This window comes from Neltuma alba, unplaced genomic scaffold (assembly GCF_004799145.2).
Source record: "Neltuma alba isolate B1F8T4 unplaced genomic scaffold, ASM479914v2 tig00006347_pilon, whole genome shotgun sequence".
Lineage (NCBI taxonomy): Eukaryota > Viridiplantae > Streptophyta > Magnoliopsida > Fabales > Fabaceae > Neltuma > Neltuma alba.
In genome coordinates this window covers 1-62,892 of record NW_021634438.1, presented here as the reverse complement: position 1 = coordinate 62,892, position 62,892 = coordinate 1, and the positions used below count along the sequence as shown (strand labels likewise).

The 62,892-nt window shown below is 33.7% G+C and overlaps 2 protein-coding genes across 2 annotated transcripts; both read left to right on the top strand.

Moving 5' to 3' along the window:
* Nucleotides 1-16,902: 16,902 nt before the first annotated feature.
* On the top strand, nt 16,903-32,980 carry LOC114750194 (methionine--tRNA ligase, chloroplastic/mitochondrial-like). The gene is given in 14 exon segments (XM_028938742.1): nt 16,903-16,949; nt 17,589-17,864; nt 17,866-17,961; nt 18,932-19,075; nt 19,194-19,343; nt 19,598-19,765; nt 21,659-21,783; nt 22,068-22,161; nt 30,371-30,469; nt 30,782-30,962; nt 31,051-31,166; nt 32,121-32,276; nt 32,450-32,578; nt 32,658-32,980. Coding segments are annotated over 13 exon segments (1,824 nt in total). The 5' UTR covers nt 16,903-16,949; nt 17,589-17,672; the 3' UTR covers nt 32,832-32,980.
* A 26,563-nt stretch (nt 32,981-59,543) lies between these two features.
* On the top strand, nt 59,544-62,445 carry LOC114750193 (cell number regulator 13; the record flags this gene model as incomplete). The annotated part of the gene is made up of 6 exons (XM_028938741.1): nt 59,544-59,777; nt 60,103-60,265; nt 60,383-60,846; nt 61,335-61,750; nt 61,940-62,016; nt 62,374-62,445. Coding segments are annotated over exons 3-6 (976 nt in total), but the record flags the coding sequence as incomplete, so codon positions are not given.
* Nucleotides 62,446-62,892: the final 447 nt, after the last annotated feature.

The window sequence follows — 62,892 nt, the reverse complement described above, 5'->3', positions numbered from 1 at the left end:
CCCCAATTTGCTATAGCCTATCAATCCAAATCACTCAAAAAAAATTAATTACGTAAACCCCCAAAAAAATTTTCTTAGAGAAGTGTCTAAACCCAAAGGCTTTGATCTCATGTCTAAAATAAATTAGAACCCAACTAAATTGTGAGTTAAATCACCCAAAAAAAAAGAAGGGGAAATTACACAAGGTCCCATAGAAGAGATTTTATTTATCTAAGGGTTTCACGAAATGTCCAAATTACTGACAGGTCCCAAGGGGACCTTAGAGTAATATATTCTATTTGTAAAATGACCTTACTGCCCCTCATATTCCAATTTTACATTTGTTCTGTCATTACGATTTATACCTCAGAAGCGATATTAACAACCCAATGAGAAGGTATTAACAACTTAAGCAGTATTTGTTAACAACTTACTTTATAAGATCACATAACCTCCCATAAGAGTAAATTATAACCAAATAGTATAATATAACAATTTTAACACTAAAATGGGAATAATGATCCCATTAGCAATGCTCAGCTACTCTCATTCCCCAATGAATGATGTACCTCCATGCGTGTGAATGAAAATGGCTGTCAAATCAATGTACTCCACGATTATGGTCCTCTTTTTTGCTATTTTGTTGACAACGTTTAATTCCACATGAAGAAAGGTTCTGATATAATTAAACTTAAATTTGAGAGGGTAAAACAACAAAACAACACTCAATACCATAAATAATGTAGATCCCTGACCAACGAGCTCATTTTCAGATCCGCATTGGCTCCTCACCCAAAATACTGTTCTATGAACATTATTTTATGAGTGGTAGTTATGGACAATGATGAATGAAATGAAAAATTTGCAACAACTAATGCAAAAATAATTGCTTGTCATTCCAATTTATTTACTTTACACTTTTCAAACTTCCTTCACACAATATGTGGCATCGCACAAAGCATTTTTAAAGAATCATTTAAGTATGTGCTTTTTTCTTTTCCTTCCTTAAAATTTTTTGTTAAAATCAACGGCTTGAGGGTTCCAAAAATCATACACGATGAGAATCATGAAGCATAAATAGATAAAATGGTGGGAAATATAGGATTGAAGAAGAATGAAGTAGAATAAGCACGAAAGAAATGGGAGGGAAAGAAATGCTCGTGATAAGAAAAGACCATAGAGAAAATCGCACCTTTAAGCCAAAGTAGTGAAGTTGTAGTTAGAGAAATCAATCAGCCAAAATGGAGATGAAGTTGAAGGCACCTCTAGTTGATCTCTTGGCCAACGAAGAAGAAGCCTGGAAGAAGAAGAAGAAATGAAAAAGAAAGAGAAAAATAGATGAGACAAGGAGAGATTACAAATACAAAGGGTGAGAGCAGAGCATCATATATGGAAAAAAAAATTCTCCCTTCGCAAGAGGAGCAACAACTTGAGCAAAGGAGGAATTGAAAGAAGCTTCCGGAAGATTTTCTCCCCCCGTCCCTGACCGGCATTGGTGAAGAGAAGATAGAAACGAGGGGAAAAGGAAACAATTAATAGAGCTTCAATTTTGAATTTGAACGGGGAGTAGGTGTAGCAGGTGAAAAATATGACAGGTGAGAATAACCTCTTAAGAAAAAAAATAATGACGGAGCCATATGCGAGCCAGCACTATTCATAAGCTGTTACTATTCACAGAACAGTATTTTGAGTGAGGAGCCGATATGGATCTAAAAATGAGCTGGCTCATCATTGATTTTGATTTATTATTATAGGTTGATATAGATTATATCCAAATATAATATAATCCGTATCAAAATTAAATATTAAATATATACAGAAATTAGGCAAGAAATTGCAAAACTTTCCAAAAATCAATCTTTCTAAAAATATGAGATTTGTTCCCAAAGAAATAGGAAAAAATTAATTCCAAGTCAAAAATAGAAAATCACAAAATATTTATATTTTCAATCCAAAATCTCAATTTTTATGAAAAATCCAAAAATCAACCAATTAATCCAATAATGCATAAAAATCTATTTAAGCTCAAAATTATTATTTAAATCTCAAATTAATGTGGGATAAAATGTATAAAAATTGGGTTTTATCAAAAACTCCTTCAGTTCTAAATATAAGACCCATTTTGTAATGTAAATTTATGACCCATTTTGAAGTGTAATTTACACTACAAAATGGGTCTTATATTTAGGACCAGAGCTATACAAATTTTGGTTTCTCAAGTTTATTTTTATTTTAGTTTTGATCCCTCAAATTTCAAACTATAGATTTTGGATTCTTAATTTTCTTTCCATTTATAACATTGGTTTCTGTAATCTAATAAAAATTTAAAACATTTTGCCTTTTTAGGATCAAAATGTATGGTTTAAAATTTAAAAAACTAAAATCAAAATGAGGACACACTCAAAAAACTAAAAATTATATTACCCTTAGAGACTGTTTAAACCATTCGGTAGCTCAACCAGTAGTTGGACAATATCGGCTTGAAGGAGATACCACTTTGCAGGCCAATCTGCCATAGAAAGCGAGTATGTTGCTTTGTTCAACATTATGACATTCCCACCCCTCGCTTTTAGCAAATCATCGAGTCTGCTAACCACAGATTTTGAGTCAGACTCAGGGGTGACTCGGGTGTTTGGGCACCATAAAAAATGCTTCTCAGAAGCGTTTTTTCTCAAATCGAGATAAACTCTTCTACATATTTACTTCGTATACTATAAAAACACTTTTAAAATCATAGATTTGATTCCATCAAAACATCCTCTCTATAACCACCCAAGTCCCCTGAATATTCTGCAAAAGCATAATCCCAGTCAACAAGCCCTATTCCTCAGCCTCTCCTGCACAAGTTCTTCCCACCCTTCTTGAAAAACCCTCCAACCATCGGCCCTCATGGTTTTGGAATACCCCATCACAACCCGCAATCATTGTTCTCTTTTCGACAGCCTCATCGACGCTCAATTCGATACATCCTTCTTTCGGTATTTCCCAGCTAGTATTAATTTTGATATCGGGGAAAAAAAAATTAGTTTGCGATATCATTGAAGTAAAACATCAAGAACTCATGTTCTCTATTGAAGGAATATATCAAGAAAATCTACTTTACAAGGAAAAACGAATTTACAACCTTTATTATTATTATTATTATTATTATTATTATTATTATTATTATTATTATTAGACCTCTCTTACATTTTGACTTAATTACATGAATCTTCCCTCTATTTTGAAAATATGTAGTAAGTCCAAAATATTAACTTGTCATAAGTATTCCGACAACATGCTTTTTTAATTAAAAAATCATATTAAAATTTTCTTTTACTAATTTATCTTTCATCATACTAAATTCTTAATTCTGACTAAAGTTTTTGGAAGAATATTTCAATTTTTTTTTGTTTCCTTAATTTTATTTTTCAAATATTTATTTGTTTAATTTTTTTGGGACAAAATTTAAATAACTTAATAAATTTAGACCTTACAAATTTAATTAATTCTTTAAATAAATTATAATTAAGTATTTAAATTATTTATATAACCTCTCAAATTTACATCATTTATATTATATAATGAAAAAAGTGCATTTGAAACATTTTTTAGCCCTCTAATAGAAGTCTAAATAAATGTAATGAAACATGAAAATTATACAATTTTATAATATAATTAAAATTAATAAATTTTACAACATATTAGAAGTTTTGAAAATATATGTATTAATTTAATTTTTTTGTTGTATCAAAAAATAGTTTTTTAACAAATATAAATGTTTGCCATAAAAATAAAAATAAATGTTTAAATAATTCTTATGTGAAACAAGGGTATTTTGCTCAAAATAACAACTCATGAGTCAAGCTTACCTGCTAACTTGGCTGTAAACAGAATCCCAAATATAAAGAGGCTTATATAACATATATTTTAATTTCAATGAAGGTCAGTTTTTAAAATAGAGATGAGGTTTTTGTAATTTAAGTAAAACAGAAAGGTGATTATTGTGTTTTTCTATTATTATTATTATTATTTCTTTGTTAATAAAAAAGAATACTGTTCCTTTCTTCCTTATTTTATTAGCATTTTGCTCTTGTGTACTATTACACAATTCTTCTTAAACAATTACAACTGCATGAAATAAATAAGGGAAAATTTCACTGTAGGACCGCAGAAGACAATTAATATCAAAGAGCCCCCAAAACTTTCTGAAACCTCACTGCAGGACCAAGGGACCAATCTGATATTAATTTTTAGAGTGAGATTACAATAATACTCCTCCCTTTTTATTTTATTAAAAAATAAATATTTACCGGAGTTACTGTTCCGGCCACCGGAGGTTGAAAGTCCGGTGGCTGGCACACCAAAAGACTTGTAACCACCAAGCCAAGCAACCCATTCAATCATAAAATGCAAATAAAACTATATATAACAAAATAAACGCAACAGTCCAAATGTAAGTGAACAAGTGAAATTAGACGGTTTACAAGTGGAATTCAGAAATTTGCAACAAAAATTAGGCAATTTACAAATAACATAATAGAAGTCATAACCCAAAATGCAAGTATTTAAGTGCAAATGAGCAAGTAAAATTTGAAGATTTACAATAAAAGTTTATGGATTTACAACCCAAATTTGGGAAACACAAGAGAATTCACAACCCAAAATGTAAGTGTTTGAGTGTAAGTGAACAAGTGAAATTAGACGATTTACAAGTGTAATTCAGCAATTTACAACAAAAATTAGACAATTTACAAATAACATAATAGAAGTCATAACCCCAAATGCAAGTGTTTAAGTGCAAATGAGCAAGTGAAATTTGAAGATTTACAATAAAATTTTATGGATTTACAACCCAAATTTGGGAAATACAAGAGAATTCACAACCCAAAATGTAAGTGTTTGAGTGTAAGTGAACAAGTGAAATTAGACGATTTACAAGTGTAATTCAGCAATTTACAACAAAAATTAGACAATTTACAAATGACATAATAGAAGTCATAACCTCAAATGCAAGTGTTTAAGTGCAAATGAGCAAGTGAAATTTGAAGATTTACAATAAAATTTTATGGATTTACAACCCAAATTTGGTAAACACAAGAGAATTCACAACCCAAAATGTAAGTGTTTGAGTGTAAATGAATAAGTGAAATTAGACGATTTACAAGTGGAATTCAGCAATTTACAACAAAAATTAGGCAATTTACAAATAACATAATAGAAGTCATAACCCCAAATGCAAGTGTTTAAGTGCAAATGAGCAAGTGAAATTGTCAAATTTCACTTGCAAATCTATAAACTTTTGTTGTAAATCTTCAAATTTTATTTGCTCATTTACACTTAAACACTTGTATTTGGGATTGTGAGTTCCATTATGTTATTTGTAAATTGCCTAATTTTTGTTATAAATTGCTGAATTCCACTTGTAAATCGTCTAATTTCACTTGTTCACTTACACTCAAACACTTACATTTTGGGTTGTGAATTCTCTTGTGTTTCCTAAATTTAGGTTGTAAATCCATAAACTTTTATTGTAAATCTTCAAATTTTACTTGCTCATTTGCACTTAAATACTTGCATTTTGGGTTATGACTTCTATTATGTTATTTGTAAATTGCCTAATTTTTGTTGCAAATTTCTGAATTCCACTTGTAAACCGTCTAATTTCACTTGTTCACTTACATTTGGACTGCTTGTGTTTATTTTGTTATATATAATTTTATTTGCATTTTATGATTGAATGAGTTGCTTGGCTTGGTGGTTACAAGTCTTTGGTGTGCCAAGGGGTCTTGGGTTCAAACCCTCCCTTGGCCACTTTGTTTTAAACAAAAAAACTCCGGCCACCGGAGGTCCCGCTGGAGTTACTGTTCCGGCCACCGGTAACCGGACCCCGACGGCGGCCACCTTGAGCGCCGGTGGCCGGACCTCCGACCTCCGGTGGCCGGAACAGTAACTCTGGTAAATATTTATTTTTAATAAAATAAAAAGGGAGGGGTATTATTGTAATCTCACTCTAAAAATTAATATCAGATTGGTCCCTTGGTCCTGCAGTGAGGTTTCAGAAAGTTTTGGGGGCTCTTTGATATTAATTGTCTTCTGCGGTCCTACAGTAAAATTTTCCCAATAAATAACGTCTGGACACTAGAATGAATATTTATTACTCGTTCGATCCTTAATATAAGATTTATTTAACTAATTTGATTAGATTAAGGAAGTTGGGTAAGTTAGTTAATTATAAGAAATATGACATGTTTTTCCTAAAATAATATAATCATCTTCCTTAATATTCTCTTTTTCTTTTACTTGATTATGGTTGAAAGAGTATATCATAGAGATAATTTAGGAAAAATTAATAAATATGAGAAATAAGTTTTATATTTAAAACCAAAATTAATTCAATAATTAGGTCATATATTAAAGACCAGAGAAATACCAACTATAAATTTGTTCAAGGTAAATATAAGTTAAGTCACTTTTGTGTGTGTGTGTGTTTTTAAAGGTCTAACCTAAACAAGCCATGCCCAACCTATTTAACCAAACTGGTTTAGGGTCTCGCTTATTTATAAATACACCAAACCCAGTAGTTTGATTGTAGGTTTACAAGGTGCCTAATTTATTTCCACTTGCACAATTGGGGGGGGGGGGGAAGACTATTCCCACAGAAGATTGAATATACTCTCTTTCTTTTGTTTGGGTTGATAAAATTTTTAGGAAGAGGAGAAAAATTTTCTGAAAATTTCTCTTCCCTCCTCTCCATAATTGAATTGAGGGGATTTGAATAGAATGGGCAATACTTAACATTTAACATATGTATTAGCTAAAATTACTATTTGATCAAACATTTAACATGTGTAATGACTACAAATACTATTTTGAAAAAAATGGATAAATATAAAAGATAAAATGGATTGGGTCTTATATTTAAGACCATAATAAAAATCAAACTTACTTTTATATTAAGGACCTGATGTGGTATTGATTTACTATTAATCCTACTATTTATAGACCTAATGAACCAAATTACCCTACCCTAATTTCCATGTATCAGTATACTCTCTCAGACCTTCTTTTTTTTTTTTTTGCTACGCATAAGTATTTTTTTCATTGGAAACAATTATATTCGAAGCACTATTAAGTACTAAATAAGGGCACATCTCCAAGCGAGAATTTAAACCTTGGTTTATCATGTTATTAGAGATTAGTCTTTTCTACTAGACCCAATCCTTATTGGTTAGTTCCTCCAACCTTTGTCTTCAAAGGTTAGTGTACAAGTAGAAAGTAAGACGTATATGTAGGTAAGATCTTTTCTCTCTATTTTCATTTTTCCCTTCGGACCATAAGTTGCAATTTTTTTTTTTAGTAAAACAAAGTCCATTTTATTAATATTTCAGAAAAAGCTTACACTCATTAATATCCTTGTAAAGAAACAAAAGGAAAATGCATAAAAGACCTATAGTACAACTTATAAAAATAAAACATCAGACAATAAAACCTAGATTAAAACCTAAAGAAAAGGCAAAGAAAAGCTCTTAACCTATACCTTCTCTAGTAGCCACAGAAGCACCATCACTTTCCAGGCCATGCAATAAAATGCTCCTCAAAGAAGGTGGTGGAACTTCAATGCATCCTTGCGAAACCACACCTCTCATTGCCCAAGCTGCAGTTTTATTAGCAGCATTATTGCCTTTGTGAGAAACCAAGGACATATCACAGTTGTAATCAACGCTTCCCAGCTCCAAGCACTTCAGCCACATCCTTACATCTCCAATCATAACCTACCATATCCTTATCCTTTATGCATCTATACAAATCTAGACAATCTATCTTCAAAATCACTTTTCCATCTCCAAATAAATCTTTGATATTAAAGGCCTCCAATAAAGCCAAGCAGTCTGACATAAAAGCAGACTGAGCTTCTACTTTTAGCTCCACTCCCCTTAGAAACCTCCCATCCTTATCTGTACCAATGATTCCAATCCCAGCCAAACCATCTTTTGCATTAAAGGCACCATCGACATTAATCTTCATAGTGCCTTGTAAAGGTTTCTACCAAGCCAACTCTTTCATAACTCTGTGAGGCTGACAACTTTCCACACTTCTTATTTGAGCTACCTAAAACTCATTGGTCAACCTAATTGCCACTTCAAGACAGCTTACAACTTAAACTTCTCTTCCTTCAAAAACAAACCACATCTTCGCTTCCAAATTTGCCAACAAATACAAGCAAAGAGGGAAAGATTATGATCATTAGTCATAGATTTATTGGCAATACAACCCTCAAACTAGTGGTCAAACCTCACCATATTACTTTCATCAAACATCAAATTTAGAGGAGAGCCAAACTAGCAGAGTTTTGGCCAAGGACGAAAGAAAAGAACATGCTTAATCAACTCCTCTTGAGAATGACAAATACCATAAACAGTAGCAGGAGCACATCTTCTCCTGTATAGTGCAGATTTAGTGGCCAAAGCACCATAAGTAACTCATAAAAAATGTTAGTTATCTGGAGTAGCTCCAGAGTTAAGGCTATAAATTTTGTGAAGAATAAGATGGGACTAAAGGTGTAAGGATAGAAGTAGGGACTTTTGACCTTTGCTAGAAGAGAGATTATGGCTAAGGCAGCTGCAAATGCAATTCTTATCTTTCTTATGTCTTGCTTTAAATTTCCTAAGAATGTTTGTATGGAATTAGATAGTTTGGTAACTGGGTTTTGGTGGGGTCAGAAGGAGGATGAAGGTAGAATACATTGGAAGTCTTGGAAATATATGTGCAAGGATAAAGGGGTAGTGGAATTGGATTTCGTGACTTTATGAAATTTAGTGATGCTTTGTTAGCTAAAACAACATAGAGGCTGTGTTAGAATCAAGATGATTTATGGTGTAAGATTCTGAAGGGTCTCTATTTCCATGATAGAAAATTTATGTAGGCTGACAAAGGAAGTAAGGCGTCTTGGTGTTGGTCAAGTGTTTTGGATGGAAGAGAATTCTTGAAGAGGGATCTAGTGTGGAGGGTGAGTAAAGGGGATTGAGTGAAATTTTTTGAAGATAGCTAGTTATCTGATGCCAAGGGCCATAAGTTGAGGCAGAGGATCCTCGCTGATGACATGAAGGCTATGAGGGTTGCTGATATTATTGTTGAGAGACAGTGGTGTTTTGATAAGGTGGAGCATTGGCTTTCGGATGAAGATAAAGAATTGATAAGTAGAGTTTAAATTCCTTTTATTGAGGAGGAAGACAAGTATGTATGGCTGGGCAACAAAGATGGTACTTATTTTGTGAAGAGGAGATATAAGATAGCTAGAGATCTAGGGCTGGCTATTGATAAAGATGTTCCAAGCTGCTCTTACACAGTAGGTGATGGTTTATGGAAGACTTTATGGAAGATTAAGGCTCCACCTTGCTAAAATGGACATCAAAAGCGCAGTTTGCTGTAGCATTCCTTCAATCTAGTGGCCAATTATCGCACTTCACGTAAGCCCAAGTGAGACTAATGCTAAAACTTTAGAAACAATAATGCAATATGCCCCACATGAATGCAAATGCTTTTGGGCCCATATATACTTGACTTGAGGAGCCCAAATCTTGTCTTAAATAACATGTTCAAAACTACACCAATGTTAAACCCATTTCTAGTGGACTTACAATTGCTGCCACATGGGATGATCCTGGAGAACTCATATGAAGGTATTAAAAAACCTTACCATTCGATTGTGGAGTTGTAGATGCATGTAGTTGAGTGCCGACTATAATTCCTTAAGCATCTAGGGATTTGATGATCATATACAAGGAGAGAGTTTTATAGCCAGTATTAAAACTCTTTCTAAAAGCTTACAATGTGAGGCTATTATTAGCGGTACATACTCTGAGCTCAACAGAAAAAATTATAACTATATTTTATTAAAGGGTTAATACAAATTTTAGTCCCTCAAATTTGGATCCATTTTGGTATTGGTTCCTGAAATTTCAAACGTGTGGTATTGGTCCTTCAAATTATTTCCGTTTGAGACCGTTGGTCCCTAGGTTATTGACACCATTAAAATTGTCTGATGTGACATTAACACTGTTAATTGCTGAGGTGGACACATTACTTAGCTTATATGTGGCATATGACCTGAACATAAAAAAAAAAAAAACTAGATGCAAGCAAAATCAAAACTCACGCATCGTTGGACACTCACTAAACACGCACGCACGGACACACACCACAAAAGCAAATTACGCAGAGGAACACTGGAAGGAAAAAGAAGGGGAAAGGGGTTTAGACGAAATCTCCACAAGAGAAAGAAAAGGGGATCGGGGGGACTCAGGGGTTCAAATGAAATCTTCGTCAGTGAAGGCAACAAAGATTTGATGTGCAAGTATTGGTTTATTGAGGACAAAGATATGGTGAAGGCAACGTAGATCTCATGCAGGTGACGAAGATTCGGCAGAGGTGAGGAAGGGTAAGTTGTTGGTATAAGTTTTCAATTTTTGCATTATCTCTCCATCTCGTCTTCTACCCATCTTCAACATCTGATTCAACTTAGGTTGTGGTGAGACCGAATGGCTTCTAGTAGGAATTCTTCGGTGTCGACTGTGGGTAGAAAGATGGGAAAAAGAGGATGTGAAAAATGTAGATGTGGGGATGATATTGTAGTCTTCACTTCATGGACTGAACAAAATTATGGTAGAAGATTTCTTAAGTGTCCAAATTACAAGGTTAGTTGGTGAAAAAAATGTTCTGTCGTATTTGATTGAGTTCTTAAATATGTGAATTTTTATATTTGTTTGAGTTCCTGGATGTGTGAATTTCTGTATTTCAGGGGCAATGGTCATGCAATTATTTTGATTAGATTGACGCACCAGTTGAGAATCCAATGTTGGAGGAGTTAAAGAAGATGAAGAAAAATAGCGATGATATGAAAAGAAAGATGAAGAAATTAGAACGTGTTATATTTGTAGTTGTTATGGTGAATGTAGTGCTGTTCTATAAATTGTTGATGTAGTAGAAATTCAGTAGGATGCTTCTGTAATTGTGGCTGGAACTAACCTATAATTGTGGCTGATGTAGTCGAAATTGAGAATGTTGACCCTTCCATGCTTGTCACAACACTTTTATAAGCAAGCTTTTCTATCGAAAGATAAAGAGAAGAGTTCTGTCTTGTTGTTACATGTGCTTGAACATTTTATCATCTTTTGTTTCTAGATAGTGTTGACAACTTAGAAGGAAAAAAGTTTCGAAGACGATCCATAATGTCTCTGTTTTGTTTACTGATTTACCTTTGTGGCGTTAGATGATGTAACCAAATGTGGTAGGGACCGAATGTACTTGAAGAGTTCTGTCTAGATAATCCAAAATGATGTAATCAAATGTGGTGGGGACCGAATCTCACTGAAATAATAAAAGGCAAAGTAACAGCAAAGAATTCGAATAGAACACGAGCACTCCATAATCTTCAATTAATTGTTTTAGATCACGAGCACTCCATAGTTCAAGAAAGGATTTGGGTTGGTGCTCGTCTTCATGAGGCCAGAGAATCCAAGACGCAATGCATAAGTCAATTGCATCTTTAACATGGATAGGGCGCAATAATACGTATTATAAAGAAACCTGTTAATATATTATAAAGAAATTCAACAAAGGATGGCAACTGAAAATAAACCAATAGAATGTTATCCTATCACAATTACTCATATTTATTTCAAAGCTACAAAATAAAATATGTATAGAAAGTACCTTTTCACAAGACTACAATAACGCGAGATGAAAAAAGTCAAAAACTTAACACCAAGTATCATCATGGTCTAATCTTTCCATCTATTTGCATGTAATAATTATGTCACAAAATACATAGGATTGTTTCCTTTTGATAGGAAGACACCTTCATCCATAATTTTGAAGGTCACAAAAATAAACCAAAATATGCTGCTCAAGTGATAAAATACATAATTAAACAAGTGACATATAATCCCAGAATATACATCAAAATGTGATTTTTACTGAATGCACAATACTTGCTACATATGCTATATATGCTTCCCATTGCAATTACTATCAAGGTTGACTGTTGTCTGAAGGAGTTGCAACAATTGACTCTTGAGTAGAAGATGATTGCTTTCTCTTGATTGGAAGCTTGTTAGGTCTTGTGGGTTGCCTGCAAGTCTGCCGATTGTGTCCTTGTTTCCCACAATTGGAACATAAAAAAGTACGATACCGTCGCTTCTCATGTTCTGCCTCAATTGGTTGTTGTTCATCGAGTCCTTTCTTTCGCTTCTTTGTTAGCCTCCCAGGACGCTTGTGATACACCGGAGGCTCAATGGGCTCACCATCCGTTCTCTCCCATAATGCTTCACCATTGATTGGCTCAATGACAGGTGAGTAACACGCAACAAATGATTGCAGTGTTAAATACTTATCCACATAATCATGCGGATCCTCCCTCCTAGCATATATACAAGCAACTGCATGTCTGCAACATAATTATTGCTCAGAATTCAAAGAATTCAAGAAGAAAACCAACTTTAATATTATATATAGACAGTAGGCATATATAATTTTACCTGCACGGGATTTCATTTAGTTGCCACCAAAAACAACTGCACGTTTTGGCAGTGAGATCAACCTTGAACTTATGAGTATTGAATGACACCTCATACCAGTTGTTCCCTGCATATTTGGCCTCCCGTTTTCAACACTCTTCAACTTCCTTATCCAATCGCTTTCGAGGTCACGGACAAATAGTACCCTTGTCACGGTACTTATCGGCTTTAACTCGATTTTCTGCAAGCCGAGTCATGAGGTATGTCTGGATCCAATCAAGCAAGCTAACAATGGGAAGTTCTTAGGCCTCCAACAATCTTCCATTGAAAGATTCCATGATGTTGTTTGTGATCATATCGCATTTACTGTATGCATCAAAATGCGACCTAGTCCAACAACTAGGAGGGATTGCCATTAGATGATCATGAGCCCCACTACAAATAGCCTTCAACTCATTCATACGGTCTCTCCATTCAGATTGCATAGTTGCCTTTGCAGCACGAAGAACTAAGTCACGAATGAGAGTACCTCCTCCATATTTAACTTTGATATTAGAATGCAAATGTCGCACACAGAATCTATGCTCTGCACCTTCTAATAATTCTTCAAATGTTGGCATAAGACCCTGCACAAGACAGAAGGCAAGTCTGAATTTGGACATTTTCATAATAAGTACAAACATAAAATATTCAGCAAGAAAAGGGAAACCACGCGTTGTTTTTAGCATTAAAAAAAAGCCCGTTAAACTTATAAAAGAATATTTAACTCCCAACTATGGTTTAAAGAAAAAAGAGACTGACAAACCATTGTCAACAAGAAATGATCTATTAAAAGATGTTTTTGTATGGCTAGGTTTATCCATTAGCAGCACGACTACCACAAACTCAACATTCTTTCATAATTTCATCTTGGATCAACTAGCTAATCTTCAAAACTCTAATATCCACAAGTATGACTCAAAAGGCCCTATAGTAGCAATATGGGTCATTAAATCAAACATATGAAAGTAAAAATGAAACTATACAAAGGTTACTATAGCCTCAAGCTTTTAGCAATATACATCGGTGTCATTTTTAGCATCAACCCCACATCCCCTACTGAAGCCGTGGTCCTTCACCGCATCCAAATAAGCAGGAATCTGTATATATAATTTTCATCACGTGTTGGCAATTATAGAAATCATCAAAATCAGGAACTTTATTTAGAAATCTAAATTTACTGTTGATTTACAAATCACAATCGAAGTTTTATATGAACAACAAAGAAACTATATGATATGTTTAACAAATGAATAATCAAAGAAAAAAAATTATTTGCTGCAAATACCATTTTCAATAATTAATGTTAATGACTTACTTTTTGTTGGTCTAATATAAACACCCATCTCCTCTCTTGCATACTCCCAATGTTATCAAATAGATTGTTCAAAAACCATGTCCATGAGTCTATGCTCTCTGACTCTACCACAACCCATGCTAATGGAAAGTACTAGTCATTAGCATCACATCCCATGACCACAAGTAATATCCCTCCATATGGACCCTTGAAGAAACACCCATATAATCCAATGATGGGTCTACAACCCGCTACGAAACCCCGCTTCACAGCACCTATGCACTCATATAATCTCTTGAACACAGGAGGACGATTTACGGAGAGTTGATCAGTAACTAATGCAAATGTTGTTCCGTCATTACATTTCCTCACTCCATTACAATAATCTCTTAATTTATGATACTGCTCCTTGTAATCACCAGCAATCAATGCCTTGGCCTTTTTTCTAGCCATGTACGCCTTCCACACTGAAACATCAACCATGTAATGTTCTCTTACTGATGCAATTATATCTGCCAACTTAATGTTTTTGTTTTTCTTCATTATGTGAACTATCTTCTCTGCAATCCACTTGTAGCTAGCATTCTTCCTTTTTATGGATACCTCACATGTATGTTTAGAGCGTAGTGTCTTCAATCGATATGTTAACTCACCTCTCACTTGGCTCACAAACATTAACCACTTGATTCGACATGTGCACATTTGACCCTACACCTCACCTTATCATTCTTTACAAATTTGATTTCATATCCATGGAGTAAGGCATACTCTCTAACCGCATCTTTAAACTGACCAATAGAACTAAACTTCACACCTAACATGAATTTAAATTCTTTGCACATCTCTACGGGATTATATTTTACTCTGTTCACTTTGCCTTCTCCTTCATCTTCTTCTTCACTTGACCTTTCACTTTCATCAATGTCCTCTGACTCATGATCAGATAAGAGGCCCAATATATCTTCCTCCCTAGCCTCAACAACATTACTTTGTCCTCTATCATGAGGCTCTGCTCTCATAAATTGTGAACTCCCTACAACTTCTTCTAAGACATCATTTACTCCCACATCTACATACTCTAAAAAATAATCATCATTAATTTGCTCCTTTTCACTATTCTCAAAGTCTGTGAACACAGACCTTGAGTTTGTTTCACTCCCTTCCTCCCGACTACTATCACTTCTACCACTTCTCCCTTCCTCCCTATCCATATTTAACCTGTGAACACAAAATATTAAACTAAACTAGAACAAAATGGAACTCAATGAATGTTACATAAGAGCAGTCAAGACGATACCAAAATTAATGTAAACATAAACAGAGCATAATGTCAACAAAGCAAGAACCATACAGACCAAAATAGAAAAACTAACAGCAACACATTATACCTACGGACCAAATCATTTAAACTAACAACAACACATTATACCTATGGATCAAATTATATACATGATTTCTTCAACCTCAAATGAATGGGTTTAAGACAGACAAATCAAAATAGAGCACCCACAGACATTGACCATAGAAGAATCTAAACCAAAACATTTAGTCGGTTAAACTCAAATGCACAATATAACTACAATGTGAAGACTATTTCGAAAAGATTGCTACATAAAGAGGACGGGACTTTCAAGCAATGCATTTAAAGGTTGATCTTTGCATGACATTACGGCACTTACCTTTCAACCAGAAAGCTATGAACACAATGGTTATCTACGGTTTCTTCCTCACCTTTCAATGGATAGAAGCAAGTGAAAATAGCTTATACAACTTCTTCCCACGACGATCGCCTGGTGAACCTGCTTTTCCAGCGATGGCCACGTCAGTAATTGCCAGCATAAGTGGGTCCTCTTGACCTAGCCCTTTCCCCCCGTTTTTTTCCTTCCAGTGGCGCACATTTTGGTTTTGCAGTGTGTGTCCGTGCGTGTGTGTTTAGTGAGTGTCCGACGGTGTGTGCGTATTGATTTTGCTTGCATCTAGTTTATTTATTTATTTATTTTTAATGTCTAGGTCATATGGCACATATAAGCCAAGTAATGTGTCCACCTCAGCAATTAACGGTGTTAATGCCACATCAGACGATTTTAACGGTGTCAGTAACCCAGGGACCAATGGTCTCAAATGGAAATAATTTGAGGGACCAATACCACACGTTTGAAATTTCAGGGACCAATACTAAAATGGGCCCAAATTTGAGGGACTAAAATTTGTATTAACCTTTTTATTAAATATTTTACAAAGTTAAAAATCAACATAAATAAATAAGGATAAATAGATTTTTTGGGGACCTTTTCACTCTTTTCTCTCTTCTATTATATTTATTTATGTTTGCATATAACTGTTATTAAATAAAATTTTATTTATCTTTTTAATTAATACATTTTATCTTTTTATCAAAAAAATATGTCTAAAGAAAATACTACCTCTGGTCCTTAATATAAGAGCTAGTTGACTAATTTGAATAGATTAAGAAAATCAATTATGTTAGTTATTTGTAATAAATAAATATTATTTTTTCTATAATATTCTTAGTGATTAAGGAGGATAATCTTAAAAAAAAAGAATAAATATAAAAGATAAAGTGAATTGGAATTTTATATTTAGAATTAAAATAAAAATAAAATGAGTTTTTATACCTCCGATCCTTAATATAAGATCTTATTTGACTTTTATTTTGATCCTAAATATAATATCCCAATCCATTTTGTCTCTCATATTTATACATTTTTTTTCAAGGTAGTCTTTCTAACAATAATAATTCTAACCAACACACTTAATTAGCAAGAATATTTCAAGAAAAACAACACCTATTTATTATAAATAACTAACTTAACTTTTTTTTATTTTTTTTAAATTATTTAACTAACTCTTATAATTAGATCGGAGGTAGTATAATATTGCAATGTTAAAATTCCGTCCTAGAATAACAGGAAAAATTGCTGGTGAAAAAAAGGGGAAAAAATTGCTCCCTCGCGAGCCAAATGTTCCCTATCTTTTTCTCGTTATGAAATGTATCGCTTGGTGCCGCTATCTTCCTCACTTGAAGGTTCTCTCCGCCAAAGTGCAAGTCACCAAAACTTGAGTTCAGTGCTTCATAGTCATTTGAAGCGCGTAAATAATCGGCTTCTGAAAACAAGGTACATGACTTCGAGTTTTTTGTGAATCACTAGGGGTATGAGTCATCAGAAACAATTCATAGAGAGGGCTGGAGTTTTTCGTTGCATCTTGGGTGGCTGTTCTTCGATTTTTTATTGCTTCACTCGAGTTCATTGCTTCTGTTCTTCGGTTCCCCCCCCCCCCCCGGGGGGATTTTCAGCGGTTTTTTTTTCCCTGTTGCTTCGCTCTACAAGTTTTTGGGCAAGGGCCTGTGAAAGTTTCTAAGCTAATTAACATGAAGGGAGGTATCAAGTATAAGTGGTGTGTTGGTGGAACTGGAGGGAGGTTCAGTGAAAAAAGGGAATGACAGAGGTGGACATGCCAATAAGGTTGGTAGTAAGGAAAAGAAGCCACCCGACCTAAGTTTAACCCGCAAGCTGCGACGTATGATGAGTTTTAAGGGATTAAGAATTTTTCTAAACATTAGTGATGAATCTTGATGATAGAAAGAATTATAGGAAGTAAACTGTACCGAATTAAAATATAAGGATTAAATTGTACAAGTTGTGCAACTGTATGGAGTAAATTGTTAAATTTCCCTTCTTTCTTCTTTCCCTGCTTTTTTGTTTGGGCAAACTAATAATCATGTATTTTTTTGGTTGTATGGGTATATTAATTAGGCCATTAAGGGTTGATATCTAAAGCAATTGGCAAAGGATGCTGGACTGTCACCATTTCCTGAAGTAGCTGATATCTCACCAGAAATGGCTGTAGGAACTACTCACTTCAATAACGTATTATGCATCCTAAAGCCTTCATTTCTTTCCTGTAGTTCCAGAGCATCTGCTACTCACTTCAATGCTCGCTTCCGTCTTCGTCAGAACTTGACTCTCAGAGCATTGTTTTGCACTTGCACGGCCAAAAACAATGCCCTCCCAAAAGATGAGTCTCCAACCATTTGTCATTACAACCCCTCTTTACTATGTCAATGCGCCTCCCCACATGGGTAGTGCTTACACTACCATTGCTGCTGATGCTATTGCTCGGTTTCAGGTAGATTCTATTACCATCACCACTGCAAGTTGGTTTACTTTCTTGTTCATTTACCCTTCAACAATAATTCTGTAGGAATCCTGCTGAGGAAGATTTAGACTGTACTTCGCTTCTATTTCTAGATTTCAATGCAGCTTTGTAGGGTAGAAGTTATGTTCCTTTTACGGCTCTTAACCTAAAAGTTAGCTCTACTCATTTTGTAATGGAAAGACTGATCTTTAAGTTTTTGTTTATACTGTATTGTTTATTTGGATGAATAAAAATTCTTTTGTAGGGTCTTTGTTTTTTTCGGTTGTGCTATCCATATAAAGTGACATCCCTTGACCTTTGTATTGTATTCTGGAGTTTGAGGTGGTAAGCTTTCCTTACCTTGACGGAGTAGTGGATTTGCTGGGATACATTTTAATATTCTCCTTGTATTCATTATCAAGATTTTGGGTAGGGTAATGAGTGTGAAATTTTAAGCAAATGGTATATGTTTTGCAGCATTTGTTAATTGGTTTATGTGGTAATAAACTTCCGCTAATGCTTTTTAACTTCAGAGCTTATGTTTAATAATTTTTCATTTGTCTATTTTTCCATGGTTTCTTGAGGGAGAATTTATTTATTTATTTATTTTTTACTAGTTGAGGAAAAAGGACTGGGAAAAAAGATTGAGGTATTATCTGATATCAATTCATTTATACAGTTGTATATTAGAGTTCATATGCCCTGAACTCTTTTCAGAACCTGCATATTATACAATGAGTTTTAGTTTAAGTATAAAGCTTAAAATTTGATTGGCTCTGCTAACTCTGGATTTTAAGTGTCTTCCCGCAGTTTTCTGGCTATTAGGAATCTAGCTTCTCTGCAAAATCCATATACGTCTGGCTATCTGCAGTGTCTCTGCAATTTGTGGTTTCTTTGAACAAAATAGTAGATTCAATATTAGAGTGTGATGTTTATCCCTTTTGAATCCATCTTGTTGCAGCGACTATTAGGTAAGAAAGTTATATTCATCACCGGCACAGATGAACATGGGGAAAAAATTGCTGCTGCTGCCATGGCCCAGGGTTCCTCCCCTCGTGAGCATTGCGATATCATATCAGAGTCTTACAGAAGACTATGGAAAGATGTAATTTAACATTTTGATAGTTTAGCCATGGTTTATTCTATTTATATTCATAAACGGCTGTTTCCAGACATATGTTAGTTTTTATTGATATTTTCCTGTTGTTACATGCTTATTGCAGTTAGATGTTGCTTATGACAAATTTATAAGAACAACTGATAACAAACATGAAGAAGTGGTGAGGGAATTTTACTCAAGGGTGCTTGCCAATGGCGACATTTACCAAGCTGACTATGAGGGACTTTATTGTGTCAACTGTGAGGAATATAAGGTCATAATTCAAATGTTAAGTTACAACATTAGGAGTTGAAAGCATTATTGTAATAGCTATGTGATTTTGTCCTATATAATAAATATTCTTTTATGTTGTCTATCACTATTCTTTCATATGAAAACATGATATATTCTCATTGATATCAATATTTTGATTGAGGTTGGTTATTGCATCTGGCTTTTTTGTTTATAATACTGGTTTCTCTCTTTTACTTCAAAAATCTAATGGTATTAGTTGTCAAAATAATGCAGGATGAGAGTGAATTGCTTGATAATCATTGTTGTCCTGTGCATCTTAAGCCTTGTGTTTCAAGGAAAGAGGCTAATTATTTCTTTGCACTGTCAAAATATCAACGATCATTAGAAGAGCTTTTGAACCAAAATCCAAAATTTGTGCAACCATCATTCCGTTCTAACGAGGTAAGGCGTGTCATGCTGAACATTTACTTTCTAGCAACTATTTGTCAGTCAGTGCATGAATGAACCCACTAAAGAACACATGGAAATAGTTTATAGAATTGTAAGGTGCCTAAAGATTACGATGCTGATTGGGCAACCCCCGTTATTGATAAAAGATTCATCATTGGGTACTGAAAAACAGGATTGGTCATTTAATCAAGCCATATATTGGTTGGATTGTCGAACCAGTTGATATTAAATTATTATATTTCTAATTTATATATTATAAACCACTAAGGAAAAATGTAAAATATGTTATTTTTTATGAAATATTATAAATATTTGATAATATGATCTATTGCTGATGAATATGTGATTAATATTACTTATGAATGATGTCTTTTAGAGATAAACTACTAGGCACTTTGCTAGTGGTTGTGTAGCCCAGTGTCATGAGAGTTCTCTTGTAAATTGGAGGTTGTGGGTTCGGCGTTGCTTGTAACTTTAGGCTGTTAGTGCTTGCCCTTTTAATTCAAAAATATCAAAAGCACTTCACTTTTTTTGGAGATATATCAAAGTAAATTAAAAAGATCAAATCTAAACAAGAGAAGTAGGTAAATAATGGGAAGTACAAAGTTTAAAATGATATGCTTAGCGAAAGGCCTTAATAGTAGTGGCATGGAAACTCCCCTAGAAGTAGAAAGTCATAGATTCAATCTTGCTCATAATTTTAAGTAATTAGTGTTTGCCCTTTTAAATAGGGGAAAAAAAGACATGCTTACATTTTAAGAAAACCTTAAAGACATACGCAGCCAAAATCAACAAAGATCAAAGAAGAATAAGAAAAGTTAGAGAAAAGAGTGTAAAGACCTGTGTCTTTTGTCATGTGTGCATAGTGTCAGGAAAGAGTCTCTCATCGCATATTTTTAAAGGAGGTGATGTTGGTTTTGGATAAGTGGAAGAGTGGGACACGTGTTCAGAGTATCATGTGGCTAAGCTTTGATTTATACTGAATCGTAGCTCAAGGCCCAAAGTTTTAAAAATTCTGGCATGCATTAATTTTTTTAAATTTTGTTCCAGTTTTCATGATAAGAATCGGTCCAGTTTTGACCTATTGAATCGTTTTTTTTACCTGCTTGGCTGTTGTCTGACCATTGCCTCAGACAGTTTTTGGGGTTGTCTTGGACCAGACTAGGAGCCAGTTCTTGGTCCAAGTTGAACTGGCTGATCTTATCCGGTTTTTAAACATTGGTAAGAGTAATGGTGAAAAAGAATACAAGGCACTATTACTGGCATAAGTTTCTAGTAATTTTAAACTTACTGTACTCATGGTTACTCGTGGTGAGTCTAGCAAATATAGGCTTCACAATTGTTGTAATTGCATTCACTGCCACTACTCTCAAGAGATTAATTGAGAACAAATATTTGTAACATTATTAGAGTAACATGAACCAAGGGGGGCCCTCCAAAAGAAAAGGACAAAGGGGAACGATCTTGCCACCTTTTTAAAATTTTTTTGCATGTATACCTGCTATTTAGAGTGCTTTGGACCCTGATTGATCTGGATCCAGCCTGGTCAGACCACAATATTTGATGTTCATTAGATCTGAACTTGAACTTACCTTTTAATTTGTTTAGCTATCTCTTATTTGAATTTAAAGAAAAGATAAACTGAAAAAAAACTCGACCTTGAAGTTGTTAGATCAGGTTTGTTTTCAAGCAAGATGCAACTGTACCTTTCTCCTATCCCATCCTCAAAATTACTAGAAAAACAATGTTGCATGTCTTGTTTAGCTATTAGACTGTTGAGCTTTCTAAAAAACTGTGTAATATATTTTTTTGAAACTTATATTCAAAGGATTTTAATTATGATATCTTTTGCTTTGACAACTAGTTTCTTTAAACCTTTTCAAGGTCCAAAGCTGGATCAAAAATGGCCTGAGGGACTTCTCCATTTCCCGAGCATCAGTTGATTGGGGTATCCCTGTTCCAAATGATAAGACTCAGACTATATACGTTTGGTTTGATGCTTTGCTAGGGTAAATTTATTTTATTTTATAATTTGTAAACACTATGTCTCCATGTTTCCTTGGCTTGATTTGATTAGTTGCAAATCATTGCCTATAGTAGTGTGGATTAGTTTCTTTTTCTTTGTTTTTTTAAAAACTGTAAACATGCTGCTGATTTTTGTACAGCTTGTTGGCAGCTGTTTGTATAGATATAAAATAGAAAATTAGAAATCTGGTAGTGTTTAATATTTTTAGTAGATTGAATTGCATATTAAGCACATTAGTTTTTATTTGTGTATACATTTTTTATGCAGTTACATATCAGCGCTATCTGATCACATGGAGCAGCCCGATTTACTAAATTCGGTTTCTTCTGCATGGCCTGCTCAACTACATTTGATTGGGAAGGTATGTTATTCTAATTGCATTTCCAGTCTTTTGTGACAATTTGACAATCTGTACGATTGCTCTTTTAAGTCTCAATGTTTCTTTTACACTCCAATTACATTCCTAAGCTTTCTATCTTTGCCTCCTTATGTGTGAGGCCGAACATTTCATTTGTACATGAATTGTTATCTATAAGCTGCTAATTGTTTTCAATCTTGACGTTTTCTTTTAATCTAGAACTACATAGGGTGCTAAAGGGAAGTTAATAATAAAATCATGAGCACCCTAAATGTATGGTTTATTTGTTATGAGCATGTGTTTGGCTTGGGATGGCAAGGGTCATGTTACGTTTCTGTAATCAGAAACGCAGAGAGAGGGAGAAAGAGAGAATTAAGAAGAATAGAGAGAGCAGAGAGGAAGGAGAGATTGAGGAACAGAGAGAATTGGGGATAATCCTGACTTTATTAACAATGCACATTACATTCGATTTAGTCTAGAGAGTATCCTTTTATAGGAAGGAAACGGAAAAAGGAAAATGTAACTAACTACTAACCAACCAACCAACTAACTAACACTACTACACCATCATGCGGAAAAGACTTAAAATCCTGAGTCTAACTCTAATGACCAAACTACCCTTCCTTAACTTACACGGATTATGATTACACAACAATGCCCTCCCCTTCAAAAGATCCTTGCCCTCAAGGATCCTGAATTACAAAGCTAGGAAACTGTTGTTGGAACTGAAAGAGGGGCATCCAGGATGCTTCTTCATCAGGTCGTCCCTTCCACTGAACTAAGATCTCAGTAATTAGTCATTGTCTCTGCCTGCCCACCCTTTTATTTAAAATCTTCTCGGGTTCCTGGACTGTAGGGAGTTCAGGGAAATTCATTGGTGGGTGTCTAGGCTTGACCGAGGGGTCAGGACATAGCTTAAGTAGCGAAATGTGAAAAACAGAATGTATTCTCGTGTGGGGTGGAAGATCCAGCCTATAAGCGACTTTGCCAATCCTTTCCAAAATCTGATAGGGCCCAAAATACCGGGGTGCCAATTTTTGGGAACTTCTGGAGGCAGCAGAAATTTGCCTATAGGGTTGCAACTTTAAGAAAACCCACTGTCCCACAGCAAATTCTCTGTCAATCCTGTGAGAGTCAGCTCTTTGCTTCATGATGTTAGCAGCCCGGTGTAGATGGTGTTTAAGAACAGAGATCATTTCTTCCCTTGCAGAAAAACTTCGGTCAACTGCTTCAAGAACAGAATTATGAGGTAGGTAAGGAGAGTGAACCGGAGGTTTTTGACCATAGAGTAACTCATAAGGAGAAACCTTCGTAGAAGAGTGGAAGTTGGTGTTATACCACCATTCAGCCTGAGACAACCACCGACTCCAGTCCTTGGGTTTCTCCCAAGTCATGCACCTCAAGTAGGTCTCCAAACAGCGATTAAGAACTTCTGACTGACCATCGGCTTGAGGATGGTAGGAAGAAGATAATTTTTGATCAACACCCATTACCCTTAGGAATTCCTTCCAAAAGGTGCTTATAAAGATAGGATCCCAATCACTAATGATTTCTGCTGGGGCTCCATGTAATTTAAACACATGGTCCATGAATAACTGAGCCAAGGTAGATGCAGAATAGGGGTGAGAGAGAGAGATAAAATGAGCATATTTACTCATCCTATCAATAATGACCCATATAGCATCCTTCCCATGAGATTTAGGAAGCCCATCAATGAAGTCCATTGCAATACTTTCCCAAATCCTGCTAGGAATAGGCAATGGTTGTAGTAATCCAGGAGAAGTTGAAGTCTCATACTTGCATCTTGCACAGGTGTCACAGTGCTTGACATATTCAGTGATGTCATTGATCATTTTTTTCCACCAAAATAGGCTCTTAACCCGTTGATAAGTTGCTTGAATCCCCGAGTGCCCTCCTTGAGGACTAGTATGTAACCAATCTAAGATTTGTTGCCTAAGAAGTGGGTCTGAACCGATTACCAGCTTGCCTTTTCGCCTCAATAAATGTCCATCCCAAACGAAATGACTCCAATGATCCCCATGATCCTGAAGTTTCTCTCTTAGAGAGGTGATGAAAGTATCACTCTGCCAGCTATTCTTGATCTTGTCCAGTAATTCAGGGGAGGCAGTATCAAAAGCCAGTTGCATTAACTCCTCTCTTGGCATCCTAGAAAGGGCATCTGCTGCATTATTATCATTCCCCCGTTTATACTGAATCTCATAATCAAATCCTGCTAATTTAGAGACCCAATAACGTTGAAAAGGAGTGTGTAATTGTTGACCCAACAAATACTTAAGACTTTGTTGATCAGTCTTAATAATGAACTTGTTTCTTTCCAAGTATTGATGCCACTGGAGGACAGCAAGTACCACGGCCATTAACTCTTTCTCATACACCAAAAGTCTCTGGTGCTTAGGGGACAGACCCTTACTGAAAAAAGCTAACGGCTGCCCCTTTTGCATCAGGACTGCCCCTATACCAGTACCGCATGCATCAGCCTCCACCACAAGCTCCTTAGTGAAGTCAGGTAGGGAGAGTACTGGAGCAGAAGTGAGAGCCTCCTTGAGCGACCGAAAGGCTTGAGCAGCTTCCTCAGACCACTGAAAACTATTCTTCTTTAATAATGAAGTAAGGGGACGAGCTATGGTCCCATAGTTCCTTATAAAACGCCTATAATACCCTGCCAATCCGAGGAAGCCCCTTAATTGCTTCACACTAACTGGCTCGGCCCAATCCTTGACTGCCTGGATCTTCTTTGGGTCAGTTGAGACCGTCCCATGACCAATAATGTGCCCAAGGTACTCCACGGAGGTAGCAGCAAAGGTGCATTTTTCTTTTTTCACATAATACTGATGATCCCGTAAAATCTGAAGTACAGTCTTCAAATGGGAGGTGTGGTCTGCAAAAGTAGGACTGTAGATTAGTATATCATCAAAAAACACTAAAACAAACTTTCTTAAGTGAGGTCTGAAAATAGCATTCATAGCCCCCTGGAATGTAGCAGGGGCATTGGTCAAGCCAAATGGCATCACCAACCACTCATAATGCCCTGAATGTGTTTTAAATGCTGTTTTATACACATCTTGAGGCTCCATTCGAATCTGGTGGTAACCAGCCCTTAGATCAAGCTTTGTGAACCACCTAGCCAGACTGAGCTCATCAAACAGGTCTTCCACCAAGGGAATAGGATATTGGTTCTTGACAGTCTTTTTATTAAGAGCACGGTAATCGATACACATGCGCCAAGACCCGTCCTTCTTCTTGACTAGTACTATAGGTGCTGAGAAAGGGGATGAGCTGTCTTGCAAGACTCCCGTGTGAAGTAACTCAGTAACCATTTTTTCAATAACGTCTTTTTGGGCTGCAGGATATCTGTATGGCTTCACATTAACCGGGTCAGTTCCTTCTTGTAAAATAATTGGGTGGTTATGACCCTCCCTTAGAGGTGGTAGCTTCCGGGGCTCTTGAAAAATGTCCTGAAAGTCACTCAAAACATTATTTACTTGAGGGAGATAAGCATCATCAATATGTGTAACAGTAAAACATTCCAACTCCCTGTCTTTAATGTGGACTAGCTGGAGCAAGAATTTCTGAGTTTCCTGGAGAAGGTGAGCCTCTACAGCCTTAGGTTGAATGATCTTCCATGAAGTAGGAGGGGTTGCTTGAAGTTTGCAGATCTGGTTATCCTTCCAGAAGTACATAACCATCTTTTCATAGTCCCAAAAAGCATTTCGAATACTTTTGAGCCATTTGACCCCAAGGACCATGTCATAGGTATGTAAGTCCAGTATCCGGAAGTCAAATGTGAAATCTAGCCCCTGCATTCTCCATTTGAAATCTTTCCAAATGCCATGGACCTGTAACCTTCTTCCCCCTGCTACCTGCACATAAGAAGACGGTGCAGGATCAGTTTGCTAGCCAAGTCTTTTAGCAAATGACAAATCAAGGAAGTCGTGAGTACTCCCATTGTCAATTAAAACGTGTATCGGTCTCCTTCCCACGTGGCCCTGGAGTCTCATGGAATCTGCCTCATCGGCTCCGGTGATAGCATGTAACGAAATTCGCGGGACTTCTTCATCATTGTTATCAGATTCCTCTTCCGGTTCAGCATCAGCATCTCCGTCAACCCCAATTTCAATAAAGTGGAGTTGGAGTTTCTGCCTCTGGGGACATTTATGATCCCTGGAAAATTTCTCGTGGCAATAGAAGCAGAGATTCTTTTGTCGATGCTCTGCCTCTTCTTCTGCGGTCAATGCTTTCTGAAGCCTCGGTAAGCTTTTAGTGTTGAAAGATTGGGTCTTGGGTGCGACCGTGAGACTTCTTTCCCTATACTGAGTTCCATTTATAGTCGAATCCTCCTTACTCAGTGCAGAGGTGTAACGGAATGGAGGTGCCACCGCATTGACAGGTGTTGCCAACCGAAGCCCTTTGTCCGACCCTTTCTTGACATTCTGTCGATCCATCGTGAGTTCTTGCATGCGAGCAAGGCTTTTTGCCTCACGCATGGTCCTGGGCTTAAACATTCGGACCGGGCCCGCCAATTCTTCCTTTACGAGGTTCAAGTATGCGTCGACTAATTGCGCTTCGGAGAACCCCACCTTCGCCGACACGAGATCGAATTCCTCATTGAAGTCCGCTAGCGTACCCTGGTGACGAAGACGCAAAAGGTCACCGATCGGCGACTCGTAAGCCGGTCCAAAACAATCCTTAAGAATGTCAACGTACTCCTCCCAGGTTGGCGGATTCGCACCCCACTGTTTCTCATTCGCCAGATGCCACTGGAACGCACGATCATCAAGGTGCAGACTTGCAATCTTGACCTTGGCTTCCTCTGGCGTCTCATCGAGCTCAAAGAAGCGTTCGCACTTTAGGATCCACGCCAGCACGTCACTACGCGCAAACTTGGGAAATTCCATTTTCGTGAATTGGGTCGCACGCTGTCGCCCATTCCCAGTTCCGTTCGCCCGATGCCCATTGCGTGGTTGTTCGAGATTGCGGAGGGCCGTGTTCACCTCGTCAATATTTCGAGCCATTGTCTGAATCTATGTTGACAAATGAAAGACAGATTCTTGGAGCGTGGCAACGGTGCCTATCTGGTTTTCAACGACTTGAAGCCTCTCGTCCATGACTGGGTCGCTTGATCTTGATCGGGTGGTGACCATAAAGATTCAGGTGCACAGCGTAGGTCCGAGGAACAGGGGCTCTGATACCACTTGTTACGTTTCTGTAATCAGAAATGCAGAGAGAGGGAGAAAGAGAGAATTAAGAAGAATAGAGAGAGCAGAGAGGAAGGAGAGATTGAGGAACAGAGAGAATTGGGGATAATCCTGACTTTATTAACAATGCACATTACATTCGATTTAGTCTAGAGAGTATCCTTTTATAGGAAGGAAACGGAAAAAGGAAAATGTAACTAACTACTAACCAACCAACTAACTAACTAAAACTACTACACCATCATGCGGAAAAGACTTAAAATCCTGAGTCTAACTCTAATGACCAAACTACCCTTCCTTAACTTACACGGATTATGATTACACAACAGGTCATGCATGGTTACGGAATAATGTGCCAAGTATGAGTTTATCATTTTTTTTTTTCCCTGAAATTTTTTTGGGTAAAGTTGGATGACTCCAATACATGCCTAGGGAATATGGTTTAAATATGCAACACTCCCCCTCAAGTTGGGAAATAAATGCCCAACATATCTAGCATCTTAGCAAGACCTTGAAATTTCACTCTAGGTAGTTTCTTCGTTAGGAGTTTAGCAGCTTGCTCTTGGGGAGAAATATACACCAAATCTAGGATTCAAGTGTATAGTTTCTCTTTAATGAAGTGTCTGTTCATCTCCTTACCCTTGGTTTTGTTGAGGTGCATTGGATTTTTATCAAATAGTGTTGGATGCTAAATTATCATAGAAAACTTTCATTGGACTACTAATGAATATCCTCATTTCATTCACCAAGCTTTTGAGCCACTATACTCCACTTATTCCGTAGGCAAGAGCTTGAAACTCTGCTTCCATGTGTCCAGAGAAACAACTTGTTTTCTGCTTCATTTTTTTGACATTGCCCCACAGAAAAATGCCAATATCCTGAGGCCCAACTTTGATCTGCTGTATTGGACTCCACCCAATCTGCGTTATTAGAGACCTCCAAGTTTCTACTCTTATTTTCTTGGAAAAGATTCCTTTGGTCATAATCATCTTCAAGTACCAAAAAAAATTTCCTAAAAATTCTAGTGTTCATTTGTCGGTTTATTCATGTATTCACCAGCCATATAGACAGAGAAACTTATATTAGCTCTTGCATGAGATAGGTAAATGAGCTTTCTGACCAACATTTTCAGCTTCTATGACATTTTTTGTAGCATTATGTCATTTGTTTTTCTTTGATAAGATTGAGTGGTGCTGCTTATTGGGTATCTTGACATTTATGGTATTTATTGGCCTTTGTTTTATGAGTTCCCATGCCTTGTACATTACAAATCAATCAATGAAAATGTTTTGAAGCAAGAAAGGTCTTTAAATCAACACTGCATTTGAGAACTTAAAGCGGGATGAAGTCTGCCTGTTTGAGCTGTACTAGTAGTGGCTTCAGTATGGGTTTTACTCTGCCCAGATAACTCACATTATAACTCCATTTGTTCCTCGCTTAAGAGGGATGAATCACGATGAGGCTTTTCCTCACTGCTCTCCTCATACCCGTTTCCTTCCCTTTGTTTAGGCTTCCACTTCTTTAGTTTTCCATTTATTTTCTGGCAGATATCTCTTGTATGACTGGCCTTTTGGTAGTGGTCACACCAAGATTTATTGTGGTTTTGGTTTAAGATCCTTGTTGGCATTTGGGGTTCCACAAGCCACCTAGCCGTGTGATAGAGCATTTGGTTAAGCTTCTTGAGCAAGTCTTTTTCCACCTTTTCTCTTGTTTCACCTCAAATGAAATATCTTTGAGATATCGTTGTGGCTTGGGTCCTAGAATTCATCCTTTTACCTTTTCATAGGTGTTGTTTTAGTCCCGACATATGCTCAAGTATCCTTTTCCTTTCAATGATTTTCTTGTAGTTGGCAGCATCAGTTGGGCAAGACTTGTTGCCCACTTCGTTTGTAGATGTCTTCTTGTTCCCGATAGTGCATTGTTGTGTTAAATAATGGTTGACAACATGCTATTAAGCTCTCATGTGAGGAGTAAGACTCCTTAGCAACCTCCCAATGTGTGATAAAGGATGAGGTCCTCACCCTGTCGGTTGTGGAGTGAATGAGCCATGGCCTAATAAGATTATTTTCTGCCGATCACAATATTATGCTTGTATATGGTGTCACTACAGTTAGGTTCTTTAGCTATCTTTTTCTTTTCTTCTGCCATAAATGTGCATTAATAAGGTGTAGCACCAACTCTGGTAGTTACTGCCTTTGGGATGATGTCCTACAGTGAACTCGGCTAGGCTATTGATGCTGCCAATAGCAACTCCCTGTGCGATGTCGTTGAAGGAGGTTCCCTTGTGGCCAACGCCTGAAATTGGCTGAACTGCATGGTGAAGTCCCCGTAAGAAAACAGAGATAAAATAACTCCCCCCCCCCCCCCCGGGGGGGTTCAAGGGAATCCCATTACATTTATATGGTCACCAAAGACCCATGACTCGGCTGAAAAAGGAAAAACATGAAATAAACATAACAATTCAGCATAATTGACTCAACCAAATAACATAAATCAAGGAAAGTAAATAGAATGCTAGTTAGGATGAGATCTGATTCAGATCAGACCATTGTTCTTAATCAAGAGGAAAAGAAACCCCATGGTTAATGAGATATTCGAAACAATCAGATTAGAAAAGAAACTAGATGTTAGGCCACAGGATCAAATCTGATCATTTGGCTAAATCAAGAGGCAGTAACCTGATAGTTGATTAAGATACTCCGATAATTATATCTTACCTGTTCTTAACTTGATCTCTGTTCTGTTTATGTCTGTTATTTCAGAGTCTAAAGGGTAACAAAAATGTTGCTTTGGCTTTCAACTCGCAATTGTTCTTCCTTGTTTTATGTTAATTTCCTATGGATATACACATTGCAGCCTTCCGTTTGTGGTAGTCTTGCAAACTGTGTCGTTCTGTTCTTTTGACAAAGCAAAAAATGAAAAAAGGTATTGAAAAGTGGCATAATGTTCGGTCTGCATAATTTATTTTTTGTAATTATTGTTTCCACTTTGTATAGGATATTCTGCGCTTCCATGCAGTTTATTGGCCAGCTATGCTAATGTCTGCAGGAATGAGCCTTCCCAAGATGGTGTTTGGTCATGGATTTTTGACAAAGGTATCAAGAGCTGAACCTGTACATTATCATACATTTTTCTTGAAATAATTTTAGTGCTAGCATCTTTCTGTACTGAACGTACTTTCAGAGTTCACCCTTTGGCTTTGCTCTTTCTATTTTCTCCTAAATGGACCATGGATGAATGGGTTAGGTCCATCATTAGCATATTCACATCCCACCACCACCACCACCACCGCACAGCACCGATATTCTGACTAAATCTAGCTTTGTGAATGAGCAAGAGATAACAGATCTCTTTCCTATGGCTGAGTTTATTTCATGCAGCAATGCTTTTTATCTTGACAATGTTAGGATGGGATGAAGATGGGCAAGTCATTGGGGAATACGCTTGAGCCGAATGATTTGGTTAACAAATTTGGGACAGATGCTGTTAGATACTTCTTCCTTAGAGAGGTGGAATTTGGAAATGATGGGGACTATTCAGAGGAACGCTTCATCAATATTGTTAATGCACATCTTGCCAATACAATTGGTACTTATGAGGCTTGCCAAAGAATGAACTGGACCATTGCTTTTATCATGATTTTTCATCTAACTTTATTGTTAAAATATTTTCGCAGGAAATCTTCTTAATCGGACCCTAGGACTTCTAAAAAAGAACTGTGATTCTACTTTAATTGTTGATTCCACTACCGCGGCAGAAGGAAATGCATTCAGAGACAATATAGAGAAACTGGTAAAGTCCCTAGGAAATTTTAGTATTCTTAAAATATTATGTTGTATGTCATTTTAGTAGTGCTTGTGCCAATGTTAACTGTGGCTTCGGGGAAAAAAAACAGAGAGAGAAAAACCCTTTTTCCATGTTTTTCAGTGATGAGACAGGAATATATGGCTTTTACTTATGGGAGCTGAAGTTGGGTTTAGGTGCAAATGTCTCATTCAAGTGGTTTGAAACTAAAGTTTTATGTAGGTACATAAATCGCACCATTTGTGCCAATGATCATGAAGGAATATTCTAGTGCCAAAAATCATACTGATTTATGCTAAGGCTCGGTTTGGTATTGCTCGTGCCTTTCGAAAGCTGTTCTATGAGTTACAGATACGTGTGATGACAAATGAGTATATTCACTGTCAAAAAGTTTTAGGGTCATTCAATTGACATTGTCAAGATATCATTTTCCTCGTTTATTGATAATCAGTAACTCTTTCCCCCAATTGATTTGAAAGCGGACGTCATATTATTTTCCTTTTTCCTTTTTCCTTTTTCTTTTTCTTTTTTTTGCTTCCTGTACTTCAGGTATTTGGACGTGATAAAATATTTCCTTCACAATAGAATAAAAGATCCAGTTGTAGAAATGAGGGAAAAGTGGTGCAGTCGAGCACGTTTGGATTCTTGATAAAATTCTGACAAACCTGCCAAAAAAACAAAAGTCATATTAATTCTTTTCTATTTTGTTGTGCACAAACCAGAATTAGCATCAGTCTTTGTTTACCGCATCGTGAATTCTTTCTTGCATTTTCCTGCTTTTTCAAACAGAAGCGGACAGACATGCACTTTTCTATACTCTGTCTTCTGGTTCTTCAATGCTAGATAACATCTCTGCATATTTTAAAGCTAAATTTCACTTTTTAGTGGTGTGCAGGGAGATTCCTTTGACCTGGCCGTTAACTAATATGTGGACATTAACAGGTTGAGAAAGCTCGGATTCACTATGAGAAACTCTCATTGTCATCAGCTTGTGAGGCTGTGCTTGAGATTGGGAATGTTGGTAATTCCTACATGGATGAGCGTGCACCATGGTCTCTTTTTAAGCAAGGGGCTGCCGCTTCAGAAGAAGCTGCCAAGGTTATTTTCTCAAACTATTACTTGACGACCATATCACCGTTTTTTCCCTTGTCTGCGTAGAGTGTAAATTCAACATCTAACGGTGTGTAAATGCTGCCCCAAACATGCGCTAACCAGTTTTGCCGCTGTTAAGATGGCTATGACTAAGCTGGATTCTTAACGGTGTTGCGTAGGACCTTGTGATTATATTGGAAGCTGTGAGGATCGTTGCGGTTGCGCTATCACCCGTGGCTCCAAGCTTGAGTTGGAGAATATATGCTCAGCTTGGCTATTCCAGGCATCAATTTGATGCGGCAACCTGGGTCTGTCCCTCCCCCCCCCCCCGTCCCCCCTCCCCCACAGGTTTTTTGTGTTTGATTGAAGTTGGGTTTTGTTTTGCAGGGAGACACTAAGTGGGGTGGGCTAAAGGGTGGCCAGGTCATGGCTCAACCTAAGCCAGTGTTTGCTAGGATTGAAAGTCAAACTGAGATGGAGGATAAGGGGACAACAGCTGAGAAGACGGTGAAGAAGACTAAACGGAAGATGACGCAGCCTCAAGGTGTTGCAGAAGCTTAGACTAGTCAGAATTGTCATTTTTCCATTTGTTTTATTGACGCCATTATCTCTTGCTAATGTTTCTTGGTAAAGTATTCCTCGTCTTAGATATAAAAGCCAATTAAGAAGTTAATTTTAATTTTAAATGTAAAACCTTAATTAATTTTATAGATCGTATTTACTATTTCTTATCAAACTAATTTATCTATCTTATAAAATGATACTCCTCCGGTCCTTAATATAGGATCCAATTCTTGAGTTGGTTTTGGTTCTAAATATAAGACCTATTTATCATATTTATCAATTTTATCTAAATTATCCCTATAGATACTCCCTCAACCATAATCAAATAGAAGAGGGAGAGGAGGTATTAAAAAAGATGATTATGGTGTTTAAGGAAAAATGTGTCACTTTTCTTATAATTAACTAACTTACCTAACTTCCTTAATTTAATCAAATTAGTTAAATGGGTCTTACATTAAGGACCGGAGGAGTATATTATATGTCACATAGAAGTATTTTGAAGGAATTGTATGCTACATTTGTTAGAATTAAGTAATTTATTTAACTTTTTTAAATAGGAAGAGTAACATAGTTTCTTGTGCTGTTTCCATGCATTTATGTGCATGAATTTTAAACATAATTTAGGGTTAATGGGAAACCAATAGATGAATTATACCATTTTGTAAAGCATCTCAAGTTGAACTTGGATCTTCAGTGACTTGTACTCATTTTTATCCCTTCAACGTATTTAATTCACTGAAGGAAATGTAATATTTCTCTCTCTTTCTTTTACAACCTCGTTTAAAATGGGTAATGTTGGACTATGCTCTTTTTTCTCGTTTTGCGTCAATTATACCATTTTGTAAAAGTTAAACTTGGGTCTTCAGCGACTTTTGCTCGTTTTTATCCCTTTAATATATTTACTCATCACTAAAAGAAATTATTATTTATTTATTAATTTTATTTCTGCAATTAATATTTAAATACATACTTTTTTTTTTCTTTACACGCTTTTTTGCAATCTCATTTAATATGAATCAAGTTAAAATTTTTTTTTAATTTAGAATAAATTTAATGAGTTAACTATTATTTTTTGATATTAATAAATTAATTAAAGTGATTTATATTGTGGATTCGGTTATTTATCTAGATCTTAAGTATATACAAAAGGGGCCAAAAGCGAACGGCAATGTAATCTGCCTCTTCACGTGGCACCAACAACAATGCTGGGGAAGAAGGATAGTCGCCCCAGTAACAAAGAAAGACTCTTTTATTGGGCTAAAAAGCCTAAAACAAAATTGACGAGGAGACCTAAAGCAATGTCCACTCACTATTATCCTCAAATGAGAGGCACGTTAAGCAATACATCATTTGTTCCTAGTCAATGCCAACTACTGATATTAATTAGCCAGCTGGAAACAAACGTTATTCAGTACTTCCAACTATTTTTATTCTGCTTTTGGATTAATTTTCTCACTAAGAAATAAAAGTTTAGTCATTTTTGTTTTAAAATGATAGATTTTTTTATTTTATCCCTAAAAACATAAAGATCTCTCCCCCCCTATATTTAATAGGGGAAAAAGTGAAAAAAATTACATTAATTATTCTGATAATGTCTTATATTTTGGATCACAATTTCCTTCTAACAACATCTTATATTATGGATAAGGGGATATAAAGTTTAAATAACTTATTTGCGGATAACAAAAAAATAAGTTAAAATTAGTTAAAAGTAATAAATAAATTAGAAATATATTTTTGTTTCTAAATATTCCCTTATGTTAAATTTAAAAAAATACAAAATAAATTATGTAAGAAAATGTGATGAGAGACAGTATAACAAAGAAAAGAGAATAAATAATTAAAAAAAATTAAAAAAGCACATCAAATGTTAAAAATAAATCCAAATTAATGTTTATGAAATGTACCATACCTCTTCCTAAATTTAAAACTTATAAACATGATAGGCGAGAGTATTAAATTGCATTATGTAGCCTTTGTTGGCTTGAAAATTATAACTAATCTCATAAAACATCATACATATATATATACATGCACCTATGTATATTACTATACACTTTTTAATTCTTTAACAATTTGTAGAATAACATTTATAACGAGTCAAACAGAATTAAATATTAGTCTTAATGAGTTAAGAATTGAGAAGATGATTTGGATATCTAATATTTTTTTATATTTTAATATTTAAATTTTATATTCAGAGAATTATCTTAATTCTAATATGACCATTAGAGCTATAAAAATGAGCTAAACCTGTTGGGTCAACCCCCATTTGGGTGGGGGATTAGGCCAGTGTTTTAGGGCTTAGTTTTATAAGATTTAGAAATAAAAGAGTCAACTAATTAGTATGGAGGGCTATCTTTTTTAAGCCTGTTTATTCTTATTGTTATTACTAAAATTTAATAAAATATTAAAATAACTTACCATTATTTTTCATTAATTATTGTTTTTTTGGTACGTTCATTAATTATTATTCACTGTAAATGTGAGTGACACCTCTCAATTCTATACAAATGAGCCCATATATTTTAGGGTTGGGCTTTAATAATAGGATGGTTTCATGATATGTGGGTTTTAAAGAGCTAGCTTTTTTAGGTCCTGGCCTATCAAGAGGTAGCCTTTTAAGGCTAGGTTGACCCTTAGTAACAACTCTAATGACCATATTGATTTTATTTTATAATAATACATGATTTTTAAATTGTAATCATATTTTTCATAAAATTTAATTTAACTAATCAATGAAATAGTATTTTAAAAAATAACTAATACTTGAACTAAATACAAATGTGTTATAGAATAAGTTATTAGTCATATTATTCATGATTTATAAGTAGTATAAATTGTTTTAGACGTATATGGTATAGGGGAATAATATCTTGATGCCGATATACTAATTTAATTATAGAAAAAATCTCTTAAAAAGATGCTTAAATAGCCCAAATCTTTATTCGGGTCACTAAATTTATGAAAGTCCTAATCAGGTCACATTACCTAAACAGGGATATTAAAATTTTATGAAATAACTCTAATATCTCTTTCATTAGAAACCTAGAGTGATGAGAATTTTCTATAATGCCAGTGTTGTGTAAGAGTTCTGAACGGAGAAAACTGTGTCTATCATTACAAAGTCAAAAAATTGACTAAGAGAGCAATGATGAGTTAGTTTTTCTATTAAATACTCCTCCTTTAATCTTGATCATTTCATACTGAAAGTAAGTTATTAATTTAGGATTAAAATGTGTTAATTACAAAATTAAATATGTTAATTTTTAAGGTTGTATTGTGATAAAGTTTTATTGGAAAATTTATTTCAAGTGTGTTATAGAAATAGAAAGTTGTTAAATAAGAATTGAAATGTATTTAACTGTGAAGTGGGATACAATACTAGAAAAAAAAAAAAAGGTTCTTTTACACCCGTTAGAATGAGCATTTGACATCGAAAAGATGACCAGTGTAGAAACAAGTGGTGGTAAAAGTCTGATCTTTGTACACTAGTTGCAAAACTAGTCGTTAACACCGATTGTTATTCCAACTGGTGTAAAAATAAAACAAAAAATAATTAAAAAAAAAGATCTACAATTTTATGATATTTGGTAAAATCTCAAAAGAAGTTGTGATTAAATCATAGCTTCTTTTAGAATTTTATCAGATGTCATAACATTGCAACAAACAATCCAACAATCCAACAAATAAGAAATAGCATAAGAGTAGAAACAATCAAATCTAATAAGACTGCAAAAAAAAAAAAGCCAAATTTTTCAAAAATGATACTATTCATATTGGTTCATACAATAAAAATATATTTGTTAAATAAAGTTCAAAATTATTCATTAAACAGAAAAATAGAGAAATAGTATAAACTTAAAACAAATATAGCAATGATGAAGATGAGTATAGATCTAAGCAAATATAAGCATCTGGATGATAATGCAATGAGAGTAGATAGCAGAGGTGTGTGGATGCGATGAGCACAAATCTTGACATTATAAGCACAGATCTGGATGGTGTGAGCATGGATCTCTACTTGATGATTGTGGAGAAGTCGATGAACATGAAGAAGATGACAAGTACGGAGAAGATGACGCACTATAAAGGAGCCAAGCATGAAGACATCACAACAGAAAGAAAAAGAGCATGAAGAAGCGGACTAGCATTGAGGTTATTAGTGAATGAAGTATAGAAAGGAGATTGTGAGAAAACTTAGAGAGATTATGAGAGAATGAAGTTTGGTTTAGAAGAAGCAGCCACAAAATGAAATAAGTTAAACCTTTAGATTTTAAATCACCTTCAAAAAGCTTATAAATATTTATTTTTTTTAAAATTATTTTTAAAACTTTTTACACCGGTTGTAAAATAAATCCGGTATAGAAAGTATATTTTAAACAGACTGTATGAGAAATCAGCCTAAAAACTTGTAAATATTATTTTCTTAAAATACATTTTTAATACTTTTACACCAGTTGCACAAATAAGTGGTGTAAAGTGTAAATAGTATATTTTACACCAGTTGTATGCAGAATTAGTTTAAAAATCTATTAATATTTGCAAAAATCCTAGCAATCATAATTTAAGATAAAAATAATTTAACAAGTCCACAAAGGACCAAAGTTGTTTTCACCAAAAAAAACAAAACAAAAGGACCAAAGGTGTAATAATTATAATGTTCGGGTTTGCCGTTAATCAATGTATTCTGGTAAAAAAAAAATGTAAAAAAGTGACGTAGAAGCTTTATTGAAAAAAATGATATAGTACTTATAATAATGCCCACACCTTGTATGCGCACATGCATATATTTAAGGGACGAGTGTTACTAATTTGTCTTTAGTGAGCGATAATGATGATGGAGGATTTCAGACAATAAAATAACTTCAAAAGATAATATATAATAACAATAAAAGCGTTAAATATTAAACAAAGAAATGAAGTAATATTTATTTTCAAATTGTTTCTTCACACTTTTGTATTGAACAGCTAAATAAGGCTTTAAAAAAACACCCCTAGTACATATAATGAAACATATGCGCCTGGCTAGATTCCATTTAACATTATGGTCATATCACGTGTATAACATTCAGTGACCGGGAATAATAATTATATAATTTATGTTTGGGAAAAAAACTAAAATACCTTTAAAAATATTATGGGATAAATTAGACTCCTTGTACTATTTTAAAATTTTCAAATGCTGTAAAATAACAACATTGCTTTTACTCCTATTAGCTACTTTCATATAGTTATTAACTATTCTAGTTTATCTATTAAATAGTTTTGTTTTCAAAGTTATGATGATTACTTTTGTATAACTATTGACTACACAATAGTAGCAAATAACTAAACAAAAAGTAGTTATTAGATATCTAACAACACTTCATGATTTTTTGAATCTTTGAAACAAAAGTAATCAATGGCGAAACTAGAGTGGTTAATAGCTAAACAAGGGTGGTTACCAAATTTTTAAAAATAAAAATAGTCAATCACAAAATTAAAGTAGTTAGTAGCTAAAATAGTCAACAAAATTCTAGAAACAAATATAGTCAATAATTAAAAAAAAGTCAATACATAAAAAATAGTAGTTATCAGACCTCCAACAACTAATAACCAGAGTTTCGGTAACATGTCATTGTAGTTCTGGCAACTGGGTACTAGTAGGGTCCTGATGTCAGAGTTTCGACGGCCAGAACTCAGCTCAAGGTGTTGAAGTGGCAATTTTTTTAAAAAGAAAAAAATAGTAAAGGATATTTTTGTAATTTGGCAAGATTTAAAAATTCTAAAATAGTACAAAGGGTTTGAATTGGGCTCGTGAAATTTACCCACACTAATTTACCCTTTAGCAATTTTCAAGGTATTTTAATTTATTATTTTTTTCTTTGTCTTTTTTCCTTTTATGTTTTACCTACTTTATTTAGTGACCTACATGAATTTTGTTTTTGGATAAAAAAATAATTTCCATTATGCATCACACGATATACCATGAGTATTTAATATATTATTATATAAAGTAGGGTGACTAACAGCGAAAGGAATAAGTAATAGCAAAAATCTCACAAAAAGACTCTCAAAAAAGACAAATCAGAATACTGAATGGTCATTATATCATTTTACGATGGGGAGTAATTTGGAATATTAAAATGTTAGTAAAATGTGCTATTGCCTCTGAGCCATGTAGAAAAAGAAACATAATGAGAAGAAAGAATTTTGGCCCGGATTCAAAAGGGGAAGAACATGTCAGGAGAGCTGTTGGTGGAAAAGAAGGCAAATGCAAGGCAAGTGAATTTTTAGCATTAATTTTCTTCCCTTAATCCAGCAATCTTCATGTTGCTTTTTCATGCATTTTATTGGATCATTTCGAAGGTTTTGATTTGTAGGTAAGTGGGTTTTAAGTTGAGAGAGGTAAACAAGCAACATTAAACTAATGGGAGGACATGCATAATTTTTTGTGTTGGTTTTGCATTATTCAGGAGGGATGCGGCATCCTGTTTGCGTGGTGGATAGTAAGAACAGGAGATGGGGAAAGAGTATTCATAATAGCAAAGGTGCAATGGTTCATGCCTAATTTGAAATTGTTAATGTAAAAAGTGGGTTCTGTTACTTGAATTAAAAGGAAAAAAGACAATAATCATGGTTGGGGATTTCTTCATATCAACACCATTCTTTATTTCCTTTTTATTTTACAAAATGACTAATCTTATATACTTTGCATAACCATTTACATATCACACATTTTTTTTTGTTCTAGGATATTCAACCAAATTGTCACCAGCAATATAACAACTAAAATACAAACCAAATAGTAAAGTAATCAAACAAACTTACCTGATGACTAAATGGCAACCAACGGCATGATGTTAGGGCAAGGACCAGGGAGACCATTGAGACACAAATGATGTGCGAAGTTGACAAAAATGTCTCTTTAACAAATACTCCTTCGGTCCTAAATATAAGACCCTTATACTAGTGTGTATAAGGGTCTTATATTTAGGACTGGAGGAGTAGCTCAAATGGCAACGATAGTGTTAGGTCCCCTCTTGTTGTTGATGTCAGGTCAATGGTATAAGTTTCCTCTTCACGACGAATTTTTGTTTCTTTCTTGACTTCAATAGCTTGTATCCTCTTTTCACCTTTTTTTCCAAAAGCAACTAGAACAAGTTTTCGGGGCAGTAGCATCTTTTACCAATATTTTAATTTTTCAAACTGGTTCCCCATCCTGATATGGTATTATAAATATCCAACACCCTGATTTGTCTTTTATCAATTTTAAGGGTTTTTTTTTCGTGAAATTTTCTTTAAGTAACAAAATGATGCCATCATACAAAGAGAGAAAATGTAGGACCTATATAAAATGGTTGATATCCTTCTTCTTCTTTTTTTTGTGTGACAACAATCAGTAGTTGTTATTGTCATGTATGATTTCAATGTTATGATGATTTAGCTATTAGAGAGGCATCAAGATATGTCAGCGAGCCCAACCCATTACTCATCTTTTATATGCAGATGATTCATTTTTCTTTGAGAGCATGGCTTAATTATTTTTGGGTCAAATTGGAACTCAGTATTTATGGTTTGTGGTCTGGTAAGGAAAGTAATAGCTCTAAATCCTTTATTGTCTTTGGCCCTAATGTTTCCCATTCAAATAAAGTTAATTTGTCAAAATTTTTGGGATTTCACTTCTCTTCTAGATAGGGGAAGTATTTTGGGACATGAGTTGACTCAAGGAGAAGAAAGTCGCCTATTCACCATCATGTAATTGATTCAGTGGAAAGATGTATAGGTGCTTGGCAATTGAAGCTTCTCGCTCAAGCTTCTAGACTTACTATCATCAAATATGTCCTTGTTTTGGTTGATATTTATATTTTACCTTGCATCAAATTGCCACAATACATTTGTAATTGAATAGATGCTTGTTGTGCCAATTTTTTCTGGGATTCTACAAGTACAAAAAGAAAAATACATCTTCTAAAAAGAGATAATCTTTTTTCAGCTTATTAATAGAGGGGGTTTGGGATTAAGACCAACAAAGATAGTCAATAAAAAGCTCTATTAGTAAAGTAAGTTTGGGGAATTATTTGATCTGAAGCTTCTTCTTTGTTGGCATTTACTTTAAAGGTTAAATACATAGATCTTATACCCCCTCAATTATTTAAAAAGAACTTATAATTCATCTTGGGTATGGAAGGGCATTGCTGAAAATGTTGATATAATTATTGAGAAGTTAAAATGGTATGTGTGAAATGGTGCCTCTATACCTATTAATCACCACCTTTGGTGGCCCATGCGACAGGATTAAGCTTCCTCAATGAACATGCATCTAGTTGCTCATCTATTATTGCATGTCCTTTATTCTTGGAACTCAATTGTTTGGAATTCTCAATTAATCCACACCTCATACCCTTTAGATGTGGCAAATGTCGTCCTTGGGATCCCTCTCTCCATTTTAAACTCTCTAGATAAATTGTGTTTTACTGGCAATGCTTCAGGGACTTATAATGTCAAAGATGGAGTGTCTCATCTTATCATGAATCATAATAAGGCTATTGATATAATTTGGAACTGCTTATGGAGAAATCAATTACCTTTTAGATGTCTTTTTATTTGGAAACTTTTGAATGATGCATTACCTTCTTGTGATATTCTGAAAAAGCACCACTTCAGGCTCATGCTTATTTGGTTGTGATGTTAAGGAAACTCTTGATCATTTGTTTTTATCTTGCCCTCTAGCTAGGTTCCTTTGGTTTGGATGCTTAGTTCATTTTAAGGACAAGTTGAAACATACCTTACTACAGCTTTAAAGGTTTTTTGTCTACTGATCATGAAATGATTTTCTTACTTAATATTATCTAAAGGAAAAGAAATAAGGCATTACATCATGGACATTATGATTCTCCCTTGGCAATTATCCAGGAAGTCTGATAAATTACATCCTTCTTAGCTCTAGCCTATAATGCCACATCTTTGGTGAATATGAACCCTAAACCCTAATAAACCATCATGCGCTCATCATATTTATCATATTAGAAATATCTCTAAGACAGGTAATATTTTATGGCTCACGATGCATCATCGTAGTATTCACACTCATTTAACTTCATTTTATATGGGTTTTGAACATAATGACCGTTTGCAAAACTCTAGCCATGTATTGGCTTGGGCCATTTGTAGGCTGATAGACACTTCATTCTCGCTTTGAGTCAATAGGCATTTAGAGGAGATAGAGTTCTTTTTTTTAATGTCCATAACTCATATCAAAACTTGAAGCATATGTTAGCATCTATATTACATGCATGCTAAACAAATTTAAAATATGTTCTAACATTTTTTTCCTCTTTCCCTTTTCAAAAAGGACAAACAAGTTATCTAATGATTGGAAAAAATTGACATAGAATTAGATGGCACAAGAGTTGAGTTTGGATCAAACCCCTCAGTAAAGATATATAAATGAACAAGTGTCAAGGGGGCTATAGAAATTAAGCCGCTCGAGAGTTTGGTGCAAGTAAGCTATTTCATGATAGGTTTGATCAAATTGGGCTTCAAGAAAAAATACAACAATATCCTTTACCTGCTACAAGTATGAGTACATAGTGATACTCTGGTAGAATTTGGCCAATATTAGGATGGCTCGTTAAGATATTTTCACTTTTTCTAGTTTTTAAATAACCCCAACCATTGAGAAGAACGAGGAGATTCTCAAAATGCTAATTAAGAAAAAATATTAGGTCTATCATTACCAAGACATTCACCTTCTTGATAAGGAATAGCAAAACTATTGGGTGTTTGCCCAAAAGAGATATGAACCATTTGCCTCAGGAATGTCATGGGATTTTCAAGAACTGATGTGGAGACTCATTTGACAAACTTAGTAAGGCAATAGGATTGGGAAGGTTTCTGTAGAATCTTCATCTTGGCTATTTCTAGCATGATCATTTTTTCACGATTAACAGGTTTAATCAACTTAGGGGTTATCAGCTTCTTCCAATCAGTGGATTACCATCAAACATCTTGGTACTCATAATTTTCACATAGAACTGTATGTTGCTATGGCAAAGAATTGCACTTCAGGAAAAGATATCACAATAAAATTGAATTAATTAATATTAAGTATTAAGAACTTTATTAATTATATATTTATATTCTTAGTATTTATTAATTATTAATTATTATTATTAATTTGTTATTAGTAATTTGAATTAAATTCAATTGGATCCGGGGAATAGATCCAGTAGAGACCCTGTAGCCTAGAGGATTAGAGCACTCCTCACCCATAACCAGCCAAAAAGGGAAGGAGCTTTAGTCACTTCATTTAAACAAAAGATGAAGGATATTTAAAAACCAAAGTAGATACTCAAGATAACTAAGGCAATAGAAACCAAATATAGGCAGTGCTTATTTTCTATGGATGTTTAAATGAAGTAGGCATACTACTTTATTTGTCATGTCTTTTCCTAAGGTGCAGCTCTTTGCCCTGCAAGTGACTTAACATCCATATGTTAAGTAATGTGAGGTAGCATTTTATCTGACTACCCTTCTTTATGTGACACTAGGATAACAACATGAAGGTTTATATTAAAATTGTAAGTACTAGATTGGCTTGATGATACTCCACTAATTGGAAGACGCCAAGAGCCCCATCTATAGTCAATTAGTCCCACTTGTAACGTCGCCACTTACCTAACTAGAAGTAACCATGATAGAAAGGAATAAAACCAGTAAACATATCCTATCATGGTTATTTAGAAACAATCACATCAATAAGGGGCTAACCATGATATGAAGGCATTCAACCTCAATTAAGGCTATCATAGTTAGAAAAAGAAATAACTTATATATGTAATCAACATATACTATCATATAGCACATTCACACGCAAACCATATTAGAAGAGATTAGTCATAGCTAACATGGTTATAAAACAACACACACTCGATTGATAAATTATAATAGTAATTTAGATTTGACTATTTCAATCAATACTAACAATGACTAAACTTGCAGGAATTGCCATTATCACATCAGGCCCACTACCAGCACTTCAAACCAGTGTCCTGACAAAATAAACTAAAGATAGAAGATGCAATACGTTCATCAAGACAAACAACGTAAAAATATGAAAAGGTAAAATAAGATCCAAATGAATGCAGTCTTGAGGCATGGCAATATACTAAAAGATTACATAAAGTAAGGCCCAGAAGCTCTGCATTGTCAGCTGTAGGAGTCTTCGCCAAAGGTCCTACTAATGTATTGTTTCCTAAAAATGGTAAAACAGTAAGAATGAGACAATGTCTTAGTAACTAAATCCCTACCTATCACATATCCTAGCATGGGCTAACAAGGTGTCAGGTGGGATATGTAGAGTTAATAACAGTTAATAAATATTTATTTAACATTTAAACTCACAATAACCATATAAGTCAAATATTCTGCCAATCTCATGCAGTTGATAATTTTAAAAAAGATAACATAGTTTTGATTTATTTAAAAGATATAAATATCAATGAAGATCTCATGTCACATGCAATTCATGAACTCAAATCCATCCTTATATCCTCCTTATTTCCGCCGACTGGACCTAGGAGCTAAGTTCTTTTCATTCGACTTGTTATTCTGACAAGCTCACCACATGAGTGATATGGATTGGCCAAAGATCACAGAGCACTCGGTTTGTCGCAGTCCCTTGAAGAACTAGTGAGTTTTCGCAGTCCCTCGAAGAACTAGTAGGACAATAATAGTGGCCAACTATGGAGCTCCTATAGAGGTCAATACCACATGGCAAGTATATAAATCTCAATAATTCCAATCATCTCCTTTCCCTACCCAAACTAGAAGCACAGGGTTCACAATAACACATTTATATGTATAAACAACATAATTCCAGAATAATACCTCATAGTCATAATCATCAATTTCTAACAATACAAATGATTTCAATCCTTTTCAAAATAGCATCCCACATGACAGTTCATATAAAACATAATATATTTATATAAAAATTAGTTATAAAACCACTCACCAGCTTCATACCAGAGCATACAACATATAGAAATTTAGTTATCTGGTCTCCTAGCTAATCGTCAAACACAACCAAAGTCCAACCTTGAAAATGCCACAATAGGGTTTATATCTACAAACAAAATTAAAATGTTATCTTTATAGTATTAGAGTAGGCTACTTACAAAATCCTGGCCTCTAACTTCTCCTATAAAAGCTTCAACTTTTACTCAGAATTTTAGCTTAAAACTTGGAATGAGAATATATATGATCTAGACTCAATTCCTAAACTTTTCCTTGTTTAAATATCCTTTAATTATTAGGTTATATCATTAGCATTATCAAACTCATAACGTAGATAGAAAAATCCTAATTTATAACTTATGTTCTATCTTCGAAGGATTTAGATAAATAGATTTAATACAAGATAGGTTATTATCACTGCAGAAGTTAAACCATTGATCTGGCTATTGAATTTAATTTCTTATCTATCATGATAATATTCTCCAAATTATGACTCAATCTAATAGTGAACGAACTTAAAAAGACTAATTTACTATTCATGACTTTATCTACCAAATTTAAAAAATAAGTTAAAAATGTACCTAATAACTTGTAACTCAGAGATTGAACTGACAATCCAACTGTTGAAATTGACAATTTGGATATCCCAAATGGGCTGATGAAATTTTTGTCTGATCCAACAGTTAACAAACTCCAAACTAGCACTTTTCTGAGACTATCTCAAATATGTGCGAAAATTATTTACTTACTCCAAACTCCATCCACCACCTCCTATATATAAGCTCCTCAAGCTCCTTCACTCTAGTAATTAGTTGATATGGGACTTTTATATCATGCTATAATTTTCCATTTCTCTCATCACTCACACACACACACACAAAAACATGATTAGAAAAAATAATAATAATTTGTCTATATTAAAATTTTTATTAACTTAATACTAAAATATATTTATTTATAAATTTAATTAAATTCTAGATATAAAAATAAGGATGTTACACCACTGATGATAGAAAAATGATTATGTCATAAATAGTCAAGGCAAAAACTCTACAGAAACTTTTCCAATCTTCTTGTTCTGTTAAACATGTCAAATGAACTTCCACCATCAAGAAGGTGAATGTCAATGGTAATGATTAACCTAGATGTTCTTCTTAATAAGCATTCCGAGAATCTCCCCATATTCCTTAATAATTGGGGTCATTTGATAACTGAAGAAAGTGAAACATCTTGATTAAGCATCCTAATATTGGCCCAATTCTATTACAGCATCATTGTGCACTAGTACTTATAACAAATAAAGGATATTGTTGTATTTATTCTTGAAACCCAATTTGATCAAACCTTTAATGAAATGGCTTAGTTGCACCAAATTCTTGAGCGACTCAACTTCTTCACCTAGCTTAATGCCCATTTCCTTGTACATCTTTACCATATGGCTTGATCCAAATTCAATTCTTGTGCCATCAAACTTTATGTTAAAATCTCACAATTATTGGATAACTCTAGCCCTTTATGGAAAATGAAAGCACAGAGAAAAACAAAAAAAAAATGTTAGAACATATTTTGAATTTGTTTAGCTCACATGTGCTTGAAGTTTTGGTATGAGTTATGGACTTGAGAAAAAAAATAAATCCATTGCCTCCATAGACCTATTGACTCATAGGGAGAATGAAGTATATATTAGCTAGCGAACGGCCTAACCCAATACATGACTAAGGTTTTGTAAATGGTCATTGTATCCGAAGCCCATATAAAAGAAAGTTAAATGACCGTGAATGCTACAATGACGCATCATGAGCCCTTAAACTTTATGTCTCTTTGTGGTATTTCTAATATGATGAATGTGATGAGTTCATGGTCTATTAGGGTTGGAGACCCTTAGACTAGGATTGGTTATTATCTAATACACATACGACATACCCTCCTTGTGATATATCTATATCTAAAGTGATGCAAGATACATACTTAGGTGAAGCAATGCTAAGTACTTAATCCTATGGTCTTCATTGATTATGCATTGGTGAAAATAATGTATTAAAAAAGGAAAAATATGCCATCCAGTGTCCTATTTTAGGAATGACTTTGGGCTAGGGTTTTTGCCCTAAGAAAAGTAGGAACCAATCAATTAGGTAGGTTACTAGAATTCCTTTCATATGTGTGATAATTATAGGGTTGCTCTAATTCTTGTAGGAAAAAAGTCTCATAACCACCTTCATCATGCAATGAAGTTGACCTTCTGAGAACTAACAAGTTTCACATAGATCAACTCCATTAGATGGAGGAAGCGTTCATAGTAACCTCTGAGGGTTCTAAAAACCAACAAGGAATCCATTTGAAACTTTCGCTCACTTAAGATACTCATAGACTTAAGTATTAGGCTCAATATGTGTGTAAAGTAGATTGCGTAAGTGCTTAGTGTGTGGGGACCTAGATTCTACTTGACCCTTATTTGCTAATGAGATCATAGGATAAATAAGCAAATAAAAAACCAAGCAACTTATAAATAAAATTAAAATACAAATATAAAGAAATAAACAAGAAGAGGGTAAATAAAATATAATTAAGACTATATAATTTTTAATAATCAACTTAGATAGACTTGACTCTTTGAATTTGCCTAGCGCCTAGAGTCACCAAACTATGGCACCTGAAATCTGAATCTCTTATAAAGGGAGAAAAATAAGGAGTCACCACCAAAATTTCATGAGAATAATTTTGGAAACTTTTTATAAAAAGATGAGCTATGAAAATACAACAGGGTTTGAAAGTTGAGTGTGTGTGGAGAAGCTGTGAGGCATTCCATAACCCCCATTCGTAAGAATAATTACCCTAAATTAACTATACAAAATTAATATGACCTGTAAAAAAATTCTCATTACCCTTAAAAAGAAAAATATAATAAAAAATAAAATAAAACTTAATTTTTAAAAAGTTGGACCTTTTAGATGGAATTTAAGTCCACGTACTCGTGGGTAAGACTGCATGTCAATTGATTAGGTGCTTTTAAAATCTTTTTTTAAAAATTTTATAAAAGGAGGATTTTTTTTTATTTATAAAAATTAGGTTAGGATTTTTTTTTGAAAAAAAGGAATTTTGAATAAACTCATTTACATAGACTCCAAAATCTCACTTGGCTCTCCAACGAGCTTACATACGCGCAGGGATTCTAAGAAAGTCTCACACAGCAAGGCTCTGAAGACAAAATTACCACTGATCATCTTGAAAATACATAAAATAATACAAGAATAAAAGGAAAACGAAAGCCAACCTCATGCTTTTTATATATCTACACATGCAAAGCCGCGCATTAGGAAGGGAATATAGAGCACAAATTCAACGTTTATTAGAATGTATTCACATTACCCATTGACCAATCTTGAAAACGAAGAGAAAGCATATAGAGATCATATATGATGAATGATACTACCTTTTGAGTTAGTTTGATTTTTAATTTAGTTCTAAATATAAAACCCCAATCTACTTTGTTTCTCATATTTATCTGTATTTTTAAAATAATCCTTATATTAGTTGCACATGTTAAATATTCAATTAAATGATAGTTTTAACTAATACATAATTAGTAAGGGTATTTTAGGAAAGACAACACCTAGTTATTACAAATAACTAACTCAACAAAATTTTTTAATCTACTCAAATTAGTTAGCTAACTCTTATATTAAAATTCGAAGGTAATATATACAAATCTGACGCTATATTAAGGACTGAATAAGCAAAGATGATGCTAAGCGACCTACAACCTTCTCCCATAGGAACATAAATAAAATATACTACCTTCGGTCCTTAATATAAGAGCTAGTTTGCCTCTCAAATTGGTTCTAAATGTAAGATCGTAATCCATTTTGTCTCTCATATTTATTTATTTTTTTAAAGTAGTTCTTGCAGTAGTTTCACATATTAAAGATTCTATTAAATGGTAGTTCTAACTAATACACATAATTAGCACGGGTATTTTAGGGAAGATAGTACCTATTTATTACAAATAACTAACTTAATAAATTTTTTTAATTTATTCAAATTAGTAAACTAGTTTTTATATTAAGAATCAGAAGTAGTATGATAAGAACGTAGAGAAAAGAAGGATCTTGCTTATATGCAGATCGAGATATTTATTGGCGCAAGGAGAGCCTTCTAAGATGCCATGACGAGGCAAATAAATTACGGCCCTCTACCTTCGTTTCCTTTTTCCGATCCTCTCCTCACATGCCTCTCACTTTCTTACAGTTTATCGTCTTTTCTTTTCGGTTTTTCTTGTGTATTCCTTCAATTCTTACGCTTATTTATATAGGTATCATTTAGGCCCCGTTTGGTTCAAAGAATTGATTGAATGGAAATGAATGAAAAAAAAAGAAGGAAGAGAATGGAAGATTTCTGGCCGAGCTGAGCGAGTGTTAAGTTTACATTAGAATTGAAAATGGGTTCAATAAAAAATTTATATTTGATTAGATAAAAAGAGGCTGAAAATTTGAGTTATTTTACCATCTACCCTAAATGTAAGAATATAATATTATTAAATAAAAGTGCCTTTTTTGATAGAAGACAAGAGGATATAAATTTTAAAAAAAAATTTAAACCTTACACAATAATAATATTATTAAAAAACTCAATAAATTATAATTGAAATTAATAGCATGAATATTCAATATAAATACAAAAATCATTACAAGTATTAAACGATTAAAAAATAAATAAATAAAAAATTAAATAATAAAGTGTAAATAAAATATATTAAAGAAAATAAAATACGCAATTTGAATATGAAGAAAATATAGAGATTATATAAAGATTATACATTCTGAGTTTGGCATGTGGGAATTGTAATCTTTTTCAATTCCTTGTTTTTTTTTTTTATCTACTGAGCATTTTTGTTGTAGACAAAATTTATGTAATATATTTTAAGCTGATCATATTTTGTATTTGAATTGTAGGATGTAACATGAAAAGGAGAGTACATATCTTTCTTAATTCAAATACAAATTAGGCAAATGAAATATCATCTATAAGCTCACTGAGTCTCATTTCTCACGCAACAATACCCATTCAAAAAATCTTTTTATTTTTAAAGTTATGTCTGATGAAATTTAAGTTTTAATATGATAAGAAAATGGGTAAGCAAACTCAAATTTGATGCAGCAAGTTTAAATTTTCTTACATCAAATTCGAATTCTCTCGAAACAATTTGAATTTTCTTGCATCACATTTGAATTTGCTCAAGCATATTTCAGGTTGCCACTACTAGAGAAAATGTCTTTTACACTGATTAGAATGGGTATTTGACATATAAAAGATAACTGGTATAGAAATGTGTGGTGTTAAAAGTCCCATCTTTCTACACTAATTACAAAAGAGTGTAGACAATGTTACTTTTAACGATGGTTGTTATTCCAATCGGTGTAAAAAATAAAACAAAAAATTAAAAAATGAAAAATAATTTTATGAGATGTAATAAAATCTGAGAAGAAGCTGCAATTAAATCAGTATAGAAAGTGTATTTTAGATCGGTTGTATGAGAAACCAGTTTAAAAAGTTGTAAATATTATTTTTTAAAAAATATTTTTTATACCAGTTGCACAAATAACCAATGTAAAAAGCATATTTTACACCAGTTGTATGCGGAGTCAGTTTAAAAATCCATCAATATTTACAAAAATACCACCGGTTGCATTACCGTTGTCCTAATAAACAGTGTAGATTATGCGGTGTAAAAAGAATTTTTTTTTTTCTAGTAGTGTGCTTTAGCATATTTCAACTTTCGTACAAAAATCCAATTTACCTAAGCGATACACTTTGTTATACCCTCTTTTTTATGCACAAAGCAGAGTAAGTTTCAGGTTACTTAAGCATAAGGACCCCCCTTTTTTAGTTCTGATTCTAGCAATTAATAACCAAAGTAGATTAATAATCAGTGCTAGTAATTCATATTATGGAATATAAATATGTTGTTGATTTTATCCATCCATACTCTTGTTACTCTCATGACTACTCTCCCATGATAACGCAAATCAACTTTTCATATATAAATGTAAAAATACAGTACCTCACCTTGCATACTATACTACATGTAATAGCATCTTACAATACATGGATATTGGATAGTCGTAATGTTGCTCCCCCAAGTCATTAGGGCTTGGCCGCAACGATGGCTAAACAAGCTATCATAATTTCAAAACACAAATTTTTAAACTCTTACTCCATCATCAACAAGTTTTTTACGAACATTCGTCTTGAATTTACAAATCAATTCAAATATCAAACTCAAATTAATTCTAACTTCATGAGTTTTTAAATGCTATAATACAAGCATGATGATGATAAATTTAGGAATGGTGCTTGTTGTTCCAAAAGCCCACATTTGCATAAGAGTCTTCGTCCTTACACCACTTTATCTTCAAATTCGACGAGCTTCAGTCTTGTCGAGGACAAACGGGTCATTGGTTGTTTCACATGGACAACTGAAAATTGGTTCCCACCACTTTTGGTGAGAACCCATTTTCAGCTCTTTAAAGGAAAATCACGGTCTTGTTTCAATTCCTTTTCAGCCTCTTCTTTCTACCAAATGACCATCGCCATTGAAAATTCTGTTTTTCCATTTCCTTTGCTCGGTTTTCCTTGAACCAAACTGGCTCTTAGGATTTTGCCTCATAAATGTTTTCTTCTATTTTTTTTATTTACTCCTTAATAGTGAGGACCCATGATGATATTTCCTCTTCTAGTACCAAATCATGATCAATTTGTGATTTTTTTATTTTAATTTTTGTTTTTCATGTTTTCCACAATAATGACTTAGTATCATTTCCTGATTTGGCCCAAATCATCTTAAATAAAATAGTTTCATTTTGATTTTTTATTTTTCTTATTTTCTTCCTCAATGACTCAAGGCCAGATTTCCTAATTTGGAAATCAATCAACATTTATTATCATTTATTGTGGGGAGCAGATTTTTGTTTAACATTTTCTTTGTTTTTTTTATCCAGTAAGAGAATTTTCCAAACTTATCCTCGAAAAAAGACTTAAGAAGAATTTTATTTATTTGTGAGCTTGAACAAAAGTAGAGTATTCACAGTGATGAATTGGTGTTTCACCTTATGTTTGTGGAATTGATTATTGAATTCGGTTAATTAGAATAAAATATTTTCTTTTATCAAATACTACTATAATTATAAAGACTTTGACTTATTCAAAAGCCCCACAAATTCACATGATAATATACAAGGCTCAGGGTAAGTATCGACCACCAACTTATTACCAACACCTGTAATCACAAGACTAAAGGCACAAAACAAGAGGAGTTAAGCCTAGCTCACAAGCCTTACACCTGCTTAAACTCAAACAGTCTCAAGATCATAACAACCATCCATAAGATAGAAGTTCTTTACAAAATGATGATAAATGTGGATCCACAAGGTTCATGCATAAGAAATCAGATGGCTTTCAGCCCTTAAGTAAATATCCATCCATTATAGTAATCCAAAAGTTGGAAAAAGGTAGTTAGGTATGCAATTACAAAACATGGCCACTAGCATAGCACAGTGCACAATCACTACAAACCCAAGCCATAAGAGGCCTACTACACTAAACACGTCTAAGTCTCTAGCTGCTTTCCTTCACAACAACCCAAATTGAAAGGTTCTCCAAAAAAAAACAAGATTAACGGGGTGAGACATAAAATCTTAATAACCAAAGATCACTATACAACATATACAAATAGGATGGTAAGTAGGTGAAGTAATGACTTACACAACAATAACGTAATTTATAAACATACAACCTTAGATCCAATAGTCATCACAAAAGTGCATGCCCTCTCATCCACCGCACTCCTCCTTATATCCCCTTGATGTGGACCTAAACTTGGACCTTCTGTGTGGACTAACCTAGCCATAAGTCACTAAACTTACTTCAGGTCAATGAGCCCTCTCCTACGCCTACACCGCCCAAGAATATACTATGATGCAAAGGGTGTTTATCTGAGCATTCTATCCTGATTTTGAGTCGGAAAATAGTAAAACTACAACGGCCTGATAAGAAACCAAACACCTGATCGTAGTGTTGGCATGTCGTACAGGCTTTAAGAACATTTATCCTCCATATACAGACCCAATCTCGACATATGAACTCGATGCATTGATACAATATAACAGACTTAAGAGTGCAATTGATAATGTAACAAGGGCATACTCCAAAACATTGATTGATACAAACACTACAAGGAACAATCACTAATACAAGTATTAAAATACTTCTTACTCCACCAAAGTTTGATACACAAGCAAAGTACATACTTTTCCCTCATAAACACAATATTGGTGATTCAAAAGAGTTTCAAAAGATTTAGAAAATCTTACAATCCACGGTAAGCATATAAAGTAAAGTAATCATGATTACCTCAACTCCAAGATTTGCACTTGGCTTGAACATAAGGCACCACTCCACAAGCCAAGACACACACTAATCTACATTACCATGTAGATTATGGTCAAACACAAGTAAAAATTAAACACAAAACTCAAAAACCTCAAGTGTGACATCCCACCATAACTGCTACAGTCAAACTTTCCAACCCATAACCAAAATTCTCAATCCAAAATTGTAGTCATTAATTCCTCCACCCAATTAAATCATTAGCCTCTTTAATCAACCTCGACAATAACCATTCAATCAATCCTCAGGTCACATATTTAAAATTTTTACCTTCAAGGTACCCAATATTTAAAAATGATCAATATCAATAATCTAAAACAATTAAAAATCTTATCTATCCTCAATAAACAAAACCCAATCAATAAAACACCATTTCCCCCCCTTTTGTGTTGCTTGCCGTACAGAATTGTTCCTATCGCCGTGGTGAAATACACAAAGAGCCCCACAAAACTGCCTCAAACAACCTCTAATTGAACCTCTTTTACTCTATCAACCTCAAATGGTCATTAACACACCTTAAGATTTGATTACAATCAAGATTAGTTACCCTAGATCCTTGATTAAAAACGAGGATGTTACGCTGCAACGCTGAGGGCTAGCCTGTTTAAGCCCTTTTAATCTTTTTAATATTTTTTTAATTTATTTATTTGATGCTAGTGTTATTTATTTCTTTTACATTGTTAATAATATGGCGGATAATAATTTGATTTATATTATATTTATTAATATTTTTAAACTATATATATTTGATAAGAGAGTATTTTTATACTTATATAACTTGTGATTTTACTATTTGAATTGAAAATTTATGAGTTCTAATAGTAATGTGTCTAAAACTAAAGTAAATAATAACTAGACTGCGAAACTTGAAAATAAAATTCATTTGAAGAAGAAAACTTTGATATTTTTTCCACTAAAAAAGAACTTACTCGTACTGAGCTACAATCAAATATTGTTGATATTGAAGATAGTGATGGAAATCATATTGATGATATTGTTAATGTTTAGTGTTTCGTTTGTGCTTTGTACGTTTTATTCAATTTTAGACAATAGTTTATCAGTGTTTGAGACTACAACTTGATTTGGTTTAGTTTTGAAAATTTGAATAACTATTTAACATTTTGTTTTATTACTATTAATGGCTTGATATATGAATTTTATGATATTTATTGTTTTACTTCTGTCCATATCAAAATATTTTTTTAAAAAAAATTAATCACGCCTGAAAGTCGGCTAGCTGGCCCCGCCATCGCTAAGGGTCGAGTTTCACCAAACGACTATTTTTTGACATGTGGGTCTAAACAGGCTGGCCAGTTTAAGCTAGTGGCCTGTGAAGGCTGGTTCAATTTCCTAGTACTATCTAATAGAGACAATCATGTTTGAGCATGTGTGTAATATTTTGAATGAGTTGACTATACAAATTTTGGAGTTTTTGAGTTTGCAGTTGGTAGTTGTATGGATCGGTGGCGTTGGAATATTACTGAGAGAAAAGCGACCCCTCATCAAAGGAAACTAAGATTGAGGTCTATTAATTCTTTTAAATTCTTAGTGTTAACTCTTGAATTCATATTTGCGTGGATTTTTTTCTTCCAATTTTGGATATTATTTTTCGAAAGAGTTGCATAAAGTTTGATGTTAAAATAATTGTAAAAATCAGCTAGCTGAGGCGATAAATATAATTAGTTATTAGTTTCTTTTCTTTGTTTTCCCCCGCCTCCCCCTCAAAAAGTAGTCTCTTATGAAAGGAGATCCTTTTGTTCCGCCACCTTTTTGATGGCACGGAATGATCGGTAAAAAGTTCAGTTCAATCATGCAATCATGTTCTCCTATTCAAAACGTAAAAAGTAGATAAATAATTTAAAGAGAGTAAAAAGTGCATTTCAAATCCTAAACTTATTTCTTAAATGCATCAAATACCCAAATTTTTTTAATAGTACAATTTTATGTACATATATATTTTTTGATGTAGTCAGCATTTCAATGTTTTCTTCAGCATCCTAAACACTATAAATAAGATTAGGATAATAGAAGCACAAACAAAAAAAGATCATAAGTAATATTACACTATTAAACAAATTAGATCAGGAAGTAGAGGTTGTACCTTTAACCATTTAGAAAAGAAAATAAATTAAATTCTTATATTTAAAATTATAATAAATCCTCAAATAATTCTTAGAATTGCAAGGAATATACGATAAGAATGCAACAAAACAAAAAGTAAAAGTTGCCCCTCAAGAATTTTATAATATTAAGACCATGAAACCCCACCAACAAAAAGTAAAGGCAATGTGGTTATAATAACATAACAAGGGTCCTCTTTATCATGGTGCAATTTCTCATAGAGAGTGGATATTTATAATTTATAATTATTAGAATATCAATTCCGCCATCATTTCCTTGTTGTTGCTGGCTTTGTTGTTGTGGATTATTATTATTATTATTATTATTATTAAAGATTTAAAATAGCTATATACAATCCGCCTAAATTGACGCTATTTCTCCTTTCTTACCTCTCATGCGCCTCTCTGTCATGGTTGGTCGGCATGTCTTGTCTTTCTCACCAATCTTTCTCTTTCCGGTCCCTGTTTCTCATCAGTCTCTGAAAATGAAAGAAAAATGGCATTCCTAAATATCTTATTAACTAAATCATGTAGTTTAAAAAATAGTTAAAATAAATTAAAAGTAATAAATATGTAAAAAATTAATTTCTTTAAGTATGTATTTATTTAATGAAAGAGCAAAAAATAATGGGAAATACTCATCTGGTTCTATTTATAGGCTAGAAAGAAGATATTTTTTGATCCTATTTATAAGGTATTGAGAGAAATTTTTTTATTTGGATGTGCAATTTTACTTTTTATTTATTATTGTGTTAACTTTGTTTACATAAGGTATAGTATATATTAAACAGTGATAAAGACTGGTAAAAAAAAAACAGTGATAAAGATAGAAAGTTTTTAAATTTTAAATGAGAGTTAATGAAATTTAAAGTTTTTCTTGACTTGCGTAAAACATGTTGAAAATGACTTATAAATAGGATAAAAAAAGTACCATTTATAAGATAAAGGATTAAAGAGAATAGAAAAATTAATAATGGGCAAAATTGATAAAGCCATATTTAATGTCCAGACAATCTTTAATGAGAGCTTATGATTAAAAGATCAAACCAATTCAAATTTTGAGATTTTATAAATAAAACCGAATGAACTATTAATTGAATTCATGTAAAATAAGTTACGTTAAATTTTAAATTAATTACCACTTACTTTTTTATTGGAATAATTAATATACAAGTCCTTATAGTTTCAACTGATTTTTAATCAGGTCCCTATAATTTTTTTTCTTTTTATCAAGTCCTTATATTTTCACATATTTTTAATCAGGTCCTTATAATATTTTTTCTTTTTATTAGGTCCTTATTGTTTTACTTTGTTTTTAATTAGGTCCTTGTAGTTTTTATTCTTTATTTTATAAATAATAAAATTTTAAAAATAAATTATTGTAACAATCTTATGTTAATATTCTTTTAAATTTTTAGTCAAACAAATATATTATTTATTTTCAATTTTAATTTTTATAATTATAAGATTCAAATTACAATAATAAATTTTTATAAAATTAAAATATAATTATAAATAATTTATATTTAAGTACAATTATTATTTTGATTATTTATTAATTACTAAATGATTATATTAATTATTTTGTCTAATTATGTAATTATTAATTTAAAAATGAAATTAATTTTTAAAAATAAAGTTAATAAATAATTTTTTTAAAACTACAAAGGACCTAATTAAAAAATAAATGAAACTATAAAGACCTGATAAAAAGGAAAAAAAATAGAAGGACCTAATTAAAAACACACGAAAGTAAAAGGACCTGATAAAAAGAAAAAAACTTATAAAGACCCAATTAAAAATCAAATGAAATTATAAAGACCTGGAGATTAATTATCCCTTTAAATATATCTTAATTAAATTACATGTATTATTGTGTCATATGTAGCATACAAATATGAGTCGTTTATAAGTGATAAATTTTGTGATTAGTTATAGATTTCAAAGTTTATATTTTATGGCTGGCCTAAAAAATTAATTTATATTTTATATTCATCGAAGTTGATTTTTGGTTTTAGTGTTACAATAATGTTGAGTCTTGGGCATTAATTAATCATAAAAAATAAAAAAAGATAAAATAGTTTGTAACCAACTAGTATGGAGTATTAATTTACTGTTGGAAATAAAAAATAGTATTAATTTATAATATATCAATGCGTAGAATGAAGAAGCTGAGTGGTGGCTAGTTAAAAATAAATAATAATTTTCATATTCCTTACGTCTTGTGAAATTAAATGGCTTTAAAATTACTTTGTCCTAGGATCACTAGTATCATTTTCTCCAAATTAAAGTGCATCTAATCACACATTAGTAAGGCAACTATATGAACTTTCATCAATATTTTAAATTTAATTTATAATTTAAAATTTTCACCGGGAATTTAAAATTGAAACACATCAGATGGAATGCATTGAATGCTAATAACTTTGTGTTCTTAACTTTTTGATAAATGAGTTATATATATATTGATACAGGTCCATATATGTGTGCATATATACAGGCAAGCAGCTAGGAAAATTATTTTTTTTGTCCATTTATTTTTTACACAATTATAACTCAATTTCTAAATTTTATCTCGATCTAACTTAATTTCTGTAATTTTAACTTGATTACAACTGAAACCCCTGGTAACTCAGTGCACTTCACTCATGATAATTTTAGTCATTTAAAACTTTAATCCCTATATTTTTATTAAAAAAATAAAATATACTATATTTTATGAAACTTAAAGATTAAAATTTTAAATAGCCAAAACTATAGGATTAAATTATAAACGAGTTAAAATTATAAGGGCAAGAGATTAATTTGGCATATATGTTGGCTTGGATATGTACTGTTGCTTAAAAACCAAAAAAAAAAAAAAAAGAAGAGAAAGAGTTATCGAACATTTATTTGGTTTAAATGAAAATTAAAAATTGAAAAGTACAGGTTAGGTTGTTAAGGTTGAAACGTGAAGGCATGTGGACTTGGCAATTGTTCGCAACCCGAGAAAGCTACTCGTCGCGATTAACGGCTCAACTGACTTGAATGTTTTTTCTGTTTTGGCTCACGAGAAAGGATGCTTGACCGTCTTACAAGAAAGTACGAGGCTCCCTTATTATAAAACGGCACTCTCTGACATAATTTTTTAATTTAATTTGTATTTATGTGCTCCCTCCGATCCATATTAAATGCAATTTTTAATTTTTAACCAATCTTACTCTTATTTAGCATTATTTTTTTCATACATTTTTTTTCGTTTTTCCTCATAATTTCTCTCTCACGTATCTTCTGATAAATAAGGGTGGTATTTTAAAAAAGAAGTTCTTTCCTAATATATTTATTGTTTTTAATTAATACTAACAACTTTTTTAAACAACGTAACTTGATTAAATAAATCTTATAGAAAAGGAGTAAATATTTTCACAATTCTCAAAAGTCTTTTTTGGCAACTACAATTCTTAAAATACTATATTCTTAATTTGGGGAAAATAATACCACTTTTCAATTTTTTCGTTTATTAATAATGATTACTACAATGAGTTGTATTTAAAATTAAAAAAATGACAACAATTTAGTACGCTTAAGGAGCATAATATTTTAAAAGTATAAATTACCTTTTTTTTTTTTGCCAACGAATTACCACATCTTCACTTTGGTTCCTAACATACCACATCTTTATTTTATATTTAAAATCAAATTGGGTTTTAAAATTTAACCTATAATTAAAATAGGAAGGAATATACTTTAAGAATTTAGCCATTCATCTGTAAATGTACGGCGTTATACAATGTGTTTATTTTATTTAAAAAAAATATTAACAACATAGAAACAGAACAAGAAACATGCCAGATTGGGTCTCCCTAGTGACCAGTTGCTAGTGTTTAAAAAAACGGTGTCGTCTCAGCCAAAGCTTCTGGAATTTCCAGGCCAGAAGAGTCAACATGGTCGCATAACGCCGTTGCAGTAATTCCAGTCCGTGAGCTATTAAAAAAAACGCAATTATTAATTAGTTAGTAATTACCGTCTCTAATAGGGGTATTATTGTAATAACAAGATTATTGGAAGGGCTTGATTGTAATTTAACGCCTCTCTAAGGTGAGGCGCAAAAAAATGAAAAAAAAAAAACCAGCAAAACGCAGAGACAAAGAGCACCGAAACTGTGAGCGATAAGAGCAAACCATATACAAACAACAAAGGCATTCTCAGTGGTGGATCATTGTGGTTTTCTCTGCCCAAAAAAATTGAGAAACTCTATTCAGAAGAAGAAGAAGCAGTAGTAGTAGCTGCTTCTGGCAAAGCAATGCCTGTCATCACCGAAATTCTATGCTAATTTATCTGATCTTGACATTCTCTTTCGTTGTTTTCATGCAGATGCTCACTGCATTGTCTGGAGAAGGTGATACATTCTAATGAGTTTTTGCTTTTGTCATGTTTAAATTCTTCTTTTGTACATCGTGATTCGTGAGCGTCATACCTTCTTCTTCAAATAAATCTGAACCGGATTTGGTAGAAGCGATCTGTTGGTTGACGAATGAAGAGGTTTAGCTTGTAACACATTTCACAATTTTTGGCCCAACTTTTTTTTTTTTTGCATTTTACTTCATATTGTACGTTGAAAAGTGAGTCAACAAGAGTGATGGATGGTCTTTGAAAATTTGTTGGTTTGTTTCTTTTTCATTTCGTTCATTTCCTTCTTTAATTGCATTTGGTTCAATTGGCAGTGCCTCCGTCTCTGAACATCCAAGATCTTGGAGGACAATGCTAACTCTGAGAACATCAGGCAGAGGCGAGTTTGATCCTGCGTGAAAGCTTGTACTGTTTATATTAGCAGCCTGTTGCGAGTATCAAATAGCTCAGATGCCAATTTCATTCGCTTAGTCATTGGTAAAACGAACTGAAAACGTTGAAATTTTACGGTGGTTTTTAGTCTTCCGTATTGAATTGCTGTATCCAATGTTACGATGGAAATCATGAAATTTCTATGGTTTTCGGAATTTGCAGCTGCGAATTGATATAGGTGGAGGGCTATATTTCAGGTTGATTTTCCTGAAGGCATGGCATCTGGGTGGGACCATTTTGGGGATATTGCAAATGTAGCCCAGTTGACAGGCCTGGATGCTGTGCGGTTGATTGGGATGATTGTAAAAGCTGCAACTACAGCACGAATGCACAAAAAGAATTGCAGGCAGTTTGCACAGCATCTGAAGTTGATTGGGAACTTGTTGGAGCAGCTCAAGATCTCAGAGCTCAAAAAGTATCCCGAAACTCGAGAGCCTCTGGAGCAGCTTGAAGAATCCCTTAGAAGGGCTTATATATTGGTCAATAGTTGTCAAGATCGGAGCTATCTTTATTTGTTGGCCATGGGCTGGAACATCGTTTATCAATTCCGGAGGGCTCAGAGTGAAATTGATAGATACCTGCGCCTTGTTCCTCTCATTACACTTGTAGACAATGCTCGAGTCAGGGTATCTATCTGTTAGTAGTGCTGTGTTCTATCTCTTCCTATAAACTATCTGCACTTGATCAATTGTGCTAGAGTTTTATTCTCCTTCAGTTCTATGTTTTTAATATATGGCATTTGCTTCACTGCTATTATTTTATTAATATAATATTTTTTGGCCTTTGAAAATTAGGGACCTATGCTGGCAGGGTGTATGCCTGAATGTGTGCTGTCAACCAGCCACGTCATGTAGCTAGTTATGTAGGATAATAGTTTTCCATATTTGTTGAGGACTTTCTTGAAGTTACATCTCTTAATATGTCTTAATTAAACACACGTATAGTACGAAGATATCTCCTTATATTTTGTATCTGAATTGATCAGAATTTGGAAGTTTCTTGTCATATATAAGATGTACGATCTGTTTAATGCTATTACTATAATCATAGCATCTGCAATTGCAAATGTGGCCTCAATGTTTTCAATAATCTGTTGCTTCTATGAAAATTTCAGGAGAGACTTGACATTATTGAAAGAGATCAATGTGAATACACATTGGATGATGACGATGAAAAGGTGCAGACTGTTATTATGAAACCTGATCCAGACAAAGAAGATACTGCAGTGCTGAAGAAAACTCTCTCTTTTTCTTATCCCAACACGCCTTTCAAGGAAGCACTGAAGAAAGAAAATGAAAAGCTTAGAGTGGAGCTACAGAGGTCACAAGCAAATTGGGATGCGAGTCAATGTGAATTCATTCAACGTTTATTAGATGTCACTGAAGTTGCGGCATATTCTCTTCCAGAAAAATTTTCTCCTGAAAAAAATCATAAAATTGTAGAGAACACTTACATTGATGCTAATCATGACAAAGAACACGCATATGATGACAAGTCTTATGAGGGAACTGATGCTGTTTCAACGTCAAGGTGATTTGCCCCCTTATCCCTTGAGTTTAACAAGTATTATTTGTTCACCGGATAACTCATCTGTCTGAAAATTAAAATAGTTCATGCTCCTTCCATCTCTTTGCTTTCTTGTGCGGCCAATAATAGTTGTCTTAGATGAGTTATCTAATTTTTCCATTTTGATAACTAATCATCTCTTGGCATAAACAGATATTCATCTGGAGGTTCATATCAGGAGGAAGAATGGCATACAGATTTACTTGCTTGTTGCAATGAACCTTTTCTTTGTATGTTCTTTCCTACTGTTCATTATTTTGTTCAGATTATAGTTGAAAGCGGTGCTTTGACGCTCCTGAGGGTTTATGTATCTATATTGTGAGGTTCACGGTGGCTGTGATGTTATTGATGATGTATCTCTCAGATGTCTTGTCAATTGACTTTCTAAATAGTCGGCAGCATGTTCCACACCATTTTATTACTTCATTTTGCCCCTACCTCAAATTTACGTGTTATTGTTGATGTCCACCAGTGGTGATTGATTGGTCAAGTCTGGCATAGTAATCACATTGATCATATACGAACCCCTATTGCATGGGTTGTTAAATATCGTCCTTCTCAATATGAGTTGATAACTTACGTTGCAGGTATGAAGACGTTCTTCTATCCCTGCGGGACATTTTCAAAGATTGCTACTGTTGCAAAGAACAGACCCATATGTAAGTTACGGCATAGAGTCTGTTAGCATTTGACAAGCTGTTTTTACGCAGATGGATAATGACTGAAAGTGTCTTGCTTTTATTAGTTTTAGGAATGGGATGACGTTTGAGTAGAGGGTAGGCCAAGTTGGTGATGTCGAACATAAGTTCCTTTTTCTCACCCCCACCCCCCGGGGGTTTTTTGGGGGTTGGGCGGTGGGGTGCAGCAACGATATAGGTACTTCAGAAAATTCTCCTACGTTACTATGTTTATCAGGACTCCAAGTAGTGGTTAAGTGACTATATGTGCTTTGGCCTTGTTGAAGTGAGATTTAAAGACAGACTATATTTTTACACTTTCACATCTCGTGAACAATGAAGAGGAGTTGACTAATGATGAAGCAAGTTCTTCTTCTTGTGATTTTGTGATTTTTTGCTATATGAGCTAAATATGTGAAAGGAGTCTTT